The 72,089-nt window shown below is 39.1% G+C and overlaps 1 protein-coding gene across 1 annotated transcript; it reads left to right on the top strand.

Annotated features, from left to right (window-relative positions):
• The first annotated feature begins 2,227 nt into the window (after positions 1 to 2,227).
• rtn4r (reticulon 4 receptor) lies at positions 2,228 to 47,546 on the top strand. Its single transcript, XM_040050732.1, has 2 exons — positions 2,228 to 2,934; positions 45,798 to 47,546. The coding sequence occupies exons 1-2, from the start codon at positions 2,913 to 2,915 to the stop codon at positions 47,177 to 47,179; spliced, it is 1,404 nt and encodes a 467-aa protein (XP_039906666.1). The 5' UTR covers positions 2,228 to 2,912; the 3' UTR covers positions 47,180 to 47,546.
• The last annotated feature ends 24,543 nt before the right edge of the window (positions 47,547 to 72,089 follow it).

Below are 72,089 nucleotides of genomic sequence, written 5' to 3' on the forward strand. Positions count from 1 at the left end.
ATAGTAGAGTCTCAGCCTAGGGATCCACTGCCTTTGAGACTCAACAGCTTGACTCATTTCATTACTGTCATGAATTAAAGATCCCCAATCTCCTTTTTTTTCTATTCGCATGGCAATGATCCACCCTTAGTTAATTTACAGTCACTCGTTGTGCAAGGCCTCCAGCCTCAAAGCTCCCACGACAATTTACCTGCATCCTTTTCACTTGCTGGTGCATATCATTGTGATATACTGTAATAGGGTTGGCAGAGGACTCAGTAGTAAGCGTGCATGTTGTATAATGAGCAGAGGAAGTGAGAATAATCACTTGCATAGCATCCGTAAGTTCGTAGCACGAGAAGACGTCATGACAACTGAACCAAAATAATATTTTTACTGGAAATAAAATTGACAGGGGTTATATTATGGAAATGTCTTGTGATCACGTCAACACTAAATGCTGTGACTTAATTAAGATCTCATTTCATATGCAACTCATGTCTGTTTCATGATATTTTGGTTCGAAGACCTAACACACACTCAACATTCTTGCAGTTCCTGTTGCTGTTAATACTGGGAAATGCAACTTTTTGTCTGCTCATCGTGATTAGTATTATTTTTCTCTGAAAAGCTTCCAAAACAGCACATGAAAAAGCAGCACGCGAAAAGCATTTTGTTACCATTCACTCAAGGACACAAAAATGCATAACGTAGAAGTGATGGCAGGATTATCCACAAACATGTGTTTGTCCACATGGATGCATTAGGATAAAGCATGAGAGGCAGAGACGACTGTGAAAGGTGACAGCACTTCCTTTCTGGCAGGGTGACCTGGTTCTCAGCGGGTTGCTGAGGCGGCTTTGGACTGTCTCTACTGGCCATCTGGCCCTGACGGTCTCCACTGTGAGCAAATACCAGGCTAGTGGCTCACCGACATATTCTGATAGTGTGATTCAATATTGGTGGTAGTTGTAAGCTTGGGATTAGCCTGCTGCATTCTCCATTACACTCAGCTAAACCACCCACCTGGCTGCGGTTTCCATTCACCTGCTCCCCATGGTAATCTTGTATCTTTTATGTCCCCATGTACGTACAATATTGTAATATGCAATGTTTAATCTTGTGCCTGTATGTGCTGCGAATCAACAGTTAAACTGCTTTTCCAAATACAAATCTGAGAATGGTATGTGTAATTTTATCAACGTTAATTCCAGAATTTCTTATTGAAAACTAAATATAAGAAATGTACCTTCCACTTTAATTTCAACAGCTTCTCTGCCTGTGCTTACAAATACATTGCCAGTGTGATTGCTTGCTGTATCTAAGGCGAGGTGGGAGACATCATCTCGAGATGAGGCTTCTCTTTCTCTTTCTGTGATGCTGAAAATCAATTTTTGTGTCTGTCGGTAGGGGGCGTGTGATACCTATAGATAATAGCCCGCTGCTGCTTCTTCAATCCTCCAGGGTTTCAGCAAAACCCATCAAAGGTGCAGGCCAAAGACAAGGTGAATTGGTCTTCGAGCCAATCAGCGTTAACAGTGCAGTAGTTAAGTAGTTTAATCCTTTCGTAAAAATAAAGGTTATCACATCCGATACACTGAAAAGGAATTCATAATATTGGATTCCGTTGAAAGTATAAACGCATGAAAAAATATTTTAATTGGGTTTTCAATAGACATTTTCACCTAGCACAGTTTTGTTTTCATTGTTCTTTTTCTTTAAACAAAAGAAAACATTTCCAGAAGTAGTTAAGGGTCTCAGGTTAGCCTCAGGATTACAAATGTTATTGTAACGGTTCAGTTAACCAAGTAGAACTGAGATCTTTGTTTCTCACGGCTTTAACAACTACACCTACGTCAGGACAGCCAAACTGTGAAGTCCCCAGGAGGAAGCTTGGGTCTCTGCAGGAAGCCTGGCTCTCAGCCTGTCTTTTGGGGGTGTTTTCGTATGCATGTGCGTGCCTGGCCATGTCCGATCCAAATAGATTCGCCTCACGTCACCTTCCTACCCACCACCAGCCCACCACCCCTGCACATAAAACATTCATTAGAGCACAGCCTAGCACTGTAAGAAATGTCTCTCCAAATAAGTCATTAAGTATCAGATTCACTCTTTGATTCTAGGAATGACACCAGTTACCTAAAATTATGATTATTATTGTTATTTTCAGTTCAGTTTTGTTTGTGTCCAGTATTTTCTATAAATAGCCTCGGACATAAAATCCAGTCTTTCTTTTATCTGCCATGATTAATAGCCCATGCACTCAGAATTAGGAGGGATATTTTTTGCAGCGTGATACAGACCCATAAAACATTCATCTTCGAATTCTCTCTCTCCCTCTTTCTGTCTCTTTCCGCCAAACGCCCCTTGCCGCCCCGCCCTCCCTTTCCACCTCTCCGTGGTAAACGCACACTGGCGCGCACCAGTGCGACCGACAACCGTGCTCATACCACACACTTTTTTTCAGTGTACTTGGGAAATACAGAGGGGCAAGTAATCAGACTGGATATCTGCTGCGATTTCAAAAGATGGATTCAATACTCGGTTTTCGCCTGTGCCGTTGATTCTCCACTTCTGCGTTAACACTTTGAGCTCTTCTCCCGAGCTGTTTGCGCGTCCTATATTTGGGGAGGTGTCGACTGGTGCGTCGAGTCTACTGATCCCAAATTGGATGTTTATTGCTGACTGTTTTTGAATCTCTCGTCCACATGACTGAGCCAGGGTGCAGCTGGAGACGTGGCTCCCCACTCGGGAAGACCTACGGCTAAAGTTTGAAGGGTGCAGGGGTGCTTTAGTCTGCCTGTTTCCCGTCTTGCACTGGATTTGCAATAACCCATAAATTGCAATAATTAGCGGATTTCCTATCTATCTCCGTATACGTGGGATTCATTCTCGGAATTATAAAGCCTCTGGATTTCACTTTCATCTGAATCATGAAGACCGTTATTATTGATGGTGAGTACACATCAGACAGCTGGACACCTTTGTAAAGTTTTCACATATATCAGACAGTAGGATCCCGCTGGGTTACTGCGCACTGATAAAATCCACAACGGTGCAGTGTCACCGCTCTGTGGAGGACAGACAGAAAGATAAATCAGGTGTCCTAATTGGAGTTGACTCCGTTCAACACCCCCGAGGTTTGATTAAAATAAGGTATGGCTATCAGCATGACAATAAAAAAAGAATCGAAAGAAATCGAAAAATAAAGCCTTTATATACAATCAAATATAATTTTATTGTTGGAACGGAAGAAAAAAAAAAAAACTAGAAACAGAAGTGTCGGCTGTAAACGACCTTGAATCAGTGGCTCTTAATTGAGTCGTAATTCGGATCTTATCTTGTGCGTGTCTTGCTTTCCCTTTTTGTATGCGTGTGTCAGTGAGAGTGCGCACGAGAGAGCGAGAGGCCGTGTACTGTTTGCAGTGGTCAATATGCTCTGCATGATATCGCAACTTAAACCGGGCATCCGCTTCTGCCCGTCTGGACGCTGTGGGCTGAGCGTTTGATGAAGTCTGCAGATGGTCCGCTTGGCGGCCCAGTAATACCGCTTCATTCCCCAGCTCCTTGGCTTATAATTGGTGTTTTGGTGGCATCGTCCCACTCAGGGTGCCGCCAAAGTGACAGGAAATTGGGCCTTGTAGCTTTCATGACTGGACTTGGAGCTATTCTAATGAGGGCAAGAATGCTTTCTCAATTCCGCCAGAAATGGTTAAGAATTTAATTTCTTGTCAGTTGTTTGTGTGCGTGTTTGTGTGCGTGAGGACACTCACGGAGAGCTAGAGGGAGGGTGGGAAAGGAAGGAGGATGCAGCACCTGGCGTGTCATTGTGTCTCTTCCTGCACCTGACTGTAACCCTGCGTTTTTTGTTTTTTTGTGGCTTTTTTTGTTTGTTTGTTTTGTTTTAGTGATCTAGTCATGTTTACTGCAGTGCAGAGTGTATAACACAGATATGACATGTGCTGTTTGGTCAGCAGCACCGAGGCTGTAACATCCACTTGGTTCAAATAAGATATTGTGGAAAATCTTAATTTCCACATTGCCCCACCCGTGCAAAGACTGCCCCAGCACTGTCACATGCATACACCACTGCCACAGTGCTTATGCAACATGCTGTACACACTCCATCTTCCTCATGTTCATGACTTGGCTAAAACTGCAGGAATAGGGTAAGAAAGCTGCAGATTATTGTGGGGATACAGAATAACTTTGCTTTTCACAAGTAGCAAAATCAAAGAGGCACATCTGCTTGTGCATTCTCTTTGATATGTCACAGGGTGATGCAAATTCAAGTGCACACCCCTTCATTGGCACAGAATGGCTCTGGGTCCCTCAGACCCTACAGGCAACTTTTCATTACCCAACTGCTGGCATGATTTAGCACCAGGCGTCTGACACACACCTATGTCTGATTTGTATTCATTTTTTTTTTTTCTGCTGCAATTATAATTGGTATCCATCTCTCAGGCTCCTGATTTGGCTGAGAAAATATGGCCTGCCTTTTCTTGTGTTTAAAGTGTCACAATGAGGAGGGACTTTAATTTACACTCTTTTTCACCCAGTCAGCATATGATCAAATGCCTCTGTGGGAAAGCTGTTGCTCGGGGGTGCCGTCGCTCCCTGTCTACTGCCAGGCAAAGCCAATGAAGCCCAAATGAATGGATAAAACCATTATAGTGGAACTGAACGCTTTCTCTTTGAAACCACTACACATTTAGGGCATTTTTTTTCCCAATTAGTTAACTCTGTTATTTTTTGGCAATGCCTCGCCAAAAGCTCTGCCCCATTTTCAAAAATAGGCCACAAGATGCATCATCTGAGGTGGCAAGATGATTGTTCTGAATGCATTAAGCTATGAGAAAATGGTGCTAATAAAAGAAAACAAATAAACAATAAAAAAAACAAAGCTGATTTGCATTTCAGCATTAGGGGAATCCAACCTCATGATATAAACTGACAATAAGGCAAAGCATCTTCCGCACCCTGAAAGGGAATGTGAAATTGATCCATCTTTGTGTTTGTATGGATGTTTATACAAGCGCAGGGGGAGGGCTGGAAGAGATAATGTGTGTGTGGGTGTAGTGTTCAGTTAGTTTATGGGGAGGTCTGGAGAAAGGAGAGGAAGTTAAGAAAATGAAATAAATGTTTTTGGGTTTTTTTTTTTTTGGTTTCTTTCATAATGTACTGTATGGATGGCGTGGCAAGTGAGAGAAAAATGATTAGGGATGTTATTTTGAATGCTGTTTACATCCGTGTGAGTTATAGAGTTACAGGTTTGTTTGGTTTTTGTCATATTAGTCATTCACGGTCAGCAATGAAACCAAACAACACTGTTGTTCTCTTGAGGTATTAAATGAGAAATATGCAAAATCACAATACACCCTCTGGTTACATTACTGGTCCACTTTGCTAGTATTGGGTTCTACCCCCTTTTTTTCTTAACAACTTAAGCAGGATGTAGATTCAGCAAGGTGGTGGAAACAGCCACCAGAGATTTTTGGTTGATATTGAATTGATAGCGTCATCCATTTGGTGCAGATTTGTCAGCTGCTCCATGATACAGATGTCCCGTTTCACCGCTTTCCAAAGATGCTCATTGAATTGAGATGTTGTTTTTAAAGGCCATTTAAGTTAATTTAACTCACTATCGTGTTTAAGAAACTAGTTTGAGATGATTTAAACTTTGTGACACGATGTGTTATCCTGCTGGTCTCCAGAAGGGTACTCTGTAGTCATAAAAGGACAGACGTGGTAAGCAACAATACTCAGGTAGGCTGTGGCATTCAAATGATGTTCATGCCCAAAATGGGAAAACATGACACCACCACTATGACAGGTTGGACCCGTGCTTAATGCCAAATCCTGATTCAATGATCTAGATGTCACAGGAGAAATCAAGGCAGTGTTTTTCCCGTCTTTTATTGACCAAATTTAGAGATACAGTCAAAAGTCTCAGATTCCTCTTCTTGGCTAACAGGAGTGGTACCTGGTGTGATCTTCTGCTGCTATAGCCCAGTGTGTTCCAAAGTTCAGAGTCTTGTGCATTCAGCGACGCTCTTCTGTATACCTTGGTTGTAATGAGTGGTTATTTGAGTTATTGTTACTTTCCTATCAATTAGAACCAGTCTGGCCATTCTGACCTCTCACATCAACATGGTGTTTTTGTCAAGATAGCTGCTGCTCACTAGATATTTGTTCTATTTTACAGACTATTCACTATTTACTCCTAGAGATGTTAATATGGGAAAATCTCATTAGATTAGTAATTTCTAAAATATTCAGATTTATATTTATTCAATATTCTTATTTTGATGTTTTGATGATACACCGGTCCAGAATCTCTCATTTTCGTTCTTTCAGTTGAGATGTGGTGACTGGGATGACCCATAGACAGGGATGATAAGTTAATTCAAACCACTGTAATAGAATGTCCCCCAACAGCATAAAAGAGCCAACTACCCCCTCACTGTAGGCGTGAAACATTGAAGGTTTTTTTCCTTGAATTCCTCACCTGTCAGAACAGGAGTCAGAACAGTGATGATAGATCAAGTTTTCATGAATATCTCCACGTCTACAAAATGTTTATGCTCGAAAAGGAGTAGGATGAAGTTTACACTTTTCCTGTTCCTACACCCTTATTTCAAATTCCATTATTTACAAATCAATATTCAGAATTCAACATTATACGATCCATACATTTTAACTATATACAATTCTACACTCATATATAATACACACATGAAAGCAATTTAAGCTTGTAAACCAAAACAACAGCAAACTACATTTTTACATAAACTAAGCATAACTGGCAAAATCTGAGCTCCTTCAAAAGAATCTCACAAAGCTCAGAGATTTTGCCATAATGATGATAATGATGCATGCAAGAAGTCACTGATTTACCTCAAGTGAAGGAGGTAAACAGGAGGTGTTCTTGCCACTTATTTCACATAGTGACCTCGGGATTGCCACTGCACACAGGGTTTGTGGTTAAATACACTGGTGTCACCCATTTAGTGGTTCATGGTTCTATGTATTTTGGTTGCAACCTTTAGTTTCATCACAAACGAATGTTTCATTCAAAGTAAATGAAATTTCAACATTCACCTGTTCAGCCAGATGCATATTTAAATGTCTTAGCAAAATATACTGTTAACTTTTTAATAATAGGTATTTAAATCATGTTGAAAAGACTTTTAATCTCTCTAATTATGACTAAAATTGAGTTGTTCTCTTCATGTAACGCACTACTGGGTGATGTAATGACATCTTTGGCAGAGTTGTTGAATTAAAATAATAACAAGATTTCATATCCAATTATACATTTCTATACGATCTGAGTTTGTGAAACGTTATAATAGATCAATTTTATCATCCAGTTTCTCAACGTCAAAGGATAAAGATGTCAAAGTTTTATGCTATGGAGCTCGGTTGTATTAATGCCTTAGTTACAGTGACAGATTCCAGCAGGCTATCTGAAAGTGGATCTGCGATGTTCACTGCATCCTGATGAGCTTGCTCCTTGAGGGGCTTCTTTTAATTGGCCGCGCCCTTCAAGTAGATCTGCATTTGTTTATACAGTACATGCACACACACATTCAGACTCCCACTGATGCGCACACGGGCATGCTGGCCTAAGATATCCTTGGAACCATCCGCTCTAGGTTATCCCAGTCTCACAGCCTTTCACTTCTAATCAGAAAGACAGAGAAACTAAGTGGATAAATGAGCAAAATTCTATTTGTTTATACAGAGGAAGCTAAGGGGCAAAAATATAAAAAAGCAGTTGAAATGAAATACACTATTCCCCCAGATTACCAGTTCTTAATCCTCTCTGTGGGTTATTATTGTACTGTCAGAATATTTGGAGAGAGAACCAGCAGGAGAAATGCTGCAGTTTTTAACCCCTACTCCCTACAAGTCTTTTTTTTTCACATAACAAAAAATAAATTAAAGTGTTGGCCCTTGTCTTGAAGATGGTGTGGGGGAAGAAGGAGGGCCAAATGAATTAATGTTATGCGTGTACTAGGTGTTGACGCAGGTGGAGTCTTTATGAAGGGATTTAGTTACATCTTTTTACAAAAAATAGAAATCCACTTTGACACCGTATTATAATCCTTTCAAGGTGCCTACGCATAACAGAGCAGATCACACCTTCCACTTTTACTTTACACAACACTTTATAAAATGACAAGTGAAATTTGCACACAATATTCAGTTGTGTTGACCCAGCAGTGATACATACTGATGGGAACTCTTTTTTCCTGAAGATTATATGGATGAAGGTCCTAGTATGCACAAACTGAGCTGCCTAACTTGTTGAACACAGTGCCCATCTCACTCTGCTGCAGTGTCATCTTTCATTCTGTGGTGTCACAGTTGTTCTCGCTGCATCTTTGGAACACACAGTGCCCACTTTTCTGTTTGTGTACTGATGAAAGTTGCACGGATGCGCTAATCCTATTGCAGATGCGAAAGGGTGCGATGAGCTGCTTGAACGTCAGTGACGCTGATTATACCACAATGGGGAGGCTGACTGATGGCCTAGTAAATTGTTAATTAGACAGAGCAGAAGCCGCTCTTAAATTAGACGCATGAATGGAGCCGTTGTCAGCCTTATAAGTCAACCCTGCTCTGCTCCTTTTCTTGCAGGCTACAGTGACATTCAGATAAAGCAGCTGGTTGATCCAAGATGTGAGCAGTGTAAGGGGAAGGGTTAGCATAACAGATCAACACCATAGTGCATATATAGCTAGAATCAGGGTTTTCAGGTTCAGTTTTTGAATATCGTGGTTTTGAGCTGTAAAAATAACTACAAGGATTGGAGATATAATTAAAAACATGATAAATCCTATGGTGAGTGATTCCTGCATGCACAGGTATTGCTAAATGACAAATTCCAGCTCCTATAGATCAACAGCTGAGAGCTTAATTGCTGCAGAAAAGGAGTTCTATCAGTAGGTATCTTTAGTAAAAACAAACCGACATATAATTAGCAATATTGTGCTTGCATATATGATATGCAATCTGCACACATTCATTACTGGCTGATGTGCATATTCTACAGCAGGGCTATAAAATGTAAATGTAAACTCAGTTTTACGATGTAAAAGTTTTAGAGAGAGAGGAGGAACTTCCGATTTCTTTTATCCTGAAAGAATAGATACATTCTTATTTATCACCATATTCATTTCACAAGCGAGGTCCTTAAATTACCCCTCGTCATCCTGATCGAGTCAGCCTGTGTTTGTTATTAGATTGCAAACTTAACAGATGGGAGCTGGTGTTTTGATGCAGTCTTACTGAATGTCTGGTACCACATTGTTGAGATGCTTAAGCCAGCGGGGTCACCTTTCTCTCCCTTTATGCATTGTTGGATTTTGTTCTTCCTTTATTTATCTTCATTCAAAGCAAAGTTCTTAACAATCTCTCCAGGGTGTTGTATGTGAAGGACACATACTTTATGTTGAAGACTGCATATATTAGCTTTCTAAGGTGTTTTTTAGCAGTAAATACACACCTTGAGTTGACAGATAGATAGATAGATAGATAGATAGATAGATAGATAGATAGATAGATAGATAGATAGATAGATACTTCTGTTTGAGATAGTGGTAGAACAAAGGCTTTCAGAAATTCTGTGACATATTGTTCTTTACCTTATATTGCAAAACCTTCACAACAGCAATGCGTCTGCCTGTGAGCTTGGTAGTTCACCACTGAAATATGTATGGGGAGCCCTTCAAAAGAAATAGGTCATTACTCCCCGACTCAGGGAAAATTGATCTGTTATAGATGTGAAAGCTCATTCTGTAGGTGCTAAACATATATAATGTATACCTGTTCTGGCAGCTTTATACAAGAATTCCACAGTTTGTTTGTTTTTTTCGCGTCTGATAACTTTCTTTCATACACAAATCGGTGTCCTCAATGTCTGGTGGGAGTGAAAGGATTTGTAGAGCAGGAAATGCATAATCCTGCAACTGCAGCAGAAGGAAAGAGTTACTAAACATACTCACAAGCATAACAGTGGAATCAATGAAGATCCCACTCATCTGCTCCAAGAAGAGTACCCTATAACCTTCACTTAGAAAGAACAACACCACTCTTTATCTGCATGTAATTGAACAGGGCTGACCTCACAAAGCAAAACAAAGTATGATGGAGAGGCACCCCTCTCCAAGCTAAGATGTAAGGTCTGTGTTGAAGAATGTTGACAAAGATTTAGGTTTTGCTCTCAAGTCATTTTAAGTCCAAAGTAGATTATTCTTATTAAAATGCAAATCTTACAAGTGTGCTTCACTTAATCTTTTGTTGTTTCGCATGTGTGCTGAATACATATACCTTCCTATTCCCTTACCTTACGTCTTTCTTTTACTTTTACTTTCCCCCACTTTTCTCGCAGTGTCTTGGTCATTCTTCTGTCTCTACCTCGATGTCTTTACCGCATACACACTGTGGTGTATATTTCTGTCTTCACTCTCAGGTGTAAATGCTGATTATCTCGTGTAGATATCAGGCCATGGCAAATTAAATGTGACCGCAGCTGGCCTGCCAGGACATCCATTATAATGATATCTGTAATCTGCTGGGTTCAGGGGAAGCGGTGTCAAGGGGTTGGAAGATAGTGGGATGATGATGGAGGGGGATTCAGTATGGTTCCAATGGCTGGCAGGAAAATAGAGCACATGGATTTCCACCACTGATGAGGTTCAAATTGACCATATGTCATCCATGGGTTTTAAATCCTACGATCAGAATAGCATCCAAGCCTGTAAACACACCGTAAGCTGAGGTTGTGTACAGTATGTTGAATTCATTATACTCCTTTATTTTGTCTACTTGTACCATCTAATATATAAATAAATTGTGGTTTCAACCTTTAACTTTTGAATTTTCTGTCATATCGGTCAAGAGTGTATGGAGCTCTTTGTTTAACCAAGTGGTCCAAATCCTGATAATTTATTGGTTCCTTAGATTATATAAAATACAGCATAAAATCTGCATTCTCTGACAGTCAATAGGGAGCAATACCTAGGGCTGAAAAATAATCAAAAATGTATAAATATCTAAACGTAAACTTCCCTAATGACCTATGATCTCAATTTCTAATTTCAAGCTTAAGTTAATTCAACATGATGGTTATTTAGTAAATAGATGATAAAACAGGTTATGCCTTAGGGCAGCGGTCCCCAACCCCCGGGCCTCGGACCGGTACCGGTCCGTGAGTCGTTTGGTACCGGGCCGCGAGAGTTGAGGCTCAGGTGTGAAATGTATGGTTTTCAGGGTTTTTATCGGTTTTCAGCGTTATTTTGTTATCGTTTTTATCGTTAACTTTTTTTCCTGGGTCTTTTCACATATGTTATGAATAAATCTTCTTTTTTTTTTCCGGTACCGGTACTAGTTTTATTTTGTTGTATTTATCCACGACACCTTAAAGACCGGTCCGTGAAAATATTGTCGGGCATAAACCGGTCCGTGGCGCAAAAAAGGTTGGGGACAGCTGCCTTAGGGCATTTCCACTTTGTGACTGAAAAATTGGTAACATCACGAAATTGCCTAACTGGAGTCCAAAAATCAATTGCTTTAAGTAAGTAAATTCATTTTTATGTACATACCATTATTTATTCCAGTTAGAGCTGCTGATAAAATGAAAAAACAAACAAACAAAAAAACCCAAACAAGCAAATTTTTTGAAGATTTTAGGACCTGCAAATATTTTCTCTCTACTATATTATCAGTCGGTGAGTTTCCGAATGGAAATTTATCCATCTGAAGGTATTCCTGTTGATCATACTTGGGCACTGTGCAAAATTGAAATAACAGTATTTAAATCCCGCAGTGTTGCATTTTGACACAACTCTAAGTGTAGAATAGAGATTAGATAAGTGTTAAAAAAAAGCATGGAGTCCTTTGACATTGAGCATCAGACAGCACATAGCAAGAATTGATTTGATGAGCGAAACAGAGATATGTCACTTTTGCAGTCACATCAGCTTGGCTGGCTTTCCAAACCCTCTAATCTCAAATGGTGCCTGTTTTCACATGCCTGTACGTGTTCCCAGCAAAGCCTATCATCACAGCAATTATTCCGGGGGGAGAGATGAGAACTGCCAACACTCAATCTCCGAGCTGTAAACAAATTATGCCGAGGGGTCTTGATGATGGCTGTGTGAGAAACAAAATAGTCTAAAACCAATCTTGATGGTCCCACTGTGCCATCTTGGGTCTTCAACCAGCAAGAGTGTGCCATCGCTAGAAGGAAACTGGCTGGTTATAGCACTGCCTTCGGAGGTATGGTGTATCTGTGTGGCATTTTTTTTTTCACAATGTATTTTGCATCACTATCAGAAGTACAGCGCCCACTCCACTTGCTTGGATAATGAGTTTTGACAGATCAGTCCTTTCCTTTGTTAACATAAATCAAAGCTTGAAATTTGCACCTTGCACTTTCAAGAAGTAATTAATAGATATACAAATTGCCGTATGCGTCCTTAAACATAATTTATTTTGACACAATGGCAATGAGTCTGAGAAGGCTCACATCATTTTATAATTAGTTAAACAGGTGGTGCCTTATATTTTGATCTGTCACGTTTAAGCTCTTTTGTCATGTGGAATTTTCTGGTTTTCAATAAATCTTCCTGCGGTTTTGCTATAGGTAATTGACAAGTTATGTTTTCTCCCCCTCCAAAGCTCCCTAGGAAGGCATTAGCATATTGAGTTTCGTGCCTGACTATGAAGTGATTCCCACCATGCCTTTAAAAGGCATCGCATGAACAGGCAGCACATTATACCAAAGAGAAATATGAGACAAGAGAGAGAGCATGCTCTTCCTCCACTTTTTCTCTCAGCTCATACACACTTTAGCAATACAAGTTCAACACCTGCACACATACAGCACATACTTGCACGGACACATGTTTGCTGCTTGAATCCCCACTCCCGCCCCCATTACTTGCTGATTCATACAAGGTTTAGCAAACGGACCATATTTTCGGGAAGGGTGAGTGGTACATGTTACATTTACATTTCCCACAGTTAACTCTGGAGAAAAAGCCATGAAATAGTTTCACCTTCCTCTCCAAGTTAAAGACACCCGAGCCGTCCCGTGGTTTTTCCTTTGTTTATTGTTGTTTACTCTACCGTGACACAGAAATTAGAGCTGGAAACTCTATAGACTCCATCAGCAGTTCACAATCACTCAGGATTTATAATACTTGGCTACTGGAAATGCACAGAAATTAAAGTGCTGTAGTACTTTCCGAAAGTCAATATCACAGTTAAAATCTAATGTCAACAGCCCACAGTGTCACAAAATACATTATTGAGCAAGCTAAATACATTATTTCTAAGTGCATGCAGTGTTGTTGTTTTTTTTTAAAGCTTAAGAGTGGGACTTTTCCATTTCACACATTCATATTAATGAATGTTCTTTACATTTAAAGCATTGCACAATTAGTACACACAATGCTGATTGAGTCTGTCAGCACCAATAAATCACTAAAATTTCTCATGCTCAGTCTAAAAAAGAAAGTAACAGATAACAAAGACAAATGTGGGCTTTCCTCATTATAAAAACACTTTATTAGCATTTGTTTAGAACTCACACTGCCAGAAGGAGCAGAAGGGGGGGATAAAAAATTCCAAACTTTTAGGATGTCAAGATGCTTTTCAGGGTTTTCACTCACATTAACATGAAGAAAAAAAGAGATGTACTCTTAAGCAGGAATTATACTTTCCATGTCCGCGGGGGTCTGCTCAGGTCCTAGTTACATAAGTTTAGCCAACAGACAGTGCAAGGGTTTGTGTAGATTCCACGTGCCTGCCTTTTTTTTTTTTGTGATCTCACTTACTTGAATTGCATTACAGTTCCCAGTTACACATGCTCCCTAGGCAGCTGACTTCCACCAGACACCAAAGAAGTATAACAGGAATGAATGCCTGGCTGTCGAGTTTTCACCTGTCCATGTCCAAAATGGAATATTATCTAGGCTTTGCGTCAAATGCAGTTATCCTTTCTGTAAATATATTCTTCTGGAAAACTGAGATGTTTTTTTACATTAAATGTAATGCACTACATTAGATAAAAATAACAGTGTGAATTAAAACAATGAATGCAACAACAGAATAAAGCTGTGAATAGTTTTCTATTGAAGTGTTTTAGTGGGGGGGAATCATAGCTATGTGCCCTCATAATAACATATGTCCTGCTACATTTGTGATTAGTTCCTTTGTGAGATTTTTTAGTCTCTCTTGCATTTAAAAAAAATAAATAAATAATTTGTCAGTTCATGTAAATTACTCTTCATACTTCATACTAGCAGCTTTTTATTATCGCACAGGAAACTAGGTATTTAGCTTTGGTCTTCCAGGTTTTATGTTGAGCCTATCCCAGCTACCATAGGGCGAGAGTTAGGGTATTCCCTGGACTTTTTGCCAGTATGCATGCATAGCTAACACAGACAGTCACAAATACAGCCCACATGTACAGCCAATTTAGAATCACCAATGAATATAACCCCACTAACTGCCTGTCTTTTTAAATTTGGGAGGAAACCAGAGTTCCTGGAAAGAACCCACATACACACAGGGGGAATTAAATTTCAATTCAGTTCAGTTTTACTTATATAGCGCCAAATCACAACAACACTTGCCTCAAGGCGCTTTATATTGTAAGGTAAAGGCCCTACAATAATACCAAACAAGCATACTCCACACAGAAAGGCCCCGGCCAAATGATGCATTCTAACTCAGAATCATCTTGTTGTGCTGCGCTAATCATCGTACTGCCCAATAGAAGTAATCTGAACACTTTTTATTCATATAGCACAAATTCAAGTTAACTCAGGGCATTTTGAAGCATTATAATACTTTACATAATTATAAAGGAACCCAACTATTCCCTTTGAGCAAGCTCTTGACAACAGATTAATAAGTAGAGACCTCCATCAGACCAAGACTGAGGTAGGGTGGCCATCTATCTTGATTGGCGGGGTAAGGGGAAAGCAAAGAGAGAAATGATGAGCATAAGCAAATTATTAAAAAATCAAATAGTTACCATCCCCAGATTGGGGAGGCCTATAACTGCAGATTAGAAACATGCAGCTTCAGAGCCAGACACACTTACAGAAAAGTACAAGGAGACAGAGGAAAGCACTACAGAAGAGTTAATAACATGCAATAGTGGCGATTAAGGGTTTTTATATAGGTTCAATAAGAAAGATCTATTCTGTCATATCTATCTCCATTCCTTTTTGTAATATTGACCATTTTTGCTGCTGTTTTTTAACTCCCATTTTTCCATTTAAATGAGGTTGAATTAACCTCATTGAAAATGTCAACATTATACCAGGTATTGAACAATCTATCTGCCCTTGTTCTCTCAGCCCATCAGCTAGGCCCTAGTCTCTGTTAAATTCATTGTTATCTGTCGTGCTCCCTTTCGAGCCATCTGTCGTGCAACCTTGCTGTAGTGTTGAGAAGATACATTTCATAGTATGTTCTTTTCTTCCCAGTCATCTTACGCAGCTATATTTTTGGTAAACCAGAGATATTTGAGGAAAACACTGGGGCATCTATCTACTAAACTCTTGAATACTGGAGTATTACTTCAGATCAATGTCTTCAGCAGCTAGTAGTTAGTATTATTAATCTAGCTCGTAGTCTGCATTGTCAGTTCTCAGTTCATTCTCAGATTCTGTCAATTCTCCAGTCCTGCAAGAGCCCAGCAGTTGTGTTGAACTTGCTCAGAGTTCCCAAACTAGGTTTCTTAGCATCAAAGAAGACTGAAAAATTCACCCCAGCCAAAGCACAAATGCCAAAGTATGAACCACCCAACCCTACCCTACCCTTGCCCTTCCACCAGTAAAGCTGGAATGGCACCATCTCTCTACGCTGTAATGGCATCTGCCCCACTCATCTGGTGATTCTTATGTATGATGTATGATTTCTAAAACATTTCAATAATAAAGGGCTTTCTGTCTTATCTTTCAATGTTATCATTTTTAAACTCTATCTCAGACCTTTTATCGCCATTTAATCACAGTTTGTCCAAATCTTAGTTTATCAGTATTCAGGCTGCTCCATCAGAATCGGTGCTGCTACTTTAGCAGCTACACAGGAAATGTTATCCTAATCTCTTAAACATCTGGGTCACTGCTGGTCATCTGTTGCTAACATTTCATGACTCCTGATTCTGATATCAGCCTCTAATCACAAGATCTTTCAGGTCTTAAGATTCTTGGGGTAAGATCAGCATATGTTTAGTTTATTGTTCACATTTGTCTATTTTCATCATATTTATTTTTGTTTGGTTCACCTGTTTCTCGCTGTCTTACAGTCCTTTAATGACAAACCAGTTACAGTCTCTCGTTCTTCTATCTGCTGACAACCTCTGGGCAAAGGCTGTCATTTCTTTTTCTCTGGCCTCTGACAGTCAATCAGAAAGCTTCATTTTTCACCCTCTGCCTCCTGACATCCTCTAACCAATCAATGGCCTCTTTTCTAGCCTCCAATGGCCACCAGCCAATTAAAGGCTCTAATTTCTCGCTTTCTTTGACCTTAAACAGCCTCTGGATGATCAAAGGCTCTATTTTTTTTCTTTCTGGTTTCCAACATCTTCAAGCCAATCAAATGCCCTCATTCTCTCTCTGGCTTCTTTTCAATCAAAGGCTCTTATTTCGTTCTTTCTCTGTCCTCCAATGACTGCCAACCAATCAGAAGCCTACGTTCTTCCACTCTCTCTCTCTTTCTTTAGCAGCCTCTAGCCAATCAACGACTCCCAGTCCTCTGCCTGTGACCTAGTCAGCTAGCCTTCTTTGCAAGATTTCATCTTCGCTGTCTTTAATCTATTTCTGACTTCTTCTCTCATCATAATTGTAACTGTTCTTTATCTGTCATTTTTCTTGACTTTGCCTGTTTCATATCTTTTCTACTCTGGAGATGAGATTTCCATGCTATGTTAAGACTGCCCCTGCTGTTCTCTTTTAGGTCCCGTTATAATCCCCTACCTTCTTCTGGGATTGTACACTATGATCTATCAAATTGTCAGTAATACTTAAAATTTTGAATCTTCACATTTTTGCTGTTAATATTGCTCTTTTATTCCAAATGAGCCCCCTTTGCTGAAATTAAGTTTTTATGTATCTTAATTGAGGAAGACCTGTACTCTCACATATGTCTTTGTCATATCTACAATGCTTCATGGCTTTTTCTCCAATATATCTCTTTTCCCACAAATTTGAATTGGGCTTTAAATTTTAATGTCACTACTTGTATCCAAAAAACAAATCTATCTGTGAGCTCTGAGCCAATCAGCCCCTACTCCCACTCAATGCTCCTCCTCATTTCCACCTTATCAATTGTCAAATGTGCGCTGTCCAAGTCTCCATCAGCCATCTGCTTACTCTGCTCCACCACCCCCGTTTGTTTTACTCTCGGGGTTCCAGTCTCCATTGCCTGTCTTCATCTGGGATTTGACTGCAGGATGTCACTTCTCATTGAAGTATAAAATTTTGCATGCTCATATTTTTAAGCGAGGAAGGGAGGTGGGAAACAAGTTATGAGTAAATGTAAATGAACAGCCAAATTTAATGTAGGGACACTACTCCCTTAAAGACTCATAAACAGGTAAGAGAGCAAGTATACGTTCATAAATTCTTTGGAGGTCAATTGTAGCATCACAGCATTTCCTGATGACAAATTCTATCCACACACAACATTATCATAGAGCACATTTTATTTCAAAAGCTATAGCATCATGCATTAGAAACCATAAACAGCCATTAGCTTTTTCCAGTGTGAAAGCACTGCACCTCACCACTGGCTAGGCAAGGCATTACTCAGCAAATGGAAACTGGAGACTGGAAACTTTATTGCAGATGAGTGGATGAAAGGAGAAATAGTTTACTGACATGAACTTTATGGGGCTCTTTTCTTCAAGGCTGCCTCGTTTACTGAATCTGTAGGGTTTTTACAGGGAAGAGCTTTCATTGGGCAAATATTGTCAAGCAAAGCTGAAATTATGTTGACATGTTTGAGTTGGCAGTGTTACTTTAGATATCTTTCTCTCTTGAAATACTGAAAATATAGGCTCTTATTAGGTTTTGTTCAATTCTTACACTTCTGCTAAACGACCTGTTTTTTGTCTTTCACATCATTCCAAGGATATGTTTACTTAATAATTACATGAAGATAGCTCCTTTTTTTCCTCTTGATAACAGACCCTTTCAATGTTTCATCTGCTCCAGTAAAAACTTCCACATTGTGTAAGTGACATTGAAACAGCTCTTCTGCAATGATTTCTCTGCCAGTACAGGAACACACTAATTGTCGTTTTCATATCAGTTCAGTGATTGAGCGCTGTCAGTATGTGATTTTTTTTGACCTTACAATGGGTTTATCCAGCCCACTGACATTACTATGCAAACTATCCTCCTGTGCACCACCTTCTCAGTGAGATAAAGTTGGAGCCGTGCATACTGGGACTATATTACATTATCGACTCCTTATCCACTTAACAGGAGAATCAACTCCGTTTACAACTAATTAAAGTCATTAAAGGGGGCACACAATAATGCATTTTTGCTCAGATAACAGAAGTACGGGTGGCAGTGGCAGCTGGGCTCATTCTACCAGCAGGTCAAAATGAGAACAATTGACTGCATATTAAAGTCGCAGTGTGACATGTTTGAGACAAGTGAAGATGGTGAATTCGGTACAAAGTGCTGATATGGGTGTCATCAAAACTGTAACTGATTGCTTCTCTACTTAGCACCTTTTAGCTCAAAAGCCCTATGTTAGGATCCATTAAAGAGATTCTATATCTGTAAAGAAACAGCATTAAATGTTTTGCCAATCACAGTATAAGATTTGTGGCTCGCTGTGTAACGTCAGTGTTAGTTAGTTTCCAAGCATTAGCAGACATACTTTTTGAACACTCAGATACTACTGCTGCTTTTGTAGCAGTACTTTAGAGCACGAATAGCTCTTGGGACAAATTATAGGTTACATCATTAACATTTACATAAAAATGCTTGGCAAGTTTTACCATGCATTATATGTTTCTACTTTATAACATTTTCATTATCTACAATTCTAATGGAGGCTTATGCAGGTTAAATGCACGAAAGGCTTGCATAATAGCTTTGACTGTCCACAGACAGATGCTACTTTTCAGACATTACAGCAGCCTATGGGCAAAAAGTGTTCCATATAACCTACTTTAAATATACAGTACATATTCCCATCATAAAAAACTGTGGTGAAGGTCAACATTTTTTAAGATCCAGTGGGAAAGGTAGAGTATGTATTACATACATTACATAGGTAAATATTCAGCGTCCAGATGTCGATTAAAAAGACGAAACAAAGCCTGGTTTCTAACATAAGGAGCAAGATGAAAGGAGAGGCTTTAAGAGTTCCTCCACCTAAGGTAAGCTGTTACAAAGCTGAGTCTGCAGTTATCTCATATCCACTGTGCTCAATACAGGAAGAGAGGAAAGGGAAGAGAAAATAAGGGCTCGGCATTCTGTTGCCAGATTGACTCCATCTTCAAAGAGATATTAACATAGCACCAGTTTCCTTTTATCATCCTTTAATTTCAGTGATGCCAACCCAAATTAACATGACTGAAGCTCAAAATATCACAAACACAAACGATGGAGAGTAAGATTAGGAATAACAAAGAGAAAGGTATGCATTTTGAAGACAGTGATCTGCCTGCCAAACAGTGTCTTACTCCATCACTGAGCAATCATAGGTCATATTGTCTGAAATTCTTCATTTCGTTGACCTAGTCATGTCAAATGATGTTTCTATGATGACATATGAACTATTATTGGGCAAATACATTTGTATTAGTAAATTCCAGAGGTTCTAGTTTTTTTTTTAAATAGGATACCCTGGTGACAGTACTGTTTTATTGGTGAGGAAAATGTGCTACAAAAACACTCCAAGTAACTGCTGTAATGACTGTTTTCCATGTCGGGGACATAGACTACAGTCTTGCAGCTGTTCTCTACACAGTTTGTTGAAAAATTATCTTCTGATGAGGCAATGTTTCATTCCAAATGTGGTGTGGAAATTAAAAAAGAATTAAGCAACTTGTTTGGAATACCAAATAGAGATTTTAAAGAAAATTGAAATAAATCAGTGCAGGCTTCCTATAGGCTGCTTAGATCAGTGGAGAAAAGGAAATACTTTATTCTGCATCAACTTTCATTTCACATGAAAACATGTCTGCGAGACAAACAATCTCACTATCACTCCCACTCCTTATATATTTAATTGGCCTTATGTGTCTTGGAAAATGTCCTTGAACATTCTGCTCTGTTTGCATCTCAAAACTTGCCGTAAATTTTAAACATGTCATCTCAGCAGGACCAATTGTCCTCCTTCCTTCACTGCGGAGCTACCCAGCAGCATAATGTTAGAGATCGAGTGCTACAGCAGCTTCCTAAGCCTCTCAAAAGAAGATTTCGGCTGCTCTTTCCCCATGCTACATTGCTGTCGCAGACATTGCATGTTTAAGATAAAAACAGGGAATAGAGGATCTTGGAAGATGATGTAGTAGGGCTGGCAATGGCACAGAAGATCAGACTGCAGTGGAGAAGTCTGGGAACTGAGTAAGACAGAGTGAGGAAAAGCATGCATACTAATATAGCCCTCAGCATTCTTGTCTCTCTTTCACTACTTTGCATAGAGGTCTTTACTTCAACTTTATATTTCATGGCTTTCATTTAATGATGCCTCCTACACTATATTCCTCCTTTTGTATAACTTCGCCACTGAAGCAGTCATGAATCACAGAGCTGAGGCTTTTTTCCATTCTATGTCATCAATATGTCATCCTAATTCATATACAACTACCTATACCATAGTGTCAACCTGACAGAGATGTTGGTACTGCATAGAAGTAATTTACCTGAGGTATAATGTGGGTAATAACTGACACAGCATATTGGCTAGGGTAATTAACTAAGAAATGATGGTAGTCACAAGATAAATGACAGCGTGTCTGTGGTATTTCTATTATTAGTTGCATACTGTACTAGAGTGACAGTCTGAGAATGTGCTTAGCGTGGCTTATCTATCTGAGAAATGATGATGAAAGCAGATGAAAGTGATGGACGCTGGGTTCTCTGTGAGATTGAAGGACAATGATGTAAAGTTCAAATGCTCCTATGGTCATATATAGGCTTAGAATTTTTAGATAGTCTAGTTTTTTTAGTAATGCCAATATTATCCACCCAGCCATTTTTAGCCACACTGGGACTAAAATGAGATTCCCAGACCTCCCTGTCCCCAGGTACCTCCTCCTCCAGTTCTTCCAGGGGAATACTAAGGCCTTCCAACACTAGAAAAAGTAAGTTGAGCATGCATTGTATTATGTGTCCAACTAGAAGTTGGACACATAATACATCACTTAAGATGTATCCAATAGGCTTTATGGTCAAATACTCGAACGACCATAGCTAACAGCTTTAAGTGTGGAGAAATATTGAAAGCGCTGTCTCTAGATGACTGCACTCCTTATCTTATCTCTAAGTTTGAGCCCAGACACTTACAGAGGAAGCTCATTTTTGATGCTTGTATCTATGATCTCATACTTTCTGTCACTAACAGCAGCCTGTGACCAAAGGTGAGGTTAGCAAAGCAAAGAAAACAGTAAACTGATTACTGTCATATGATGTTTCTATGATGCCATATGAACTATTGTTGGGCAAATACTTTGGTTTTAGTAAATTCCAGAGGTTCTAGTTTTTTTTAATAGGATACCCTGGTGACCATACTATTTTATTTGTTAGGAAAATGTGGTACAAAAACACTCCAAGTAACTGCTGTAATGACTGTTTTCCATGTCGGCGACAAAGACTACAGTCTTGCAGCTGTTCTTTACACAGTGTGTTGAATAATTATCTTCTGATGAGGCAATGTTTCATTCCAAATGTGGTGTGGAAATTAAAAAAGACTTAAGCAACTTGTTTGGAAGAGATTTTAAAGAAAATTGAAATACAGCTTTAAGTGTGGAAAAACATTGAAAGAGCTGTCTCTAGATGACTGCACTCCTTATCTTATCTCTAAGTTTGAGCCCAGACACTTTCAGAGGAAGCTCATTTTTTTACGCTTTTTACGATCTTTAATAGTAACATGTTAATACATATAATAATAATTTTGTAATTCATAATTTTTATTTCATAATTTTGTTTTTTAAACAGACAAAATGAATAAAAAAAATATATACACTTTTGTAGAGCCCACGGTGTCCTTTTTGGCGATTAACAGGTAAAAGCTGAACTATATAAATATAGTTCTGTTATTAAGGAAATATGCAGACTCTTCAAAAATTAGTTTATAATTAGTGTGCCATTGCTCATAATGGTTCATATGTTTCTAATTACTCAAATTCAGCCTGTAACAAATGTATTTTGAAAGCCAAGTAGAAATAATCCCGATGACAACATTTGTCAGTTTTCCTTAGAGTTTGGAGCAAAGCCAGTTCAACTGTTTGGACACGCTGAGTCGTTTCTCAATTTGGTATCAAATGCCCATCTGGAGGATAATCAACATCAAATTGTTAAGCATACACACAAAGTCCATAGACAAGATAACAGTAACATTTAATAATTTGCCTCGTTAACAATCAATTACTTTCACTTTCTTTAGCGATTCTTCAGTGTATATGATTTGTTATATTGCGTTCTAATGACTAATACGCTCTAGTAAAAGCAAAATTAGTGGAATGCACCTTTATGTTCAGAAGATTCACTTCTTTTTGACACACCTTTCAGGACTCACTGATGAGGAGTCCCATTAAGTATTAAGTATTCTCTTGGCTCTCGGAGGAGGCGGATGCACTTTTTCTCCTCTCCCTTATCTTCCCCGCTTATGTCCTTGTCTAGTCTCGTGTTTTTTTGTATTACTTCTCCCTGGAACACTCTCTCACAGTCTGTTTCTAAAACCTAAAGAGAATTATGGATTTGATCAACTGGTCTCTGAATGCTATTGACACCCTTTTCTCAACGAGAAGTCTGAGAGTGCCCTGGAGGGACTTTCCCTGCCGGATACACGATGGACGGGTGGCAGAGGATCGTGTGCCTGGCGGGACTGTCGATCGAGGATGCTGAAGATATCTACCTATTCGGAACCATGATAACAGGGTTCTTGCTGATCGGAGCTGGCTTGGCCCTGGCTTATCGGAGAATTAAGACAGCGGAACCGGCTGTTCAAACCCCCCCAAGGCTGCCCGCTGGGATTGAAACGATGGGACGAGGCACGACTTCTCAGAACGGGCTCGAAAGCAGAATGGTTAAGACCTTGGAGACGCTTACAGCTGCCGTGAATACTCAGAATAACACCTCTGAACATATATTGGGTTACATCAAGGAGAGGCCTGCTCAAAATAACACCCTTGAGCGAAAGTTGGATTACATCGTAGAACAGCTTTCTGCAGTCGTGAGGTCTCAGAATCGGCTCTCTGAGCAAAAGAATGAAAACACCACGGAACGCAAGTTTGATACCATCATAGGGAGGCTCGCGGTTCTCCAACGGGAGATTGAGAGACCAGTGTCGGAGTGTTAAAGAACAGCTTTGAAATTCTCATGAGTTGTTGCAAAAGAAAAATTACCATCATAATCCGGCTACCCCTTCGGCGCCAGCTGTGGGCTCAAGGCTGGAGCCGAACAAAAACTCCCTGATAACGACTGTGTTGAGTCTGTTCCTTCCCATTCCATGCAAGGCCACCTGGGTTGGCTGGAAGACTGTTTAGTTAGCCTGGCAGGGCGAAGGACACTGTCTCAGCTGAACTATGGACACGCACACACATACATATACTGATACTGATAAGCACTCACTGACGCATCACCCTCCCTACCCCGGATCCAACGCCACCTCCAACGCTTACCTCCCCTCTGATGTGGACATCGGGTCAGCTGGAGGCGCAGTCGAAGATTGCAGCGCTCCCAGATCAGATGTACACACTGGAACACTTTCCCATGTTGCCTGTCCGTGTTTATTGCGCTATGGTGTGTTGATATCTGTGCATTCCTGTATTATCCTTTTGTGTTACACATTTCAATGTTTTTTTTTCCTTGCTACCTAGCCTGACCTGTCTCCCCAATGTGATGTTTGTGTATTGTATGTACGGGTGGCAAGTTCTGTCATCTCGGTTGTGGGCAAAAGACCTGCAACTGACAAATAAAGGCTATCTCATCTCATCATCTCATCCCATTAAAGCACTGAGTAAAACAGCAGTACTGTACTATGTTTACTTGTAACTTTCATATTAAAATGCTTTGTAGAAAGAAATCCAGCCTGTGAAAGAAGGATGGTATTTTTGAAATGATTACAGTGTGACAAGATTTAACTTGACTTGTTTAGGGAAAACAAGCAGAATCCAAATGGCAGTACTTAACTATTTGGTTTGATGTTGGATAGAAAATGTCAAAATATGGCCCTGAAAAAGAAAGTAAGTCAGAAGATGGCATGATATCTCAGGCTAAATATGTTCACACCACCAACACACAGTTCCAGAGTTTCCCAACATCATAAGACAGGCTTTTACGTCACTCACAGGCACATATTCAGATTTGGTTGACATGCGTAGTCAACAGGTGCAAGAACGCAACAGCTGCTGCTTGCCTGCAATGATGCTGCCCTGGGGAGTTCACTGCCAGAGCTGGTTTGGGTTCATCACACATGCTTTTTTTCCCCCTTTCTTTTCTTTTTTTTTTAACCAACTGTAGAAGCCATGATTTAAAAAAGGGAAAGCAATAGTTCTGTGAGATGTGGTAAGTGAACTGATCTTTTGTTACTTTCATTTATTATTCAGGAATCTACGTGACATTTGTTTCCCAAAGGCATGAGCAGATATTGGTTTTTATAAGTGAAAAAAACCCAACTGAAATAAAAGAGTTAATGGCAGAATTCAGCTGATTTTTGGTTTTCAGTAGCAATGGAAAACCCAAACATTAACACCTCTTAACCTCCTCAAATAAGACAGATGGATATGTTCTCCACTTAGCTCCTTTGGTGCCTATTTAAGAAGCCGCCAGTCTGTGCTCTCTGTTTCATCTGAGCCACGGAGGGACAATGGCTATTCGAGTTCAAATGATTGATGTGGTCTCATCTCTCAGACTGTCACACGCTCCTGATGAGTAGATACTTTATCGACTTCATATTGGGGAGTGTGTCTAGTCTTACTCTTTTAAAGACCAGAATCCAAATGGTGACCTCAACCCTGATCTTCAAAGCGTTGATTTAAGTGTAATGTCCCATCAGATAAGTTCTCTTTGTAAGAGAACATAGTGTTGAGGATAAGGTAGAAACCATAAGAAATAGTCCTGTGCTCTGTACAAGACCACTGACAGAAAAAGAGATACTAGCGTTTGAATAATAGCATTAGCTAAGGTGACAAGATTGCACTGATATTTGCTTTTGATGTGGCATCTTATTTTCTTTTTTGCTCCTTTCTGCTGCAAAATATATCTTGGTCAGCTTACACTGAGCAGCAAGCTTCTTATAGAAATTGCTTTCTTCTTCTATGCACATATGAAAAAGCCAAAGTAGAAGCTATTTCAAACACAAACAGGCCTGATATTACATTTAAATATACAAGAGGATTTCCTGCTGTTGTTTGCTTATCCTTGCTTTGTGCTTCAGTTTAGGAAAAAAAAAATTAAAATTGTAATCCACAAAGTCTCTCTTTCCTTGCAATAAGGTGATGGCTTTGCATTTTCACTCTTAAGCTCTGTCGGCTGTATCAGAGAGTGGCCTCTACAGAGGAAATTGTACAAACCCATGTAACAGCCCACTTCGCTTATAAAGGGCAGGTGCTTATCTTGTCCGTATAAGATCCTGGTCAGCCTCGTCTGTTGTACAGAAAATAAGTCATAACCTGCATGTTCAGCTCTGTGTCAACCAACCATCTCTAGGCTGGCGCAAGCTCTCAAGTGGAAAGAAAAGAAAAGAAAAAAAAAACGGAGGGAAAAATGTGGAAAAATCATTAAATGCAGTGCTTTTTAATATGAGTATCATTTTTTTCTTTTGGTGGCTTTCTCTCCCTTTTGTATCACGTACAGCGTGAAACAGTTATAGTTGAGACAACCAGTTTATTCCAGTAAGTGATGCAGAAAATACTTCGACAACAAAAAGACTAAAACTTGAAGGAGCAAGGCAGCAATCAGCAACTTTTGATCAGGCTTGATTAAGAATTTTGCTACAATGTGCTGCCAAAGCATTCGGTTTGTATTTCCGTTACTAAAAAGAGATCTCGCATTCCTTCCTGTATTCGTGGCACTGCTTTTCTTGTCATTTTAAATAATCTCTTTTATTTTGGCATTTAACCTAACACAACTCTGAATCGTAGAATTTGAATTGTGAAATTATACAACCGGAATAAGCAGCTTGTTTTAACACAGGCTGTTATTGCATGTAGGTGTTTCCTGCCATAAACCAAGAATTGGCCCTCGTGAAACAAGAGTTTTGATTGGAAGCCAGTATAAACAGTCAGAGTTTCCAGTGTATTTATTCACAGACTGCAGAGCCTTGGGAGAAAAAGGAAGAAGAACTATTAAAAACACCACAGAGTAACATAACAATAAGATTGCACCATTTAGGCCCAAAGGCATATGTATTAATAATCAGAAGAATTATGACATTCTGAAACAAGTGACAGGAGCAACAAGGTAAGGAAGTGAGGCAAAGAGCAATGCAGAATTGGATCCGCGCTAGAGATTATCACAGCGCTGTGCTGATATGTTATATGATGCCTATTTTGTTCAATTATATTTCAGTGATTTCTAATGTAGTGTTTTATGGTAGTTGAGTCACATTAATCTTACAGTGTCTCAATCTAATTTTGTTTTTATTAAACAACAGTATGTCATTTCCGTAGTCGGAGCATGTTCAGTGTGAATGGTTTTGTGTGTTTTCTTTCTTGGTGCTGGCATTTCAGTGTTGAATCATCGCACCTTATTAAATCAAATCTGCTGCTGGCAATACAAAATGGAGAATTTCGAAAGACGAGCGGAAGAAGGTCTCATTAATGGATTGCATTCTTTTTTTATCTTTCAAATAATGAATCTTTCTATTAATGTAGTGCTGACTTTGATGTCGATCCACAAGCCTATACACCATTAGTCATGAAACTGTCTACTTCTCACCATATTTAGCCTTTTTTCCCCCACTTTCGCACATAGTTTCTTCATGGCTTTGATTACAGACAGCTTTATTATTTATTAACATGCATAAACCCAGTTACAGAAAATATCCAGAACCTTGGAGTCGAATTGTAACGGCATGTGTGCCTGCATGCATCTATGCAGACAATTCCAGTGGCTGCCACTACTGTACATCTAGAACCAAGAAAGAAAAAAAGCACAAAACAGTAATCGAAACAAAAGAATGTTTCTTTGTTAAATAAGCATCTTGAAACAATATCTGTTAAAACAAATTAATAATAATAAAGGAATATTTTTAGATTGTATTTTAATTGGGTTTAAGAAACCGAATATCTTGCTGTAATTTTCTAATACTTTCCAGTGTGTTGTTCGGATGTCATAAGGGAGTGGAATGAACACTAGGGGGCAAGCTTAAGCCTTTCTCACATGTCCAGAGCATATTTAGGCATTTGAGTCTCTTCTTTTCTCTTCCATCCTTTAACACCTCATGTTGTGTGTGTGTGTGCACCACGTACGTGTTTGCTTCACAGAAGAATACGCTTGTGACAGCCCGTGAACGTTTGTTTGTGTGTTTGTTTGTGGGTTTGTGTGTGGTGAGCCAGCCACATTAATCTTAATCCAAAACTAACGTTCGTCACTTAGTATTCTGATTGAGGGACATTGTTCGAACGTCTGGCATGTTGGATTAAAAATGAATTGCATTCCCAAATCTTTCCTTCTCTCTTTCTTTCTGTGTGACCACACGCAATGTCAAATCTCTGTTGTTGCTGGCTGCGTCTTCAGACGTTCTAGCGTTTCCCCCCTTATTCTCCTCTGCTTGGATAGTCTGTCTTTGGTCTTTTCCGTTGCATAGTGGCTACAATCTTTCGTTCTCTCCCTCATCTCCTGCCACATCCCACTGGCTTCCTTTCTCCTGCTCCTTTGCTATGAAGAGTCTCTCTTATTGCACGGCAGCTCCTTTGCAGTGTCTGCCTCAATTTGCATCATTCCTTGATGTGCAGTGTCAGCTCAGGCCTCCTGATCAAATTCTAACAGCTGATGACTGCTTTCATCCCCTGTTTAGCTGCCCTGCATTTGTGCAGTAGCCTCCCTGTTTCCCACAATTCTTTGCTAATGCAGGAGTGGTGGCTGCCTGTGTCTGCTGGTCTGTCTGCTGTGTTGGTCTGTCTCTTGTTTGTTGCCAGGGATTGGGGAACAGATGGTGTGCTACGTTTTCCCCTGCAGAGGGTGAGTTCTACAAAGTGCATCATTGTGCAAAATGGGTTTTGCTGCACAAATTTCTTCTACACAGTGTCATATTTGAAAAAAAAAACCCCAAAAAAACAAAAAAAAAACATTACCACTTTATTATATGCTATATACAACTTTCTCTTTTGGTTCCTTTACAGTGCAGGCTTTTTAACTTGTTTATCCTATTTATTGTATTAAGAAACATTTATATGTCTATAAACATCAAACAGCAACATTTTTTAAGTCTTTGAGTGAAATCTTAAAGAGCTGAACATCCGATGAAAACTCAAGAGAGGATTGGGAATTTCTTTGTGCTAAAGTAATGTTGGATCTATAGTTATTTGACAATTCCAAAGTTCTTTAGAGATTATGTACTTCAGATGATCTCCCTTGACAATACTGCTGTACCAAGAAATACATTTACAGGAAACCAGCACCAGTTCAATCACGTAGGCAGGACTCCCCTCTGGGAGGATGAGTGGGTTTAGTATGGATGGTAACTCTCAGGAAGCAGCACTTCCTTAATACTACCAAGGCAGATTAATTCATTTCCTGCTAATGATTGTTGCCACTGATATTACCAAAGCACACAAATGGCAGTGATTGGCAGGATTGGGTGATGTAACCTGTAGGCCCTATCGTACAAATGGTCAGGCCAGCTGAACCGTGTCACTCATGGCAGAGTGCGTTTTTACGACAAAAAAAAAAATCAGTTGTGTCTGGGCTAGTGCCAGGCACTGTGAAGCAAAGATTAAAACTCTGCTTTCGCTAATCATAACTAAAACCATGGGATTAGTCATTGGAGATAGAGTCAAGGTCCTTGCCCACACAGCTAATTGAGCTCTTATCTTGGCATAGACAGTAATAGCATTAATCACACATAGCATGTCATGTTCACATTGTAATGCTCTTCTTTCTGGGCTACCAAAGAAAAGTTTTAGAGGTCTACAGATGGTGCAAAATGCAGCTGCTCGCATTTTAACAAGAACTGGGAAATTTGAGCACATTAGCCCTGTTCTGTGATCTCTGCATTGGCTACCTTGTCAGGTTCGAGCAGATTTTAAGGTCCTGCTGCTCACCTACAAGGCTTTAAACGGATTGGCACCTTCATACCTCTCCGACCTTTTACATCTTTACGTTCCATCCCGTGCTCTCCGATCTCAGGACTCTGGCCTTCTAAAGGTTCCTAGAGCCAGAAAAAAGACAATTGGAGAGCGTGCTTTTTCTTTTCGTGCCCCGTTTCTGTGGAACAACCTCCCTCAAGATGTTAGGCAGGCATGCTCTGTGGAGGTTTTTAAAACTAAGCTGAAGACACATTTGTTCACCTTATCTTACAAGTCTTAATTCTATGGCTTTTAGTTTTTAAATTTTTTACTGTTTTTAACTTGTATTGTGTCTTTTACCTGTATTGCTATGTATCGCTTTTATTATTTTTTCTTTTTATCTTTTTAGTTTTAAATAGTTGTACAGCACTTTGTTTGAAAGCGCTTTATAAATAAAGTTGTTATTATTATATATCATCATTATTATTATTATTATTATTATTATTATTCACATGGATATGTGGAAACTGCATAAGCTCCCAGTGAGCTCTGAAAGTCCATGGTGCTTTGTTTTTAAAAGCCCCAACAGCTTTGTGAAAGTTGTAAATGTGTATGAAGATTAGCATTTTGGTTAAGTTGAGTTTGTGTAAAATCGTAGAACCAACATTGACACATTAAGATTTGTTGATTTGTGTTTATATGTTCAATTCATTGCAGCGCTCTTGCATTTTGCCAGACTAATGGCAATCTCATAATTTCTTTCTTAGAAAAAACACAGAGCATCTATTTTCCTGTTTACTCTGCTTCACTGGAGGTCATTTACCTTAGTTGCAGCAGAAGTGAAAGCGCAAACATAATCTATTGTTAACCACTGCAGTTGCTGCACAGCTGCTATTTATAGATGCCCTGGAGAAATACGCTGCCTACCTGTGAAGATGAATGTAGTTACAGTACTTTTCTTTGTTCTCTGTCATACATGTTTCAAAGCTGTTATGTTCTTTGGAAAATGTGCATAACCATCTTCCATTGTCATGTCAAATTTTCCTCAGGAGAGTGCAAAGTTGTTCTTGTTTCTATTCATATTTCCTTTTTTAAATTACACAAAACTTTAATTGCCAGCCAATGATGGTGTCTGTGAGAAAGCCCTAAAACATGAGTGCTCACATCAGTGTGCACTAGTAAATTAGCATGACAGTGGCAGGTGGCTGCATTGGGAATGTGGGGGAGGTGGTGAAGGAGGAAATACAGATATGAGCCAAGCACAATGATTGAAATCCCTGCTGTCAGGCGATGGCCGCTCAGGTAATGTGGCACCGCGCTCCTCTAAGCAGAATGCAGTCAGTAGGAGAGTCGACTTTAGAGGTTTTCAGATGAGGGGGGATCAAGCGGTATTTTGTCCAACGCCGTCTGTCTTTCTCTTTTTCCTTCTTGTTTTTCTAACAGGGCCACATGTTCAGCAGCATGCATATGTGAACAGCATGCTAAACTACCAGCTAATACAATTGCATAACATGAACAGAAGCCGTGTATGTAAACACAAACAATCAAAGAATGTTAAATAGAAACGAGGATTAACTTAAGAGACTTGATGGCTTCTTAGGAGTAGATTCTGGGATGTGGAAATGCCAAAAGAACAACTTAGAGCCACAGTTCTCAAAGTGTGGCCCAAGAACCACTGGCAGCACTTTGTAACATTTTCCGTGACCCTTGACTATGACAAGCAAGAATGCAGTATGTAAATTATAGTCATCTGCAGTGCATATTCCTGCCTTTCAACACACATAAAAAGATATAACAAACACTGTGCTAAAGTATCTGTGCATTTTTGTACATCATTATCACATCTTGATCTCAACAAGTCGCATGATAGGGTGAGGCAAGGTTTCACAATGGTTTCACCCCAAACCCCTGCTAATAATGACCCACACTCTTTTCCACACCTTGGCTCATGTGGTAAGCCACATGATCAATAGTGGGTCAACGACCCTCTTAAGCAACAACTCCCACTAGGGCTTAAATACCTGGGCCTCTCCACCATTTAGACTTAGAACTGAAGAAGCTTCTCAGATGGGAAGGTGAAACATCTTGAAGAAACTAGTCCAGTTGCTTTTATTTCCAAGCCCCTTAAAACTCAAGGATCATAAGAAATTCATTTTCACACACATCAAATTCCCGTAAAGATAACATGTTGTATTTAGTGAGTTTTGCAGCAACTTACTAATAATTGTTTGTCATCTTTGGTGAAGTGACTCAAAAAACTAAAGTAAATTTGCAGGTGTCAGCTGTTAAGATATATGGTGTGAGATTATATAAGACAAACACAGACCTGGGATTGAGGTGGCTTTTGAGTTTTGTATATATACAAATTGAACCTACTGAACTTACAATGTGATGCAATTAGTCAGATAAATCTCAACACAACAAAACAGGCACATAATATAACACAATATGAACATTTTTCTCCCTAAAATCAACTTCTAAAATAATTTACCAGCTACGTTCAAAGACACTCAACATTCGTAGTATTCTTGCAGGGGTAGATCAGTTAATTCTAATCTAAATATTTGTGCACTGTTTAATTTTGGGACGTATTGGCCATCTCATTTTTATTTTATCCAACAGCTCCCTCAAACTCATATTCTTATATTTCAGTGCTGTGTGATTCTAAAACTGAGACTAGCATACTTTCTAAAATTTATGTAACACATAGTGTTTGCCTCGCTTTTAACATTCAAAACGCTGGAGTGTTATAACCTGAAAAAACGCTAATAGCACTGGACTACTGATTAAATGGTAATCTCACATTTTGCTGCATTGCGTAGAGCATTAAATCAAAATTGTTGGGGCATGGATGAACCAAGAGTACCATTAAAAGGTCTGCAATGCATTTCTATTATTCAGACACATCAGGCCCATTAGCACAAGAACTACAAATGGCATTCGTATTACAAGCCACTGAGAGCTTACAAGATGGAGCTCGAGGGAGAAAGGAACAGCTGAAGGATGCAGTTTAAAAATACCAGATTGTTTTTCTCCAGGGCTGGAATGACTCATTACCCAGGCAGCAAAGCAGGAAGTCTTGTCAGTTGGGTCATCCCACACTACAGTGACACGCAAATTGCGCCAGCGCATCATTTACAGTGTTACAGTTATTTTGGAACTGTGACAGCAACAACAATACACACAAATACTTGGATGCAATTTCATATAAACAGATACACACACACATACACACCTGTGTTGGAATCCGGTTAAGTGATGTGTGCAAATTGCTTTAGGTTTTTGGATTCTGGGAGGCAAGCTAAGGTTTCAGGTGGCCGCCATATGCTGGTGTGTTTATCCCCTCTTCTCAACTCGTGACTGTTTTGTTCAGAAGGGAGGGGTGTAGGCTGACCAACCCATTGCTCGGACACTGCAGCATCACTGAGCCACTAGTGGTCTGCCAGTCTGGTCTTATTGGATAGTGTGATGTGATGCAAACTTGTGCGCATATAACCAAGTTTACACTTCCTCTCTCTATCTCTGGGAGCAGCCCAGGAATTGAAGAGGTTAGAGGGCGTATTGGGGGCATTCTGACATGGCACTCAGCCTTGGATCATCCCTCACCTGGGAGATAAAGAGCAGGGATGATGACTTCCCAGCATGAACTGAGCTTTGGGCCAATGCTCGACCTTTTCAGTAAAAAAGGTTACTGATCCGTGGAGGCCTCTGATGTAAAGAACTGCCCTTATCAGGCCAACAGGGAGGATGAGGTGGAGATAGTAGACAGGTTGATGTGAAGAAATTTAACTGATTCTGGGTTTGGCTAATGTCTCTCTGTTTTCACCCCTTTTTTTTTGTTTTCTGTTCTTCCTTCCCCGTATACTTCTTATCTGAGCTCCCCTGCAGGAAAATCCATTTTCCTGCACTAGGCCACTTTGTCTACGCAGGGTGCGGCGGTACTGAGGCGGGTGGTAAATAATGCACATCTCTTTCCCCTTTCATTATTCCAAAGGAGCGAGTGCTCGCTTTAAGACGCTCTGTGAAGTGCGCTTATTAAACGAACCAGGCTTCAGCCATTTCTTTTTGTTTTTAGGGGTCGAGGTTAGGAAAACATGTCCCTAAAAAATATCTGTAGGAAAGGCCCAGTATCCCATTCTTTCCTACTCATTGAAACTAAAGAAGATTCTAGATGAAGGCCTTTGCAGAAGTTGAGATCCTAGAATCAACAAATATCTGCTCTGTTTCAGAACAATAAGATGGCTAACTCGGCGTTTTGTGTTATGACATTTACATCAGAAAGTTTGAAAGGCTTACTTATCCTTTCTGTCTATTTTGCATTCTCATAAGCAAAATATTCACTTTGAAATGAAACACTAAGAATTTATTAGAGAATGCCCCTTTTAAGTCATTCTGTTCATATGCAAACAAATGTGGTTTTATTATTCACCTCTTATTTTCATAAAGGCCTGCAACTCCACTCCATTTGTATTCCATTTTCAAGTAAATTGCCAGTGGTTGTCATTTTTCTTTTAAGCACAGTGAGTTTTCTACCGTCTGCTTTGCCTCAGCACATACGGATGCTGGCCAAATTCTGCTTCAAACCTCCAGTTTTCACATGCTTTGGGTTTAAGTGGAAGGTCTAGGATGAAGAATGAATCAGATGTATGCGGAGGCAGGGGAAGATATGAGATCCTATACCTCACAAATGTCAAAATCCACCTACATCTGCTCACAGACAGTATTGCTGCCTCCACAATTATTTACCGGGTTTTCAATAGTTTTCATTACGCAACTAGATTCCAGCGCATTCCTCTGACAACACTATTTTTGAAAGAATGGCCGGTAAAAATCCAATGTGATAGGTGCAAAACATTGCTAAGAACACTGCTGTTGTTTCAGGGCAGAACAGCAGAAGTAGGCCTCATGATATTGGCCGTAATACATTTGCTTGCAGGAACTGACTCAGAAGATGAAAGGAAGGGAGAGGTTTGTCTTTTTCAGGTCAACATGCCTCCAGGGCTGCCTACACATCCAAAATAGATGGATCTACAAGGAAGCTGGACAGAATTAGTTAATGCTTGCAGTCTTCCACAAAATTTTTGTATTTCATCATTTTCATTTTCCTGTGATTTCTTATGACTCATCAGACATCTCTGTAGTTCCTTTACTGTGTGTCTGATGAGTCATACAGAGGGAATAAAACAAACTAAAGAATAAGTGCGTGAGATAATGGATACATAATTCCTACCCTAAAAGAACACATGCAGTGATTGGATCTGCTGTAAATGATTGGAATCAGTTAACCTGCTGACATTACGGTATGAGTCAATAGTATAAATATTACATGCTTACATACAATTACACAAACCCAATGTTTTATATCATGCAGCAAACTGGACATTAGCTTCCCCCCTCATCTTATTTTCTGGAACTCCCATATTCATCTTCTTCCTCTTGGGATCTCATTGATTTCCTTTTCCTAGAGGGCAATTAAATGTCATTAAAATGTTATTAAAATGTCATACCTTTTTTAAGAAGGCATGGATCTTACATCCCGCACGATTGCCTTTTCATCTCTTTCAAAGGTATACTTTCCTGTGTGTCATATAGCTAAACAATTTGTTGCCAGATGACAGCTTGATAACTGCTGTGCTGTATGACAGATATCACAGCGAGCTCTATCATTTTGTCTGTTGAGCAGTCTGTGATTTTACTGAGAAAAACAACACCACCTGACTTACACTGTTTTGAATCGTACTGTTGTGCTGTGGTTCAAACATGCTGGTCAGCTGGGGCCCTGTGTAGGTTTTTCATGTTCTGTACCTGCGTGTGGCTTTCCTCTCACAGTTCTAGGGACCTGCTGTCAGCTTATTTGGTGACTCTAAATTGGCTGTAGGCATGGATCGGAGAGCAGGTATTTGTCCTTCTGTGTTTGCCCTGTGTTTGAATAATGACTGATAAAAAAAATAAATATTAAAACACAAAAGCATTCATTCATTTTTATAACATAGTGGAAACAATTTATGACAAGGACTAATGTATTGAAAACCTAATGATGATATTGTAAACATGCTGTTAAAAATACATTTGTACATATTCAACAACAACATTAGCAGTCATTTGTGTGACTTCAACTTATTCGCAAATTATTTGCCTGGCTATCTATTGACTGCTCCAGTTATTATTCTCCTTTTATCTGCCTTTTGCTCTTCACCAGCGCCTAAGGGAAAAATCTGTCTCTTAAGCTGCTAAATGCTCTACCATGTTCCCAGAGCCGCCTACTGTGACTAAAAACATTGCTGATGAGAGAAGTGAAACTTAACAAAAACAGCTAACTTGCAGACAAACTATTTGAATTTGCCGAGGAAAAAAAAGGCTCGAAGGGGGAAAACAAAATCAAAACTCAGTAATCATATTCTCTGGGAGCATAACAACAAGAAATTCTTCACATTGTTACACAAAAATGATTTATATTACTTCAAAATCTAGAACTCTGCCTCCAGTACCATTTCTGAGGCTTCAGTAAAGCATCTCTAACAAATGAGACTAGAAGATACCCCTGCCTCAAAATGAATGAAGTGAAGTAAATGAGCTGTTTATAGACAAATGTTTTCATTAGATATCGATAGTTTTCAGTTTAATTATATCACCACTAGTGGAGTGTAGGGCACATGTAACAAAAAGCAAAGCATTTTTTAGTAGCTGACAAAAGTACCAAAAAGACTTAACAAAACATGAAATTAACAGTAACCAAAAAAGACAAAGAATAGCACAAGCACTTCTAAGCTTAAGTGCTAAGTATCTAACATTCATACACATTCACACTCTGATGGATGCATCGGAGAGCAACATGGGCTTAGTATCTTGCCCAAGGATATTTGGCATGCAGACTGGAGCAGCCACTGGAGCAGCTCGAACCACCGACCTTCTGGTTAGTGGCTGATCCGCTCTGCCACCTGAGCTACAGCCACCCCATTTGCCACCCACAATGAAACCAAATAGAAAATGAAGTAATAAAGATAGAGCTCAAAGAGCACACATTAAACATGATACAAAAGAACACAGAGGCAGTAAACAGATTTTTAAAGTAACAAGAAAAAACTCAAAGTACTGTAATATCCATGAAATTGGCATCATGGGAAATCAAAACTTAAACTAACATTATTCGGACATCAGCAATAATGAAAACAATCTGAAATTACCAAATAAGAAACCAGAACCCAGAACTCAAAATACTAGTACACAAGTAAAGGGGGCAGGACAGTGTACCATTTCAGCTTGAGTGCCTGACATATTACTGTTGTGATTAACTTTTTTAATCTGCTAAAAACACATTTTACATGTGGTTACTAGCAATTGTTTGCTCAAATCTTCTGCGCATTTGTGTATGTCTTAATAGGGAGATCTAGTCCTGGAGACAAATAGTGTGATGGGGAACTATCACAAAGTTCTTTGATTGGTATTTAGATGTCTGAGGAATTCGTACTGATTAGTCATGTAATGATGTTGCAATGTAGTGATGACTAATGGATTGTGAAATATCAACATCTTGACAGGTGTTGCGACCAGTGTGAGATGGTCTGTAGTTCAAGCAGGCTGTAGAGGATAAGCCTACGCTTGAAGCCACTGAGGTGTTCGTTGGCGGGGGTGACGCGATATCACTGGTACAGCCCAATAACTCCAGCTGTACTTATCTTGACCTTTAGAATCTTTATTTCAACATCATTTTAACACAACAGCGCAGCGGTTACAAACGGTTTGCTTCCTCCCAAACAAAAACACCTGGTGTTAATTACATGTGTCTACCTTAAATACCTACACATAAACACACCATACCAAAAAACCCAAAAGGTGACCTCTAGCAGCATACATAAGGTATCAACCCAAAAATGGCTCCTACACGGGCCTTTCTTCTTTCCTAGTTTCAGTGCAAGGTGATTGAAGAGGACACATTTGCAACCAGCCTGCATAGTCAGCAGGCCAGTTTAGCAGAGGGCAATATTGCAAAAGTGGAGAAGACTGAAGAAGGTTAGATAACACATTATGGCAGTAAAAAGGGGTGTCAATAATGGTTTGTCTTCAGAAGTATTTTCAGCCTCATTTTCTTTACCTATCACCCCTAGGCATTGAAATACCTGTGTCATTCATTGCATTTTCACATGAATGAGAAATCTGCCAACTGAAAATACCAGTCTCTGCTGTACACCCACCAATGAATTACCTCAGAGTGACTAATGTATATGCTTGCAATTTTTCGATCATTGATGCAAGGGTTTTGCAAGGTTAAGTTGAGCGCCTGTCTCAAGAACAAAAACAACAAGGTGGTAGGAATTCTGAATTCCTTGCTGGTTTTCCCTACAGCTACTCGTTTCTTCAAAGCAATTCTCCCAAACAACTACATGGATTACTCACAAAATGACGTTTGTTTTGTCTAGACTGGGCAAAGATTAAGCGCTTGTTTGGTGCATTTCCCCCCCAATTGTAACTCACACAAATGCAACAATTTATCTAGAGATTGTTTCTCTTCAACAAGCACAATCATTGCTTGTATAAGAGGGCATCTGCCGAACATAGGAATTTTGTAGTAATGAAGCCATCAGAAAAATGTTGAGTGGTTAATGTTTGCACCCACTTTACTTCCAGCCCTGCTAAACACAGTATACTATTCTTTGAAAGCTCAAATTTGCCCACAGCAAAGACAGGCTACAATGACATCAAGCTGTGCAACCACTTATTACCGCATGTTCTCAGCTCGACCAAACTGTGTTTCATCATCTTTAGATGCAGCAATATACAGGGTCGCCTGTGGGGGCTGTCACTGCTTTGACACTTTCAGAGCAGAGCAGAAACTTTTTGTTTTTAACACTTAACATGTGATGGTGTCATTATCTGAAGCTTTCGTTTGCATGGGCTGTTATCCTTTTCAAATAATTGAGAACAATATTACTAGTGATACGTCGTTTCCATGCCACGGCAATACATTAAATGTGATTGTAGCAGTCTCCATCAACTTACACATGCAGGACCATGACTTGTTTTTTTGGAGTGGTAAATATTTTATTGCATTCAACATGATGTGCATCCACAATAGACACTCTGGAAACAACATAACTTATTTAATGTGAAACATCTATGACTCAATGAATAGAACTGGTTACATTGCAAACAATTAAATACAAAAATCAAAACAAACACAGTTTGGACCATGCAAAGTACTTTCTAAATCATAGTGGCAAACCTTAGGAAACATCCATCCATCCATCCATGATTAGATGCATTTAAGAGTAGCCTAACCTAACACCCATTAATGATAAAAAAAATATTAAAAATTACTGACAAATGCAATTAAACAAACACTGCACTCATTGTTTTATTAGTTTGGCTCTAAACTGTTGTTTAACCATTGTTTTGAATTTCATTGCAGAAAAGATTTTCACATTAATCCTCTCAGGTACTTCATGTCTGCTCTGTTTAAACCCCCCAAAAAGAATGCATTGTAAATGTTGTTAACACCTGCGCTAAAGTCTAGCTCAGAGCAAAACAACATCTAGGCACATGGGGCATGTACTGTAGCTGCTACCCTCATTTATTTTCTTTCCAGCTATGTGCAGATAAGGTAAAGCCTCATACACTCTGTTAAGCAAAAAACTGCACTACTGGCAGTCTGCATGGCACAAACCCTAAAGTAGGCCATTCTGAATTTTTGGTCTTCTGTGGCTCAAGGAGTTCAGATGCACTCCTTGAGTCCCCCAAAGCCAACCCCACCACACACACACAAACACGCACACTGCTAGCATTATTTTCAGTTAACATTACTTGAATTATGCATTTTGCATGGTTTCACACAAGAAAATTGTCCATGTCTGTGACATGTGGGGGTGGGTATAAAGCTGAATTTGAGCCATTCTGCAAAACCTCACGGGTAGACTTGACTCCTAACGCCTTCGATGGAACATTTCATAGTGAGTTGTAGAAGCACTGAAGGCCACTTGGTTTGCTGCCAACATACAATAGAGTTGTGAGGAATATGCCATTTCTGCCCCCTAATCCAATGGCACTTTGCCACCACCTCACAAATATTTCATTTTAGTGGCATTCAAGCATATCTAACTCTATCTTAGCTATCATTAATGCAACTTGGAAGAAAAGGCAGTACCATTTAGTAGATAAACTGACTGATAGTTGCAGAAGCACTGTAGAGTTGCACAATCGCTGATGCAAGAATTATCCATCATATACTAGGGGACATGCCACCAATTGGATATGTCATTGACTATTCAGTATTTATCTGCAATTGAACACAGCACTGCTTAAAAAGAACTGAATAATGTTTTTATGGCTCTCAAGGAAACATTAAGTCATGCCCTCTTATAGTATTACATTTTGTTGCATAAGCTGATGTTATAGTTTTGTTATATGTAAAATGTTCTTGGCATTTGAAGTACAAAAAAGCATTAAATAAAAATAGAGGTAAAAAAGAAATGCTTGAAAATATTTATTGTTATAGTACGTGTGCACATTTTTAGTTGAGTATTTTTATTTATCAAGTTACTTCCACAGTGGTATACAGCGCTAACAGTTTGCAAATGTTGAGCCTAACACAGTCTCGAATGATATCCTGTTGAGTGACAATTTGAGCAGCTGTGAGGTCAGTGCATCATTGAAGGGTCGATGGTAATTTGATGGCAGTTGTTGAAAGGGAGAACTCTTCACCTCCACTTTCCCTTCCACTTGCTTGCCAGTCAAGCAGGGATTCGATCCGACGGCCCTCTGATTGCAAGCTCAGTCTCTAACTGTCAGGATCTTGCCATCCCACTGCCTTTTGTTACTGCTGCCATTTCTCAGTGGTTTGACATGACCACCTATTTGTCTACCACAGTTAGGTTTAGTTAGAAGTATTCAGTGCATGATGCATTGCCATTTATTTTAAATTTCTCCAGGCAATAAAAGAATGTATGTAAATGCATATGCATGCAAATCTATGCAGGCCCACCTTTTTACATACACACACCATTGGCTGGCTCAGGTTTTTCCTCTGCCTGCCGACCTCCGGTTCCTTCAGTTATTCATGAGCCATCTGCTTGGGCAAGTGCTGTGTCAGATGTGTGTCAAACAGGACCTCATCTGTCCCCATGTTCGTCTTCTAATTGTGTGCTCATCTGGTTGCTAAAGCTGCCACTGGTGCCCCAGCAACACTATGGTTAGCTGAGAGACTCCAGCTGAAGTCTCTGGTCCATCGTGCCCTAAATAACCTGTTTGATCTGATGTGTGCATCTTTATTTAAGATTATAGCATCTGGTTCATCAATATTGTAAGGACAAGCACAAATCTGTCTTTGTGTATTTGTTTTCAGTTTTTTGTGGACATTCTTCTGGGAGGTTGGTTGAAATTGAAACAGGTCCACATCCGGATACAGAAAGAAAGAAAACTTTTTCAATAATAAATACTAAATTGCCTTTTACAAAACTTTAAAAGTAAATGTTATACTATTTACTGCAGGTTATGTGAAAAAAAAACTTTTGGAATATATAAGTGAAGAATTTGACTTACAAGTAAGACTAACACCAATGAAAATCGAGTAACAGATGAAAAGTGTCTCTTTTCAAACTATACTTTCAGTGACAGAGTGAATATAGTAGCATTAAAAAGGTCAATGTGGACTTCAGATCATAACTTTTTTCCATATGAATATGCCCTTCCAACCAATTCCTCTGCAATTCCGTGAAGCTCTTGAAAGTGAAGACCATTTCTTCTCCTTAATAAAACTTTTCACAGGCTTATGAAGGAAAAGAGGTTCAAAGCAAACTTAAATGGAATATCCTCCGGTTCTGTCATGACCGAGGGACTATAGGCTACCCTGTAATTCTTGCTTTTCCTAAAGCATTATTTTGTAAAAATCTCTACAGCAATGAAAGTTTTAGAATGTATCCAAAGTTTAAACAGACAAAAAGAGAAGCTTTACCGAGAGAAATGTAATTAGTTTCTTCATATAAACGTTTCTTCAGGTTCTTCACATTCATACCAGTGTGCTGTACATTGGTTTTAACTATCAAATCATGTCAAGTTACGTTATTTATGTAAAATAGTTAATAACGATGATAATAATAATAATAGATTAAAACAGAAACCACTTATTCCATGATACACTGGGGTAAATGGCAATAAATTGAATGTGAATATGAAAGGGCCAATGACAACAGTATCAGCTATCAGGAAATCATAATGATTTGTGTTACAATAAAATCTTTCACAGCTTTAGCCATGTTAGAAGATTAAGATGGTTGTAGCGTCTATCGAATCATAAATAAATGATTTGCTGCCTGGAAAAAAAAGAGTAACAAGAGGAAGGCAATAAAATAAAGGGCAAAGATATGTTGATTACAAACATTTATGATAAATCTCAACCAAATGTATTTAAGAAAAAAATTTAGTAGACAGAGCTGTATTGTTTTGTAATTAATACCAGAAGGAAGGGAACACAGAGCAAAAATAGTCAACCCCTGAGGATAAATTAACACAGAAAGACGTGGTGTCATAACACTTACATAAAAAAGTTGATACAGTAGAGTTCCAAAAGTCAAGATACACTTTAAATGACAGAGGGAAAACAAATAAACGCATAAACAGCATAAAAGTAGTTTTGTCTTTAAAAAAGAAACAATGAATTTGGAATGTTTTCTTAGAGGAACAATATAGTTTCATATCTATGTTTTCACTTTTCATAACAGTTTTCTGTTTGTGATTTGTGAGTAGGCAGTGCCTCAAGTTATTGCCCTATATTACTCTATAGCTCAGATTGTCATTTCTAGTTGCATAGGCTTTGCTAAAATTGGACTTCATGCAACTGTCATATCAACCCGGTATCCTAAAAAATATGTTTCCATACAACAAAACTGCATTTTCAGTTACCTTTTAAGGGTTTCATATTTTCTCCCTGCAGCAGTATGACTTTCTGCCAGAAAGGTAGCAGTTCTCATTTTAAAGACAGACAAATTCAGAAGAAAATGGGATGGTGGCGGCATCAGTAAAAATGCTGAACTTTCTCCCAGATCAGGGTTTTACTAGGCACAGACATCAAAACTACTTGGTTAGATTTAGGAAAATATCATGGTTCAGGTTAATATATACACCCTTTCACAACATTAACCACATCTTTAAAGCTTCTTCATCATTTTTACCATGTGGCTTAAGACAGAGATACAGTATGAAAGCAAGAACGTGTTTGTCAAACATTGTAAATGTATTTGGAAGTGAGAATTCAATTGGGAAAATGTATCCGTGAAAAAAATCTGCATTCAATAATATAAACTCTTAAATCAGCAGCGTACATTTTGCAGAGTAAATGGTGAAACCTCTGACTCTAATCCCACTCTAATGACATCAGTTATTTGATTATGGAAGCAGTTTATTTTATGTGAACATAACCCTACTATAATTTTTAGGAAAGAGGTCTAGTAGTATCATCCACAGTTTCTCTTCACGTTGATATAAGAGAAATATGCATACAAAGAGGGATTCATGGAGCATACATGACCTTTCAGTCAGGGACCATTGCTCTCATATGCAGTTCTTCTTCTCTTCTTCTCTTACCTTTCAAAACACAATAATGTATAATTTCAGAAGGAGGCCAGGAGGTCCCTCTGGAGAACTACTGTGATTCATCTTTGACAGAGACATCACTTTCACTCTGGGCCAAGGGGATAAGACTGTCATGTTAGCTGTCCCTGCCCAATCCCCAGCCCTTCAAAGCAAAGCCACCGTGATGAATCTGAAGCACTCTGAATTTGCTGTCCCAGTATGCCCTCTGTGTTTCTTGGAAGGTCCAGAGCATTTAAATGTATGTTGTATTTTAAGACAAAGGAGCACCAACTCCAAACATGCCAGAGGCACATGAAAATGAGTGAGAAGTCTGGCTAAGTGACTTCTCACTCATACAATAAGTAAACAAAGCAGTCTGCACCCACTCATACCTCTCTTGCTGACAACTCTCTGTTTTTGCATTCCAGTATTGTATCCTCTAGCTACTACTAGGGTACTGATACCAGTATTTTTGGATGGGAGTTGGCTGCTGATATTGTTTATCTACAACACTGACTGTTTTCACGATTTTCTTTCTCAGAATATTGATTTATTTTTTCTTTTATCCCAATCTTGAAATTCAAACAATAAAAAGTATGAAGTATTTTTTGCATTTCTTAGTACGTTTCAGTCCAGGTTTTAAAGACTGCCATTCAAAAAGATGGGTGAATAAAGTGATACTTTCACCTACAGAATAGCAGCCAGTGAAACAGACACTGCAAGACTAGTTTTTGTAGAATACATGGATCACCCCAATAATGAAAATGTAAATAGAGGTGCTGGTCTTGGAGAGAGAGAAGGTGAAATGATGTACTTGACTCGGGTGTCTCTCAAGAGAAAACAAAGAAGTTTGTCCGCGCTTAAACAGACTAGAAGGTTGCTATTGTGCAATAATATAGCTCTTAGAAAAGAGGCTACTGGCAGGGTATGAAAGCGGGAAAGCTGTGCTCTGAGCCATGTTTTGACAAAAGAGATAGTAGAAGATTAAGAGTTGAAACCAAAGCTGGCAGAAGCTGATAAGGAATGGATTTTTCACCATAACCTTGTTGTATTTTGTGTCAACAACTCCACAACTTGAACTCAACAACAACATCGGGACAGCTCCAAAGCATACTTTTTTATGTAACGTTTCAGATTATTGTGTATGACTCTCTGTAGAGTGAAAGGTGAAAGGTCTGACACTATGACATCAAATACGTGATTATGAAAGTGTAACATAATACAAAACTGCCAGGATGCTATGACTGTCAGATTTCTGGTTATAGTGTAATTGGTCTGATCCAGTGAAGATGCGTTTTGGAGTTCATGACATTGTGTGGCATATGCTATTTTTCAACAGATGCTAACAAAGACAAGACATATTATGCAGAGAGCTGAGGAGCCCAGGCTTTGACACGCAATGCGTGGGTGGAAATAGCCTGTTAATGAATAGACAGCAGAGAGAGGGAAAAAAATGAAGACGGCATAGGAGATACACGAAGCGTGCCGTGCGATAAAATATTGCTATTGTTAGGCAGTGCTGAGGGAAAAGTGCTGCGATGCAGAAAGAGTGGAAAGCCTTGACAGCTTTCCGGTGGCAGTCTGACGGTTGAGCAGGGAGATTGCAAGGAAAGTGCAGCAGAGGGCTGCTGTCAGGCCACACCAGAGCTCCGTTTAACAAGGTCCAGAGATGAGCTGCACCACAACACATTGCAAGGGAATGAGAAGAGGGAGAGTGAGGCTGGAGGGAGGGCTGACTAAGGCTCATGCATTTTCCAGAGGCTCACTACCTGTCATGCCTGCAAACCTGGGATTCCTCACATGTGCATGAGAGCAGAGATTGGAAATCCTCAGTAAGAACAGGAGCTGAAGAGGATTCAGAGATTTAAAGGAGTACCTGCCATTACATGATGATACTAGACATGCTTGTGACACTTTGACACCTTTATCGCTACGTGAAAGATATATCAGCCCCAATAGATACTTTATTTTTACCTCAGCTGTTCCTGCAACAGAATAATGTCAAAAGTCATTGTTTACATGATTGAGCCCACTTCAGTCATTGTCGTGTTTAACAAGTTCATGCTAACAGTGGCGTCATGAATATGCATTACTTTAAACATGGATTTTTACAAACCTCGCGGTGTGTCATATAATATGTCTTGTACATTCCTGTAGCCCATTTCCACAATGGCCCTTGGCATCAATCCCTGGCATGAAAGCTTCTTTGCAATCTTCACGTTAAATGTCAGTTTCTAGACGATCAAAACATCTTTAGTTGTGTCCCCCCCTATTAGAGCAAGCTAATTCCACACAAAACACACCCACTCAGTTTTAAATGAGACTTCTTCAGCTGCTTAGGTCTTTAAGTCATCAGAGTCATCAGGGAAGCAATGTGTCCCCAGATCCAAATAACATGACTGTTGAATTTCATGCTGAATCTCTGTTACGAAGAGGATTAGGTATTCTGTAGTAATGTGCTGAATATTGTACTTCATGCAATTAAATATTTTGGAATTTGTCTGTTTTGTAATTTGCTGGTGTGCACTGTCACATTAACTGGTGGAGTCTTATTTTGCTTATACAGTAACATCCTGTCACAAAACACAACAATATCAAGTAGAAACTTCGCAACTGTTTCAGCCACAATTTTCATTGCTCTGCATCAGGCTTGTTTCTACATTTGCTGTGTGATTGAAATGTACTTATTGATTCAAGGGTTTTTGTATGTTACAATCTGACCTGGAGACATTTGTTTTTACCTATTTTAGTAAATCTTTCTGCCTACGTTAATTACTAATCTACTGATGATTTTCTGTCTCCTTAGGGGGGCGACTCCTTTTTCTGGTGATGTGGCTGAACCTTGTGCCTCAGACTGACAGCTGCCCTGCCAAGTGTGTGTGCTACAGAGAACCCAGGCCCACTGTGGCTTGCCAACAACAAGGACTGTTTTCCATCCCTACTGAGATCCCAGCACGGAGCCAACGAATATTTCTCCAGAGCAACAAGCTGACGGTGGTACGGTCCACCAGTTTCAGTTCTTGCCATAATCTTACTGTTCTCTGGCTGTACTCCAACAACATCAGCTACATTGAGGCTGGAGCCTTTTATGGCTTAGAAAAACTGGAGGAACTGGACATTGGAGACAACAGCAACCTCCGCACCATCAGTCCAACAGCCTTCCGGGGCTTAACTAAGCTGCATACCCTTCACCTGCACAGGTGTGGCCTGTCAGAGCTCCCTGTTGGGGTTTTCCGAGGAATGTTCTCTCTACAGTACCTTTATCTGCAGGACAATAACATTCTAACCCTGCATGATGACACTTTTCTGGATCTTGGTAACCTCACCTATCTCCACCTGCACAATAACAAGATCAAGATAGTAACAGACAACATGTTTCGAGGGTTAATCAATCTGGACCGGCTGCTGCTACACCAAAACCGGGTTATTTATGTCCAACCCAGGGCTTTTAGTGACCTCGGTAAGCTGAAATCCTTGTTCTTGTTCTTCAACAATCTTACCGTCTTGACAGGAGAGACCATGGACCCACTGGTTTCTCTCCAGTATTTGCGTTTAAATGGGAATCAGTGGATTTGTGATTGTCGGGCCAGAAGCTTGTGGGACTGGTTCAAACGTTTCAAAGGTTCCAGCTCTGAGTTGGAGTGCAATGTCCCCGAGTTCCTGGCGGGAAAGGACCTTAAACGACTGAAAAGCCAAGATTTGGAGGGATGTGTGGAAACACCTCAAATCCAGACCAATCTCTTTAGCTCCAAGCCACAGTCTGGAAAATTCCTTTCCACTGAAAGCCCTGTGGGGGACACCATCCCCAGGTGTTGCCTTGGAGATAATGACAAGTCCTCTATCCTGTCTGGAAAGAGTCGCCAAATCACTAACAACCCCCTTAAGGAAAAGGAGAACATGTCCAAAACTAAATATAAGGATCCGGAAAGAACAAAAAATGAGACCCAAAACAAGCAGAATGATGGACCACTAGGAACCTTGTCGAACACCCTGGAAAGGTCTTTGGAAAACTTAAACCCTGACCTTATAGACAACCTGGAATCATCCACAGCATCAAACAAAAAGAAAAAGAAGTGTTCCAAAAAGCCAAAATCAGACACCCACTGCATCAAAGGTCGGGGTTCTAATTTGCAAGTGCTGCACTTTCTCTTCATTCCCATGACCTGGATATCTCTAGCCATGTCTTAGGACTCCCGCTTTCCCTCAGAACACTGGACTCAAGAATGTTGATGCTCATGACAATGATACAGAAGATGCAGTGGCATCTAAGGCTGGCAGTGACTAAAAAGAGAGGAGTCACTTTGACCCAACATTGCTGAGGAAAAACAATAATGAAGACGTTAGAGTACATTTAACAAAATGGATGCCTTTACAGAACACTACAGATCTAATGTAAATAATGAATTGGTGCCCAAAATTGTTTGTTCTCTATGTACTCAACTGTACTGTGTCTAAGCTACACTTTGGAGACTCCTCCCTTTCCCTCTCAAAAGCTTTTACTGCTTAGACAGACCACTGGAAGACGAAAAAAAAAAGACGAAAAAACATAAGAAGAAGAACACTCGTACAGGAAATCAGAGACAGAAAGCACACAAAGAATGTTTGGTCTGTTTCATGAAGATAAACAATCTCTCCCCATTATTTATTCAAAGTCATGCATTTGTTGGGTAATGTTTTGGTTTTTTATGTTTATAAAAAAAAAAAATGTTTTGCCTCCCCTGATTTTAGTTATATTTTCATGACAGAAAGGATAATGGATAGCATTTACCAAAAAAACAACAACAATGCTATCAGTTTGTTCATGGAGATTGCAATGGAACCATAGATATGCATTTTATTTTACTTGTGTACAAGTATGAATATATTATGAATAAAAGTTCTTATTTCTTAGATGTTGTTATTGTGTGGTGCTTTTAAACATAGAGGACAATTACTTTCTATCCAATTTTTCTAGATCTGAAGTTTAGGTTTTACGCTATCATTTGAAAAAAAAAAAAAAAAAAAAGATTTTCTCTATTTATTATAGATGTTGGGAGGGGGTACAATTCTTATCAAAAAAAAAAAAAAAAGAGTCAGCTGAAAATTTTATTCAACCAGGTTGTGGTTGTTTTTTGCTCAGCTTCTTCAAAGTTTCAGCATTGTGATGCTCCACACAGTCCAAAGAGAACCTGCTAGAGCAACAGCAAAATTATCCCGTGAGTGACATAGTTTTCAGACTTTTTCCCCTTTATTTCTTTCAGGTAATGGGCCCGTTTATTTTGACTTTGCTCTCATAATGATGAAGAAATATTTTTTTCAAAAATTAGTTACAATGGAAATTAATTTTTACGCTGTTGTTCCGCAGTGTGTCCATGTAACTACGATTTTCTGAAAAATCACACAAATCAGTGGATAATCGAACATACATACATGCATGCAGTATATCTACAAGTCTTTAATGATTGCAGCACATGTAGTATGATGATGTTGAATGATTCGCTTCAGGCAGCTTACAAAATTCAGAATATGATTAGACCTAGTTTTGTATATTACACTGCCACATCCCTCATCATTTTGATTGAATTATTAAGCAATGTATGAAAATGCTGCAAGAATATTTAAAAAGTGACTCCTCACATCACAACCTTGACTTTGAGAACAGAAGAGACCCTCAAGGCATCTTATTAAGAACTGCTTTGCTTTCTTCACATAGAAAATACAGTATGAAATATCTGCATACAGAATAATTTAAGCTTTAAAATGTCTCCATGTCATACAGCTCTGCTGGGGCTAGTTGCCTGTGGTAGGCCCATGGCAGCTTATGCACAAGGCCAGGATAATGTGGAGTTATATTTATCACTAAATTAAGTCAAGATCTTATCATCAGCCCTACATCTCTTTTTTGCAAAGTAGAAAAAGTAGAAGGCTGGGACTCCTGCAGCTTTTGGCTGTCATTGGTTAACCCTAAAATCTAAAAGAACTGAAGGGGGGAGGTGAGAGGATATTGATCTTAAATAGGAATCAACAGGGAAATCATCAAAGTCTTTCCAAAACAAGCTGGCTTCCCTATGCTAATACACAAGCAGCTGTAGGCTGAAAGGGTCCCAGTAATTGTACGTGACTTGATCAAATCATATGTGTATATCTAGCCAGACAATAATCACAAACAAACAAAACAAATAAACAAGAAAATTTGGCATTGAGCTACACTGTAAAATCTAATTAGTTCACAGAACTCAAAAAAACTATGCAAACTCGTTGCCTCAAAAAAAACTAAGTAAAGGTTACTTAAGATGACTGTTAGGACAACTTATACATTGCAAGTCTGCAGTATTAAGAATAACTTGATATTTCTGATTGTACAATACTAATTGTTTACCTACTGACAAACATTTCAAGTTCAACTAAATAAAAAATCAATTTGTGGTAACCTGAATATGATTAAAAATAACATACTAACACTTTCTGTAATGATGTTAAAATCAGCCCAACTTTTATTTTCAAACACAACAAAGTATAACAGCCAACATACTGGACACTATTCTCATGAACAACAAACAATTATATTGCCTTCACTGTTATAATCTTACAATGAAACAAAGTCTCAGATGTAATTATTCTGAAAATAAGTTTAGGCCTACCACAAGTTTGTTTTGTACTTACATTACTTATATATTCAAAATAACATATTTGTAGTTCTGTCACATGTGCAGTCTCTAATTTAAACAACACATTTGTTTTTCATCCCAACACAGGAGTTGGAATGTTGTAATATTTTAAGGATGGCTTGTTTCCAGTCCAGGCATTACTGCCTGAATGAATATCATGGATCGAGGTGACCCAAATGTAGGTGCAGAAGAAAGTCTTTAACTTCCCTTAAGTACAGTGGCAGTGGATGTGGGTTGGAGATGCAATGAGCTTGAACCTGCAGGCGACCATCTTCACTGACCACACCATCTGTGACGGAGGACTCATCTCTCCTGTTGTCCTGCAAGCAAACAATCATATTTTTTGGAACATGAACTGCTGAATTGCTTTCTTAAAACATTTTTTCTGCATTTATAGAACAGACCTCAATTTAGACAATCTCAGGCTCCCTCCCCACCGGAGAGGTGACATTCAATGTCAGTGTGGATAGCCCTGACCACCACCCGACACACAATAATGTCATGAAAGCATCATTTTAAAAAGGGCTATGCAAACATGGCCAATAACTTCCATTCTAATGATGTGCAAAATGATTTGGTCACAAAACAAATTTTGCTGTTAGAAAACTTGCAGACTTCACTATATACAGTGTAGACCCTCTAAACTAAGTTTGGGGGATGTGATCTTTCAAGAAATGCAGACCAAACTGTTGTTGTTTGTTTACTTACACAGCATGTCTTGTAGAATTAACTGGAGTCAACAGCAACAGCATAGTGCAGTCATATCTCAAGTCTAATAACAGAAGACAGGAAAAGATCAGTAAAGAAACAACTTCCCCAAACCAAAGCACAAATAAAACAATAAGTAAAACAGGCTGATCTAAAGTATGATTAAAGTTCAGCCTGATTAATATAAATGTCACTGACAGTTGCTAATATATTGGAAAACCAAAATACTTACCACTGAGTTGATGTCTTTCTGTCCAACAGCAGGAGTGCTGGTCCCGAGCCTCAAAGACAGTAAGAAGCCAGCAGATGGAGAAATAACAGAAAATTTTTTAGAAGCTGATTTGATCCTTAATAGCTGTGCAATCATTGTAACTTACAACACAGAAGGTCAATGTAGACCCCCTACAACCAAATTAGACTAACACATATAGTATTAGAAACACCATCTACTACTGTGTCTGAATGTGTGGTATTGGCAATGTCAGTTTAGGCCTAAAGAGATAAGTGTTTAAAAAAAGACCACCTAATTTAAATATAATCATTACATGCTTGTTAAAAATCTTCCAATATATAAAGTTTCTAATAAGCAAAATGACCAGATATAACATATGGCAGGGTTTATATGTAACATAATGTTTCTTATGTTTCAACTGTGGAATTTAACTTATTTTTTAGAAGGACAATCTATATTACTTTATTTCTCAATTACAAAGCAAACCTAGACTTTAACCATTTAACAGGCCACTAATCTGGATTATAGCTTACACAACAAAACTTGTTTTTTAAACACATTTTTTAACAAAACAAATACTATTGTTATTAAACACAAAAGTTGGTTAAGTATAAAAGCAGTTTACTTATGTTGTTAAAGAAAGGCTAGATTGGACATACATACCATACATCTCTTTGTGACCAATTCCACCTACCAATCTCAGACCAATGTTGAAAGTGAACTTTTACATGCCAGTGATACGTAGGGGCTGATAGCTGATGACAGCCATTTAAATTGCTCAAAGGGCCCTTCTATAACTAGAACTCTAACATCTAGAGGCAAAGTTGTTGTTTTTTTACAGATAAACTTTTACATTGGTAGATGATTTTTTGTATCTTTATTGTTGATTAACAGTAAATGTTTTTAATATTTCAAAAGGATTTTGGACATTTGAAAAATACAAGAGGTCATAAGGCAGCTACAAGGCCATTTTTAATAGTATTTGCTTTTATGCAGCTTAGTTTTCAGATATTTAAAAAAGCAAACATGCATTCCAGATTCATCTGCCACGCTCTCCATGCATATTTAATAAATACAAATTTGCAATTAGATATACTTTTGTAAACATTTGCAATCCCACAATAAAACTGGATATTTGAACTTGCAAAATCACAGGGTGATCAAATACTTATTGACCTCACTGTTTTTACAGAGATTTTGGCTTTCTGTTTTCAAGGAAAGGAATGTAACCTAAATTCTACTTTGAAAATGTGTTTTCACTAATGTGTTGTGTCATTAGCTATGATTCTGCTTTGATTACAGAGCACTGCTCATGCTAGCACATACCACATACGTACTAGACGGATTTTCTTTAAATCACAAATTCTGCTTTTTCAAACAAAACATATCTAGTGCCCCAGAAGGAATTATTACTTTGATATGAGTCCCCTTTTACTTAAAAGGCATTACTCGAGTAAAAATATGCTTCACATCAAGAGAACAGTCATAAATTAGCTTGATCATCAGAAGCATTTTCATTCTAGCAAGCACCACGCCGGTTAATTGGAGATTTGAAAAAGAGACTCATGCTGAGAGGAAGCTGGAGTTTCTCGGAGCACAAAAATTTGGAACACTTGACAAGATATGATCCACCCTTAAAAGCACACACTCTTATCCCTTTACATTTACATTCCCTTTAGAATTTTTCTGTTTTTCATTCTGTTCTCTCTGGATTTCCCTTTGTGATTTGTTTGTTTTTAAAATCTTGCTACAACAAAGTTCAAAATTTGAACTATTGGACTGCAGCTGTATATAGCCACTCAAGACGGGATCATTCCAATTTTATTTCAGCTGCTCGCCAAGGGGACTAAAATCCCATCAGCTTTGGACTCTTTACAAGCCCCTAAAGTTCCCAGTAGAGGCTGTGAAATCTGCAACTGTGCAACGTTGAGGCTTTAACTCCATTTAACAGTGTCTAGAATCATGATGACCCAGGCCTGCAGGCTTCTGCTGGACGTCAAGAACTTTTTCATCAGATGCTGAAATCCACCCCTGAGACTGACTATATTTCTAGGTCTGAGTAACAGTTCCACCCTCCTTTTGCACTGATGAAGGGAAATGAAGCTAATTATGGGCACTCCATCTGCAGCGAGGGTCCGGATGCAACATGTATTAGCATCTTGGCTGGGAATCAAAATAACTGCAGGCTATGCAAAAAATTATGTTAAGGGAAAAATAATCAGCAAAGCAAAATGTTGAATTTAGTCTCGATTCTTCAATCTGCAGCTGACATCCATGTAAATAATGCTTTCAAAAAGATATTTGCTACATTATATATAAAATGCATAGTATAAAAATTTCTAATGCTAATAGCAATAATATTAATAGAATAATATATTCTCCTTTTTAAATCAATGATTAGTAGAGTATTTTTGGTAAAAGAAATTAATACTCACTGTTATCCAATCTGCCACTTAACATTAAGTAACATTAAGTTCAACAGAAAAAGACATTGCTAGCTGGATACATTGTACTATAATATTTAAAGAAAGAAAGAAAGAAAATCTAGAAAAAAATGAGTGCCTTGCTGCTAAAGCTCCAACATTGCAAATATTAAATCCATAAATAAAACATTATAAAATAATATTAATAGAGAATTATATTTAAAAGATAATCCATAATTAATTATATAATTCAATAAATTATTAAACCTCATCTTAAATGTTGTTTTTTTATTATCTCCAAAAGAAGGGCAGATAGAGGGTAGTGTGAATTTCTCATTAGTTGTCCTAATTAAAATGAGCCCTCTGATGGCTGTGGAAAAGCTGGAGACATGTGATCAGTTGAAGTGGGAAGAGGCTGTTGAGTATGCATGAATCAGAAGTAACTATCGAAATTATTACACCATCTGTGGTATGGTTGGAATAACAGGATTAAAAAAAATGAAAATGTATAAAAATGTCTATAGTTACTCAACAATTACATTCATCAAAAGTCTTGACATACAGCTGAAAGACTACTTCCATCACATGTTGATTATTTGAATGAAAATCCACTATACAGTCCAGAAACTACAAAAACTATGTCACTGACCAAAATGTTATTAACCCAGCAGTATGTGTTTCACAGAAATGAGTACTTTATGATAACATAATAATATGGTTATGGTAATTAATACATAGAGTTTTTTATGTATTCATAGTGAACTTAACAGTGATGGTTACGTATGATAGGAAAAAACTAATATTCTCCCATCTTAAAGTCCAAGAAAAAGAAGAAATGTAAACAACATCAACCATCCCAGGTTTTTTTTTGTGAAAACAGTAATTTTGGATGCATTTAAATAGCATATTTTTGCAAATGTGTGTAACTCAGCCTCCATCAGTCTAGGGTGTACTCAGATTTGTATGCACTGAAATTTGTAAATATTTAGACAAATTTGTAAATGTACACAAAAACATGGATCTGCAATATCTGCACAGTCTAAGCATTTTGCTCCAAGAGCTCCAAGTCTTGAGTTAAATGTAACATTTGCTACACTTCTCTTGTGACAAATCTGAAAATTATATTTTAGTATGTGTGGAAATTTGTCTGTAACTCCTAGGTTGTATATGCCATACCCCAGGCTCACAGGCTTAAGCTTTTGGGCTGTGTACTGCTCTGCTCATTAGCGTCAGACCCCTCTTGGTCTGCCCACACTATGCCTCAGTCCTGTGTGCAAAGAAAGCTCGCTTGACCCATATTACCCAATATTTTTCATGAACGAAGGACTGTGAGGCTTCCTCTTATTTGGTGTGAGATTTGTTTAGCCAGTGCTTTCATACACTGATTATATGGCTAAAGTCATGCTAGCAGACACTGCTGAGTATTGTTGGAAATTCTGAAATTGCCATTTGTGTGTTACTATAAGTAGTCAATTTTTGTTGATAATGTTGTCACTGTAACCATGATTAATCTTCCTGACAGCTTTCACCCTAACTGCCTATGCCTTTGCTGTGGGTTGGCTCTGCTCAACAAATTTGCTGTGACGATTTTAAAGAGTTAAGGTCGACTAACTATGTATCTTAACAGGGAAATAGAGATTTATCTCTTCATTCCCATTGATCATATTTAGATTTCATGAAGCAATGTTTATCCATGTAAACTTTCTTCAAAGGAAGTGAGCTTAAAAGCAGTGGAAACAACCAATCCCCGCCTTTTTCTGGATGTCTCTTTATTCACTGAAAATAACCCGCCTTCAACTTCTAATGCAAATTCTAGCAGACGCTCTATGTCTCCTCCAGAAAACACCAACCTTTGATCATAAGTAATAAGACATTTTTTTTTCCTTAGCTTCAGTGAATGTGACTGAAATATCTGAGCTCATGGCCCGAGGCGAAGGCTTATATGAGAAAGTTTAGACTGCTCACTGCAGAGGAGTTCCAGACTTCGACAGAGGGTCTAAAAGTGTTTGTGTTCTGCATACTAACTGCCCTGACTCTATCACACTCACTTTCTGTCAAATCTCACTCTAATTTCCCCTCTATTACTGTTTATTTATGTCACTCTCCCAGCCTCATTCTCACCTTTCTCTTCCAGCAGTCACCTGCTATTATTCATGTTGGAAAAAATATACTAAACATGGGTCATATTTGTAAACTTGTATGAAAATGCATCAAAAAGTCACATGACTTCATTACCATTTACCATTTAATTGAAAATGTAAGATGAGTACATTTCCAAAGAGTAATATATAAACTTACATATAAATGGAAGTTTATATATAAATGGAAGTAAATTGGAATTGTTACTCAGGAAAAGTATTTTATTAGACATTACTCATTACTTTGCTTAAAACATTACTTTTGACATTACTTCTTCATTATTGTTTAAAATGACCTGAAATGCATTGCCACATAATTACCACTTAACAATATAAACCTACAGGCTACATACATACGAAGTATTTAGATATGAACACAAAGCCGACGACACAAAGAAAAGTTCTAAAAGCAGTCTGTGCAGACACTTGCAAAGAGTCAGTTTTCTCTTAGCAGTGTAATGCAGTTGTTTCTGTCCTGGATACAGTTTCCACTTTACCATCGCGCGCTTGTCCTTTTGTGCAGTAAAAATATTGGCCATATCTCCACTCCTGACAAATTGTATAACTGTAGACTGGTCTATCATTTCTCTCCCCCCACAGCGGAGCTGAAAAAGGTTGATTGTAGCGCAAGTGCACAGGGAAAAAAAACAAAAACAAAACCCAACATATTTATCAAATTGTTTTTTCTTTCAGTGTAGCGCACAGATAACTGAAGAACCTTTGTCACATAAGAAATGGCATAATTGGAACTGTGATGTAATTACTGAATTTATTAAGTGCTAACATGTTACATTACTGCATTACTGAAAAATGTAATGTGATTACACACATACACACTTCTATAAATATTTATATAACATACTACATTTACTATATTTCCATTTAACACCATTTACTAATCAGCTTAGTGAACATTTTGAACATTTTCAAAGGCAAGTTTTTAAACATCTGTCATACAGTATTGTGTTTACAAGCGTGCAGTGTTCTTAGAAGTTTTAAATGGCATAGTTCTGGCATCTTGGCACAGAACCACTAGGTATTGACCAGTGTAGCTTTACTGTTGCATCTAATGATATGTGTCTCTGCACGTGTGATGTTTGTCAGAGGATAAACTCACAGAAAAGCAGGACTACTTAAATTCTAAAGAAAAAACTTATACAGTGGGGCAAAAAAGTATTTAGTCAGCCACCGATTGTGCAAGTTCCCCCACCTAAAATGATGACAGAGGTCAGTAATTTGCACCAGAGGTACACTTCAACTGTGAGAGACAGAATGTGAAAAAAAAAAATCCATGAATCCACATGGTAGGATTTGTAAAGAATTTATTCGTAAATCAGGGTGGAAAATAAGTATTTGGTCACCTCAAACAAGGAAAATCTCTGGCTCTCACAGACCTGTAACGTCTTCTGTAAGAAGCTTTTCCGTCCCCCACTCGTTACCTGTATGAATGGCACCTGTTTGAACTCATCATCTGTATAAAAGACACCTGTCCACAGCCTCAAACAGTCAGACTCCAAACTCCGCCATGGCCAAGACCAAAGAGCTTTCGAAGGACACCAGGAAAAGTATTGTAGACCTGCACCAGACTGGGAAGAGTGAATCTACAATAGGCAAGCAGCTTGGTGTGAAAAAAATCAACTGTGGGAGCAATCATCAGAAAATGGAAGACATACAAGACCACTGATAATCTCCCTCGATCTGGGGCTCCACGCAAGATCTCATCCCGTGGGGTCAAAATGATCATGAGAACGGTGAGCAAAGATCCCAGAACCACACGGGGGGACCTGGTGAATGACCTGCAGAGAGCTGGGACCAAAGTAACAAAGGTCACCATCAGTAACACACTACAACGGCAGGGAATCAAATCCCGCAGTGCCAGACGTGTTCCGCTGCTGAAGCCAGTGCATGTCCAGGCCCGTCTGAAGTTTGCCAGAGAGCACATGGATGATACAGCAGAGGATTGGGAGAATGTCATGTGGTCAGATGAAACCAAAGTAGAACTTTTTGGTATAAACTCAACTCGTCGTGTTTGGAGGAAGAAGAATACTGAGTTGCATCCCAAGAACACCATACCTACTGTGAAGCATGGGGGTGGAAACATCATGCTATGGGGCTGTTTTTCTGCCAAGGGGACAGGACGACTGATCCGTGTTAAGGACAGAATGAATGGGGCCATGTATCGTGAGATTTTGAGCCAAAACCTCCTTCCATCAGTGAGAACTTTGAAGATGAAACGAGGCTGGGTCTTCCAACATGACAATGATCCAAAACACACCGCCCGGGCAACAAAGGAGTGGCTCCGTAAGAAGCATTTGAAAGTCCTGGAGTGGCCTAGCCAGTCTCCAGACCTCAACCCCATAGGAAATCTGTGGCGGGAGTTGAAAGTCCGTGTTGCTCGGCGACAGCCCCAAAACATCACTGCTCTCGGGAAGATCTGCATGGAGGAATGGGCCAAAATACCAGCTACTGTGTGTGCAAACCTGGTAAAGACCTATAGTAGACGTTTGACCTCTGTTATTGCCAACAAAGGTTATGTTACAAAGTATTGAGTTGTATTTTTGTTATTGACCAAATACTTATTTTCCACCCTGATTTACGAATAAATTCTTTACAAATCCTACCATGTGGATTCATGGATTTTTTTTTTTTCACATTCTGTCTCTCACAGTTGAAGTGTACCTCTGGTGCAAATTACTGACCTCTGTCATCATTTTAGGTGGGGGAACTTGCACAATCGGTGGCTGACTAAATACTTTTTTGCCCCACTGTACTTGCATGAAGTAGATGAAATCTAGACATATAATCATACATACCATCTTTATTCATATTAGCTGTAAGTCATTTATTTAAAAGCAATTTACACAAGAGTATTGCTAGCATGTGGTGTAAGCTGCTTAGAAATGTGTAGCAGTGTGACAAACTCATGCAGTCTTAGTTTAGTTTATGGAACCCTGTGAGTGGAGTAAATATAGAATTCAATACATTCTTCTTGCTGTAAATTGGATCTTGTAATTCAACTGCCCTTCACCCCTTTCAGTGTTCTCCTGAGCCAACTTTAGAATTGTGACTGTATTGGCTTTAGTCTCCAGAGCCCACTCTAAAGGTCATATCAGCAGGACCTCCATCCTGATCCTCTTTTGAACGATGAGGATCATCGTTCTATTTTTACCATTAGTGCTATCATAACGTGAAATGCTGCTAAGGGATAATCTTCAAGGGGGTGGACCGAAAATGAAGCTTTCAACATCCAGGGAAGGTCAAAGTCTAGAGGGTTATCACAGTACTAATCCTATACTAAAAAAGATGCAAGACGCGCTATGTGTTAGGCACAAGGCTGGAAAACATTCGCCAAATTTACAAGATTTATCATAGAATGTAAGAAATATGAATAGACTGACATTAATACTGAGAACCTTTGCCTGCTGAGAGTTGTCCTAGCTGACTCACACACAGGCTTTATCTTGTTATATCCATGATAAGTCTGTACATTATAAAACCATTTGACTTCATGGCCAGGATAGAGGTGAGCTGTGTGTTTCTGAAGGGGATAATCTAGTGAACCATTTATGTAGGCTGAGCTGCTCATTATTTCTCAATCACACCAGGATTTGGGAAGGTAGAGTGGCAATTTGTTTTTAGCCCTAACTCTGCCAAATTAATGCTTCATGCATGTTCATACCCAGGCTTGAAGCTAGGGATGCAGAGTCCTCACCAAAGCTACAACTGGAAGCTACAGAGCTTTTGCAATAGATTAGGCTGATTTCCAATAGGATTTGTGTACCGCACACCTCATGAAAACACTTTGTAAATGGGTCCATCTAATGATCCAACTTAATATGATTAAAACGAATAAACCACCCATATGCACATGATCCCTTGTCCCACACCCCACCCTCATCTTGCTCTCATTCTCTCTATGCCTCAAAATACAATAAAATAAAATCTCTTTTTTTTTTTTTTCCCAAACAGGGTCAAAGGCAAAAATTCTGTAAAAAAATAGTTTCTGTTAGCAAAGAAAAAGCCCCTAATATGTTAGAAAGTTAAGAATGCTCTCCAAGACATACAGGAAGTATTTCCATGGTTCCTAGAAGTCTTCACTTGAATAGTCAGCATGTTTTGAAAAACAAATATTAAAAAATTCAGAAATTAGATATAAATTGAGCACTGTCTCTGTCCAGCACTGAAAAGTTTTTTGTACTAAATTAGCTTTAGATCTTATGGATTATGTTTTCAAAACATACTACAGGATTAAAAACTGTCAGACTTTTCATTGACACCAGCCCGCATCAAAATCCAAGGGTTACAGAAATATAACCACAGGACTCAGTCAGCATAGAATAACATGTTGCATTAATGTACCGTCTGCTACTAGGCCATCTTCACAGGTGGAGCATGCTCTTAACTGGGAGAGCATGGCAAACCGACTTACTTCCCTCAGGGGTTTAGAGGGACTTATGTCCAATTCTTTATACTTCCATGGGTCCAGTTTTTGCTCACTAATGGAGTGAAACATGTTTGAGTACTAAGTAGTTAAAACGTTACCTTCAGCCTCGCAGGGGTTCAGAGTCACAAAACATTAAATAATAAAAAAAAAAAGAAAAAGATTTTTTCTTCTTATTTTGTTTTACTATAAATAATTCTATTATTTAAAATATGTGTTCTTTAAAAGCCATTTGACTTCATCTTTGTTTTCTTCAGCTAGTTTTAATTCATATATTCAATTTCCAGGATACGTAAATGAAGCCCTCTTTCTGTCAGTCATAAATGTGTTCAGTGTTTTATTCTATTTCTCAAGGGGGTTGACTCTCAGTTCTGCTTCTCCAACTGCCAGTAACCTGCTGGTGCCTCACCACAGGGTGACTCTGTCCTGCTGTTAACTCGTGTAAATATGACTGATTCCTTTTAATCCACACAATTGTGTACTCATTTGTCGCTGGAGTTCGCCAAAGTCTCTTCATTCTTGGATTTAGACAGTAAAGAAAGCAGAAAGAAAAACTGAGAAACGAAAGAGGAGAAAGGGGAAGAAGTGATGTGTGATGCTGTTTATTGCTGGAGTAACTCCAGCACAACCTATCTCATTAGTCTGTTCGTGATTAAAAACTACTCTCAAGCTGATATCATTAACCTGCCCACACAACCATACACTCTCAATGGGGCCTTACAAACGAGCTAAAAGAAATGAGCTTGTGCCTTCTGTATGAGGTCTAAATTCCCCCAGTTTATTCACAGTTATGTCAATATTATCGTGAATGTTGTGCTAAAAAGTAACAGGCTTACAGTACTGTGCAAAAACTTTTCTATATTTGCCTCCAATAAGCAAGATTTTCATGCAATTTTCTTAAATGGGTCTAGAGAAATAGGTCTCCAGGCCTTTAAATTCCTCTTAACTAACTTCAGCTATCCATCTACTGAAGCAAGTCATCAGAAATGGTTCAGTGGAAAAGTGGTTGTCAAGAAGCCTTAAGGAAGGAAACAGAGAGAGAAGGCTTAGGTATGCCAGATTACTGAACTAAAAGTGGCTAAAAGCCAATACCATAAAAGCAGACCTGGATAGAAAAAACAGACATAAAACACTATCAGCCGTGGACTGACCTCCCCAGAGCCTGGACTATGGCATTATTGAGAGTCTAGTATAATCTTAACAGAGAACAGAACAAAAGGGAGCCAACATCAAAAGGAAAGCTTTCGAATGTCCTTCAACAAGCTTGGAGACCTATTCCTGAAGAACATTTACAGCAATTACAAGAAAACTTGCTGGAGAAAGTTCAGACTGTGTTGCAATATATGTATTAATAATTATTAAGTTGGCGAATATACTAAACAGCCTTTAACAGGAGCGAAAAAAGATAATTTGCCATCTATCAGTGATTATAGTAGATGCTATAGCCTTTTCCCACTGTCACCATTTATAATCCCTTCCTATGTCCCTTTATCTGATTGCAACCCCAGTCACAAGCTTCTCGTTGTGAGATTACAAACATCTGGTGCGTGATCTACTCTCAAGCTGTTACGATAAACTCGGCAACAGAAAGGGCTTTTGGACAGCCAGGGGGAAAATTTAACGATGAAATATCTTGTGCAATTGACATCCTAATGTAATGCTTCGTCATTGCAATAAGATCCACCACCTAATGCCTTGCTGGTGTTGATATGTGATTAAAAAGCGTAATCGGAGAGGTCTGTATAGGCTGATATGCAGTATATCACTTCACGGCCAGAGTTTCTCCTGTTGGCTGCATTTTTTATTGAGTGTTATCTAGTCTACTAGGATGTCGGAAATGTGTATATAGACAGAATTAGTGAAAGGGGGAAAAACTGAAAAATGATAAAGAGAAAGTTAAAAGAAAACACTGAAATTGTGATGAGAGGAAGAATTCTATGCTCCTCCTGAATTTTCTAGTTTATATACAGCCATTACCCTCCACAGATCAAAAAGGCTGTTGAATCCCATCCAAAGCATCTGACACGCAGGATCTGGCAAAAGATCAAACCAAGCACCAAATAGAGAAATGAAGCTTGTTAGAAAGTTCTTGCAGGGTTAGGTTGTTATTCAAAGTTAAAGTGAGCATTAGTGGAGTTTTCATTGCATTTTGTGTGCTAAATATTCACATTTTAATAATTTAAACATCACTTAATGAAAGTCTTTTTTTTTAAGTCCAGCTAGGTGAATGGGTGGTAATGTAGTTAGACTGCTGACCTTTCCCCTACAACAGGATCAATATTTTCACTTGTTAAGATAACTTAACAACTGCCAGATGGTTTAGTATAGATTTGTCTCTGTACAGCAATATTTGTGAGCCCTCTCTTCAATCAGGTCACAGATGATCCAGTACTTTAAAAACCTCAGTTGGAGTTTTTCCATTCAGTGCTAAATATCAACATTGCATCAGCTTAAACTGCTATTTTATTCATCTTAGGCAATGAATAGTTTCAGTATAAACATAAGCTTTAGAGAAAAAAAAAAAAGTAGAGATCTGAGACATACATTGTGGTTGCAGACTCCAAGCCTTCTGTATGACAGTGTGCTAAAGGTTTAAAAACCTGGAAGATACATCACTAATGATGTCTGATGAGGGGAATAAATAATGAGAAATCAGCCATCATCATGGTCATGATTTACATCACAACATTCTGGCTGCCTCTGCCTCAATTTTATCCCACAACTTAGACATTCACATTACTCACACTCTCATTACACATACATATAGGATCTTGGGGGTGGGCACGATACACGGAATCCAAAGTACCATCAGGGTGTACACCCCACCCCTGGCGTCGTTGCCCACCTCTCAATTTTAAATACACGTAGACATTGAGGGCTAGCAGGAGGGACCATGCGCTTACCTGCTGCTCTCTGGCAGGTAGCTCCATGCCCTCCTGGGTTTTAAATGCACCTTAGAACACACATGCATCAACACTACAATGAGCGGGTGGAGGGAGGTTTGGAGTCTTCTCTCATCCCCGTTCTCTGAGACCTGCTGGAGCGGGGGGGCTAGGAGGAGGAGTTGGCCGTCCGACTGCGGTCTGGAGTGTGGGGCCTCCCTGCTGCTGCGGAGTCGGGGCGGTCTGCCTCCCCCCACCACAGGGAAAAGGGTAACACCACCTGGGTCTGGGTGCAGTTCCCCCCTCCAGGGGCAAGGGTACCTAGACCCGGTTTGTAGAGTACGCTTGGGGAGTGTGATCGTGTGTACAGCGTCTCTTTATGTCTGTCTCCACGTTGGTTGAGTGTGGAGTAAGTGCATATGAGAGCATGAGGGTGGGAATGGATGTTTGTATATGTGTGTGCCTGTATGTCTGTGTCTATATGTCAGGTTGGGTGTCAGGCGCCACCTCTCTGGGGACATCTCAGGCCCTCCAAGGTTTGGAGGCCTATCTCCCCCTACCACCACTTCCCCTGCCAGTGGCGGACTCCCTCAGACATCGGTGCGTTGGTGGTTCTTTGTGTCCGGGGATGGGCGTCCAGGTACACACCGGCTCACTCCTTGGTGGCTGCTTGTCGGTGCCTGGAGCCTGGGGCTCGCTCGGGCCACTTCGGGGGTGGGGTGCCCTCAGCCTCTCGGCCTGGGGCTCGGTCACTCAGGCACGGCTGGCTGCCGGCGGAGCTCACGGGCGCGTCACTGCAACTCCCCCTGGCTTCTGCTCCACGGCTGCTGAGTGAGCCCTCATCTGGGGCTCTCCTCAGCTCTTTCTGGGACAGTGACGCGGCTGCCCCTCTGTTGGTCTTCCTTGGTCTCTTGTGTTCTGGGGGCCTCTGGATGTCTGGAGTTTTGATCTCCTCCATACCTGCTTCATGCCCTGGAGGACGGGGCTGTGGCCCCCCCACACCCTCTAGCAGATCATTACATGAAGGAACCTTTAAAAAAAAAACAAAAAAAAAAAACAAGCGTGTCCATGCTCACACGTGTACACACGGGTGATCACACCCACAAACTACACCCTTTTTGGCTCCTACCTCAAAGCACACTGTGTTCTGTTGATCTTATGTGCTGCACAATAATGTTTAATATTTAGTATTTACTGTCATATTCCCATATATCATTGTGATGTTGTTTATTCTATTACTCTTGTTCTCTTCTGCTTGTTTTCTTTTTTCTTTCTCAGCAGGTGATCCAGGTGATTGATATATGCATTTTTTTTCCTGCCCGTTCTGTTGGTTTTTGTCTGTTGCCCTTCTCCCCGTCCCTCTTCTCAGCTGTTTTCTCTTCCCCTCTTTCTTTCTCCCCTTCTTTCCCCCAGTCAAGTCTGTCCCATATTCAGTAAGTGAAAATAAAATAAACAATAAAAGGTGAATCAAATGGACCATTACGGCAAGGCTGGGATGGTCAATTTGGTAAAGTAAATCCGTTGGGCATCTTTCTTTGCCTTTAGACAACAATTCTGATGGCAAAAGAGCCAAACGGGACAGGCAAAAAAAAAGAAAAAAGAAAAAAAGTGAGCATTAGTGGAGTTTTCATTGCATTTTGTGTGCTAAATATTCACATTTTAATAATTTAAACATCACTTAATGAAAGTCTTTTTTTTTTAAGTCCAGCTAGGTGAATGGGTGGTAATGTAGTTAGACTGCTGACCTTTCCCCTACAACAGGATCAATATTTTCACTTGTTAAGATAACTTAACAACTGCCAGATGGTTTAGTATAGATTTGTCTCTGTACAGCAATATTTGTGAGCCCTCTCTTCAATCAGGTCACAGATGATCCAGTACTTTAAAAACCTCAGTTGGAGTTTTTCCATTCAGTGCTAAATATCAACATTGCATCAGCTTAAACTGCTATTTTATTCATCTTAGGCAATGAATAGTTTCAGTATAAACATAAGCTTTAGAGAAAAAAAAAAGTAGAGATCTGAGACATACATTGTGGTTGCAGACTCCAAGCCTTCTGTATGACAGTGTGCTAAAGGTTTAAAAACCTGGAAGATACATCACTAATGATGTCTGATGAGGGGAATAAATAATGAGAAATCAGCCATCATCATGGTCATGATTTACATCACAATATTCATGTATTGACCCCAAATGTAAAAGTAATTGTATTACTAGTTACAATAAGCTACGATAACAAGTAAGCACATGTCCAAATAGCAACTGTGACTTTTAGCAGTTAATCACTTCCCCAGTGCTAAATCTGATTCTCTCTCTTGTGTTTTACATCTCCTTTCATCAGTGCTGCAAAAGGACAGCTGCACCATAAACTGAGATTTTACACTCTGGGCAAACTGTGACTCAAGCCAAAGTATTGCTCTTCAATGAGCACCTGAGATAAAAAGTCATGCTCTCAACCCACACTCCTTCATTTCCTTATAACAACTTCATAGACATCCAAGAAACAGAATTTCATTAACATCAAATATAACTCTTGAGATTTCGTGTGAGACTTGACCAAGAAAACTTTCAAATGAATGCACCTACTAAGGCACCCTGCTATTTCTCTATCAAATTTTTACTGTTGCCTCGTAGTTAGCAAAGACTTCAGCGCGCATAAGTGGAAATGAGATTTACTCCAAAGACTTTTCTGGAAAGGGGAAATGAAGGAGAGGCAGACATGGGGTGAGAAGGACAGAAACATTAATAAAAAAAAAATTGTGAATCCTCCATGTCTCCATCATCCAACCCTTTCTTTTCTGTTATCCTCACCCAAATCTAACAGCTGGTGGCACAAAAAAGAAGAGAGTTTGTTTTGATGTTTGTGCAGAGTTGAGGCAATTTATTGGACAGGGATTTAGCAAATCAAAATTCATTGCAGAAACTTTCTGATCCTGGGGGTTCAAGGGCTCTGGATAAACAAGACTGATTGTTTCAGAGGCATGCATATATTACCCCTATTTGAGCCCAAGCTATTTCACACAGACAGCTATGGGAATATAAGCCAGATTCATATCGAAGGATTTTGCAGGAAAACATGGCTAGATCAGTGGATTTCTTTATGCAAGGCAAGCAGGCACTGGGAGACATTTCTTACAAATTGCTCAAGCCTCGACACATGACAGACACAATGTTAAATGTCTTGAGTCCTGTTCAGAAAATATATATGACAGAATAGTTTGTCAGGGGCTAAAATGAAAAGAACAGCTGTCATGTTCCTTTTTCATCTTAAATGTTGATGATGATGGCTGACAGCAAAACACTGAAAATATTAAGAATGGACTCAAAATATCACAGCCATCATCACATCCATCCTTTAACATGAAGTCAGGGTCCAGAGAAGGGAACATCTCTAATAATAGCATGCAGAAGGTGCTGACAGGCTGAATTCACAGCATTCTGCAACACACCTCTGAGGACAAGAAATTATGTGGGTCACATGAGAAGTGCCCTATTAGTTCATCAGCTTCCCACTAAGGCTGAGCCTGCATTTGAGATCCTAATTTTCCAGAGAACATAATCTTGATGAGGTAATTTAATTTGCAAGCTCTGTCACAAGCAAAGTCCCCTTTTAGAGAAGTAGAAATTCCCTTGAGTGGCGATAAGGACAATTTTTACTGCCCCATTGCGCCAAATATTTAGTATATATATGTTAAAGGGGACAGTGTAAATGGGGCTGTTTATCAACACCAATGACCCAGCGAGTACCAGGTGCTCAGATTTCTGGCCCTTTGAAACACGAATAATAAGTGCCTTTTGTGAGTTTAAAGTCTAATTATTTAAAGCATTTTAATTAGATTTTATTGTGTTGTGAAATTGTGAGTTTCACCTTCAGATTTAGAAGATGTGATAGGCCAGTCCATACTATCATAGTAAACGGTGTATAGAGACACATGATAAATTAAAGTGGTTGTTAAATAAATGTATCCAAAATGATAGTAGATAGCTTAAATATACCAATATTACTCATAAGAAACACAGCTGATTTAACAAAACAGTTCTTCTATGACAAGATCCCATCTGTGAACCTGGTGTCCAGTTTTAGGGAAGAACCAGGTCCTGCATGAAAGAGGTACAACAAAAATCTCCATAACTGAGGCTCTAGAAACTGCCAAAAAATGGGCTCACAACTTTTGTTTGGGTTGCAAAAGCAGGTATTGATCCAAACAGGGCAGATCATGAAGGATCCCCACAAAGGTACAACACCATCAAACTACCGGCCAATTACTGGCCACATGGAAGCTTCTGTCAGGCAGTGTAGCAACAAAGTCAATATATGAGCACAGCTCAGAAAGGTATTGAAAATAACACCAGAGGGCCAAAGGACCAGCAAACCAGAACTCTAAGTCCAGGGATTTGAATACCACCTGGTACATGGATATTAGAGTGCTTGGAACTATACAAGGCTAATAGTCTACTTATAACATTTATAATGAACTCAATGAGATTCTGGAAGACAACACTACCAGCCAACTCCAAGGCAATAACACATGTCACCATCAAGTGTGGAATTTACCAAGGTGATGCACAGTCTGCCGATGTTCTGCATAGGCCTCAACAAATAAAGCCACCTGTACTTCGATGACATCAAGCAAGACAATAATACACACTGATCCACCTCACTAGGGTCTATAGGGAGTACATTGGGGTGTCATTCAGACTGGATAAGTCTGACTGAATGGATGCAAAGAGAGGGAAGACGATTGATGTAATGAATGGGGGGAGTTACCAGAAGGCAGAAAAGCAGATATGCAGGATAGCTACAAGCACTATGGTATCCCACAAGAGAAGGGGAATCCTGACAAAGATACATGAAGGTCAGCCACAGCCAAATACCTGGTAAGGTAAGACAGGTACTGAAAAGCCAACTGAATGGTAGGAATAAGATCCAGGCCACCAATACAAACGCCCTACTGGTCATCAAATATGAATCTGGAATAAGTTTGCCAAAGTAGGAGATAAAACCAATGTCAAGACAAAAAAAGCTTCACAATGTTCAGAGGTATTCACCTGAAGTCTTGCATTCTGAGGCTGAACAAGCAGCACCAAGAGGGAGGGTGAGGATTAATGAGTTCCAGAGCCCCAATCCTGGAAGAAACAGTCCGCAAACACATCAGGAAAATGCCCCATCCCCAAGATTATCTGCGTCAAGAATTCCTGGCAACAGATGGCGATGAGAAAAAGGAAGGGCAACTATCACCCTGGCAACAGGACCAAGCCCTTGCATCAAGTGTACCATCAACAGATAGAGGAAGTGGCTGACAAAAGAAATCCTACACAGCGGCTAGAAAAGTAGTTCTGATCATTGCAGTACAAGAACAGGCCCTAAGCATTAGATCATAGAGGCAGGAGGCTCCACAGCTGTTAGGACCCAACTTGCAGGATGTGCAAAAGGCACCTTGGCGACTGTCCAGCACATAGTAGCAGAATACAAGATGGAATCTTGGAACATGTACATCAAGGCTGAAATAGTCTACAGGGACCTCTATGCTGCATATGGACTAGAAGTCCCCAAGTCCTGAAAGGAAAGACCAGCAACTGTGGCTGTGAACAATAGGGCTACTGTTCTGTGGGGCAACTTCTAGACAGACAAGCAGCTGCTGGCCAATCAGTATATTATATATGAGGATGGCACTGGGGATGGTCACAATGATCAGTGATAACAGCTCAGATCCTTTTTGATTCATTGAAATAATACAATAATTTTTATGAGATCCATAATATTTTCAGTCTGCTTCACAATAGTTTCACGTTGCATCTCCACATTTAACTGACAATTGCAGCACAAGTTAATGTTCAGACTTCTGCACTTTGAAATTAATGTGCCTGTGGAGCAGCTACACTGATCCACTGTCATTCTCAAATGAGAGAAAACAGGAGAATTTCTGACTGTTTGATTTTTAAATTAGAACTTAATGTGACTATGCACTAGCAGAGATGCCCATTTATCTCATCTCCTTTTTTCCCCACTGGGGACTTTTGTCTGTGAAAATCTCCACTCTGTGTGGTGGGGGCACTGTGAAGAATGAAGGAGAGGCAGATAAAAAAAAATTACAAAATCACTGGAAGAGATAGTAGACTTTAGGTCTTATGAAAACAGTATTTTATCAGCAAGTCTTATGATCATATACTGTTTTTAGCTGTTTGATATCCATCCACTTGTGTTAACAAATTACAGTTGGCAAAATCATCCTTGCAACAAATCTTTTCACAAGCGCACTTTTTGTTGTTGGGTCACCCATTGAAAATTGTGGTGGATGTTAACCTTCTCTGCTGCCCTGTCAGTGTTGCTATCAAACCTCAGAGATTTCACAAAGGGCTGGGTAGTGTGATCAGACTATGGAGTAGATCACCCAACCCTACTATAGGCTTGAACTGACTTTCCCATCTTAGGGTGAGATATTTCACCAAACATGCCTTTGAACTATACGGTATCCACTTGTCTCCTCCTCATCTGTCCCCTCAATTTTCCATTGAATCTTTGAGTGCATTGTGCAACATAAGCAATTCTTCTCCGATGTTTGACTAAAGTGCATCTATTTTCTGTTGTAGCTACTGATTAATTGGTTGGGAACAGAATGTCATTATTAATACCATCAGGCAGATTTCAACCCCTGGGATAAGGGGTACAGTGGGAGTTCCATTATATTCTGCCAAGCTTAATCTAAGGTCTTGGTACAGTAATACAAAACAAACCATATTGATGCATGTAATGGGTCACATATCCAGTCAGAATGGCTTTTCAAATGATAAACCTGCAGGTGCTCTCAACAGACTATTTCAGACTCTGCTAGAAAAATTCAATTTCATAGGCATCTGAATAAACTTACATCCCTGATTCACTGTAAGACATCATTTATGGATTTGCTACATGTGCTTTGGAGAAAGTTTGGATGAATGCTATTATTCTGCTGTGTCCCACTGCTTTGATGCACATTGAAAATAATCACATGCCCACTCTAAATACCAGTCACACTGAACAGGGAAAATTCAAGATCCTCTATGTCAAAAGAGAAAGAATTGTATTTTTGTTCTGGATTTCTATTAAATCCAAAAGAGGTCTTTTTTTTTTTTATGAAAAGTGATGATAGCAAAACTTGCACCTGACAGAAGACAACTTTTCAATATGTCTGCTTCAAGGGCTCTTGCAATATCATGGGGTGTTTTTGTGAAGGAATTCATCAGCTCAGGGAGGTCATCCAGGAGGCATTCACCCCAAGAGCATTTCCTGGACAAGAACACATTAAAGAGGGATGAGCATTCACTCAGGGAAGAGATTTGCCATTTTCATGCTGTAGGCTGAAATATCACTGTATGTCAGCACAATTGTAATCGCTCACCGTTTTGTCCAAAGGTGACAAAAGAAGTCTCCTTAACAAGTCATGCAATGCCTTCAGGCCACTTTCTATCATTCGTTCACTAAATCAATTTAAAATTGCTTGTAGCATTAATTAGTTACGGTAGTTTGAACACATATTTAATCTGTAAAAAAAAGCCATACACTTTCTTTGTTCCAGGTTATATTCTCCAAGTAAATAAACATTTTGTGAAACATGCACATTAGTAACGCTTAATAGATGGCAACAGTGGAATCTGAAAAGAACAGAAGGTTTGCCCAACTGGCGAACAGTTTAACACTCCATGTTTTCCCTGCATTCATTCTTTTGTCATTTTTAATAGAAACCAGAAACAATCTCAAAGCATAATGTCTGATACATTTTAAAGGTTTACAATACTTGCGTTCCATATTTAGCTGGTACAGTATAACATTATTTGGAGTTCCATGTGTGGTGAATTAACAAAGGTTATCACAACCAACCACTATCTTTTACATTACACACAATTTTCCCCATTGTCTATAGCATACTATATAAACTCTACATCTTGCTAGTGGAGGCTGAATGTGTCTGCACTGGCCATGTGTTCCTTGTTCTTTCTTGTAAAAACACATTTTTACATTCTGTTGAGCCAGATTACTATGTTAGTGATAAGTATAAATGGCTATTATGACTTGGACATATGGGCAATACATAAGGATGAATGCAACATTACTTCACAGCTTCATACAGACTAAGAATTACAAGTGTAGGAAGCTTGTTGGAACCGAATTTCCTTTAATAATATGGTTTCAACTTGTTTTTTTCTGTCACTTAAAAATATATATTTGTTGTATGTTTGAAAAATAATGAAATACTCTTTGTGATGATAGTTCATGAAGGTATAACTCTGTAAGAGACAAAGTATAATCTGTCTAATGTGAATAATAATTACTGCTTCATCTTTGAGATTCTGAAGGATTTCCAGATGGATCTAGATAAAAGCATCCTCTATAGTTCACTCATAACTTGCAGATTATGAATGTCAACTATAGCTCATAAGTGGTAAACCTTTATGCCTCTTTATCCTGTTTACTGACAACAGAGGTGCAGATATTTGTGGGGTAAAAAGGCATTCCCAGTGAATATGAAGATTAAGATTGTGTTAATCTCCATCGTCATTTTGTTTTGACTCATCCAAGATTGCCAGGTATGTTGCCAGAAATGCCATCTGGTACAGAGAGCCTTGTGTGATTATTAAGCAAGCTGCCAGGTACTGCAGCGACCATCTCCACACATATTGCTATCTAACTTACCATAGAATCCGCTCCAACTTGGTCTAAACTAAAGGGGTTTCTGTTGTTTGGTGTTAGTTTTTAGCTGATTTTACAAATAATTCGATCAGGCAGTCGTAAATATTTACGGCTTAAAATCAAATACTTGTGTCTGTATTTTATAATGAAAAAAAGAGCTTAATGAGTAAAAGAATAGATGTGATTATCTGGCTAGTGACTGAGCTGAAACCATGAAGCAAGAAGGATAACAGAAAATAGTAATGTGTAATGTTAATGAAATATCACAGATGTTTAGAAATATATTGCTATTTGTGTATTTGTGTTTAGAAATTGTTCAGGCATTAGTGAGTAAAAACAAAGATTTTGTGAATGTTATTATAATTTAAAAAGAAAAAAAACTCCTTTGTTTATGTCAGAAGAGAAACTCTTCCTAGACCCTTTATGAATATAGTAACTAGACTTCAAACACAGGTGCCACCTGAATGTTCTTATCAGTACCACGCTATATTCAATTCAATAATTTAATTAAATTTTAAGCTTATAGTTAAATCACAATATTCACCTTTAATGCACTTGTAAGGTAAACACCCTACTTTAATCAGAAAAACCCAACATTCAAACGACCCACTATGAGCGAGCACTTGCTGACAGCGGGAAGGAAAAACTCCCTTTTAACTGGCAGAACTCTCAAGGAGGGGCAGCCATCTGCTGGTACCGGCTGGGGGTCAGGGGAAGAAGACAGGACAAAAGACACACTGTGGAAACCAGAAAGAGATTAATAACGGCTAAATGCAGAGTGGTGTATAAATACATAATGAGTGGAAAAAGGTGAATGAAGAAAAAACACTGAGTGCCTCCAGGAGCCTAGGCCTGTTTCAGCATTGCTAAGCTAGGATTCAGAGTCACGTGATGCGGCCCTAACAGAAAAAGAAACTGTTTTAAGACTAATCTTGAAAGTAGAGTGGGTGTATTTTCAA

This window comes from Simochromis diagramma, unplaced genomic scaffold (genome assembly GCF_900408965.1).
Source record: "Simochromis diagramma unplaced genomic scaffold, fSimDia1.1 OVJJ01000131.1, whole genome shotgun sequence".
Lineage (NCBI taxonomy): Eukaryota > Metazoa > Chordata > Actinopteri > Cichliformes > Cichlidae > Simochromis > Simochromis diagramma.

Bases quoted from the DNA above. Each gene is read 5' to 3' on its own strand.
- rtn4r (XM_040050732.1), top strand. From the start codon at position 2,913: ATGAAGACCGTTATTATTGATG. The intron at 2,935-45,797 runs GTGAGTACACAT...CTGTCTCCTTAG, and splicing joins GAAGACCGTTATTATTGATG to GGGGGCGACTCCTTTTTCTG.